Here is a 72,089-nt window from a genome sequence, read left to right as displayed (position 1 = left end):
ATGGTCCAGAGGAACGTTCGTGGATCTCGCGTTCGCTCGTCCTGGACCGTACCCTCATCGACGACTTCTATGCTGCCCATCCTGATCGTCGCCCTGGACCGCCTGGTGGCGGTCGATGAGGGGGGGGTACTGTCATGGCCTGGCAGCTACTCCCTCCTCCCCCCTCCTTCCTGTGTTGGACGCGACCAGCTGGATTCACTCACCTCATCTACACCTTCCTTCATAAGCTCCTCCTGGATCATCAGCCGGTGCCAGTTCGTTGTTCCTCCTATGGTGCATAGTTGGGTCAGCTCATGTTTATGTCTCACGTCTCATTGCCTCACGCTCATAGTGTTTTTTCTCGCTCTGCCTCAGGACTTAAACCTATTGGATCCTCACCTGGTCGCTGTCCTACGCTGCTGTCTATCCGCCTCAAGAAACCTCCAGCCAGCCGCCTCTCCTCGCCATGGTTCAAGCCTCGCCCACGCCGCAGAACTCCCTCAAGGAAATTCCTCCTCAAGATTTCTCCAGCTAGCCTTAGCTCTTTGACTAGAGATAAACCTGTCAAGACCTATTTCAGATTAAACCACTTGAAACTTACCATTGAGTCCTAGCCTCCTTCCGGGTTCCAGCATCTGGGTCATTCTGAACTCACGTCCGCATCATGACAGACATTGTGTTCCCTTGAGACTCGTGCAGCTACTTCAAGGGACGTCATGCAAAGGGAACTCATTTTTATCCATGTAGTAAGTGCATTGTGATGTCTTTGTAAGGATAATTTAGGCTTACGCACTTCTCACATGGGTAACGGCTCCTTACGCAGTGCACAGACTTTGGGGAAGTTGAAAAAATTGAAAAATCCTGCAACTTGCCTGCGTTTCACCTACTTCCCCCTTTTTTATCCTTCAGTGATGTATAAGTGTTTGCTACAACCTGTGGCCCACAGCATGCATGAACAGTTTCACTAACCGAGTTGTCTACTTGGTTGATATTTCCTGTGAACCATTTGCATGGTTGTACAGGTTGGCCAAGACCCGCCGTCGCTGACAGAAAAAAAACATAGAAGGTAACTGTGCAAACAAAAAAAGAAACTGCAAATAAGAAGCCTGTATCCACCCTTAAGGATAAGGATAACGTGCATCTGGTCAAATATCCAGCTGTTGCTGCGTCTTTAGGTTGTCTGGTGCAGCTGATCATTCACTGATCATTGTGCCTGGCTTTGGTACATTGTCTAATACAACTGTTTTGAGAATAAAATCCATTTCGAAATATTACAAGTCCACCTATTCAGATGGGTCTTGGTCTGCTTGGTTTATTCAAATCTATCCACTTGGTCTAAAGAAATTTAAATAATTACAAAAAATTTAGATTTGTCACCTGTAGACATGCCTGAACAATGCCATCTACACATGCTCCTTGAACAGTTTGACCTTTGAGATGACCTGTCTCAGCACTTTCTGGGAGCTCCTGGTGCGGAGCAGCAGACCTGCTTAGGAGATGCTGCTGTGAGGCTGGCCTTCCCTAATGACTCTGTTGCCTGCACCTGACCCTGCAAGCCAGAAATGGCCAAATTTAGTTTGGAAACGTGCCACCATGGGAGAGCCGACAGGCTCATTAATCAGCAGGCGTACCGCCCCACAGACTCTTCCTACAGGTCAGAAAAGGAGCAGCACACACACATGAATGGATGATCACACACATGAATTTGTCATCAGCGCTTCTCCTCACCCCCATGCATTACCTACAGTAAATCCTCCATTTCCTCCTTAACACGCAAACACACAGCCACGGACCTCCATCACTCCCAGTCTGATCCATTCTCTCATCCCACATGTCCTCTCCACATCCTGAGAAGGTTTTCTGGCAGCTGTTGGTCATAGGAGACATCAACTTTCTGTTACCCTTCTCTCACACTCGCAGAGATGAAGGGAGGATGCACACAGAGCTAGTATACAAATGAGGTAACAACCGCTCATAGTGACCGTCAAACAAACACACAACAGTTGATCGCCATTTCGTCCACATACTCTACAAAGTATGACAAATTCATGTGTTGGATCAGAGTAGGAGAATTTGGGGTTTCTAAAGGCAAATGTGTTTGCCAAAATAAGAATGAGGTGACATTTATTGTAATGTCTGAGATGAACTGAGAATGCTTTCAACTTTGAAAGGAACTCAAAGAGAAAGAAAAAGTTTTGTGTGCAATTCAACAGAACACCTGTGTTTGAGGCCAACAGCATCCCATTTTTAAGGAACAGCTAATTGACTCGTAATCAGTGTTTACCATTACACAATTAACACTCAGACACGGAGAGATGTGAGGATGTGGGCGCAGCTGAAGGTAGTTATTTGGGTGATCTCTCTGAGGTGTGGGAAGATGCCAGGAAGACATAGCAGAGAAGGTGTCTGATAACTTGTGGGCATTTGCAGTGTCACTGGTGCATTTGTGCCTTAATTTGGAGCTCTGCCGTGAGATGTGTGGCAGGATTGGTCCAGATTATTGAGGGTTTGCTGAGTCCCCAGATGTTTCTGTCGTAATTAGAGGGCTTTGTTTATCAGGAAAACAAGTCACATCAAGAGCCAGGAATTCATTATAATTTTTCATAATCTTAATAATTCAAGTGTAGCAGCTTCATTTTGTACCTAATTAATCATGTTAATGTTGTGAATAAATCTACATAATTTCAACATTGTTTGTTGGATTTGCAGCAGCAGAGTTTGTTAAAGCAAAGTGCTGTACATATGCATCAAGAATTGATGCACAAAGCATAAAGAGGTCAAGATGTGCTGGCTGGTAGCAGCACAGATTCCTTTTTAGCTGTGTGGACATGCACGGGTATTAAATTTTAACCTTTCTCTGCAGTCATTCTGAAAAAGTTCAAGGACCAGTTCTTATATCTCGCTGCACACTTGAGGAAGACTTCTCGAGTCCATCTGATGGCTGAGTGGTCGGGCTGCATGAAAGTTCAAACCCTGTTAGCTTGTCTGTGCATTCTCTCACATGCAGTGAGAATGTCACGCGATAATGGTATAATGCTACAGTTTAAGTACTGTTAACAGCATTTGCATTAACGATTTGCCTTAGTTCCCCTAAAAAAAACCAACCTGCGAGACGTAAGAACTTGCAAACTGGCTTGGGCAGCACTGGCTCCATTTTATCTCGCCCCAATTGTCCTGTCAAAAATCAATCAGAGATCACGGCGTGGTTTTGCAGCAAGAGGTCAGCCCTCGCTGCCGTGTAAATATTTTATCCAGGACTCACGTCAAAGAGCTTTTAAAGATGTGTGCTGGACCATGCTCCCCTCTTGCTGCCCTCTGAAAGTGACAGGGCTTGTGTTTTAGCCCACTTCAGGACCAGGTTAAATCAATTAAAATCTATTATTCATATGGCAGAGCTGTGACCTCACTGAAAGCCCATGCAATTTCAGAATAGAAAAGGGAAAAGGAACTGGCAATGAACTTTGGCTCCTCAGGTTTTCTGGAGAATAAGTGACCTTGTTTTAAAAAAAACGGCCTTGGAAGTCAAATAGCAGCTTGGAAATGACGTGCCAGGATAGGACCTGAGTCTCAAGCCTAAGAGAGCCTATTTATGAGCTGCTATTAGCCTTAATAAGGACCATAAATGAATGCTGAATTGTACTGCAAGGTCTTTTGTGATGTGGACCTTATGTGCATGCATGGCAGTCACCTCCTGCTTATCTGAAAGAAAATTGACTCCACATTTTGGATTGCAGATAAGTACACCTTCACCTGGGCTGGAAAATATCTTCTGTACTGCCAGATTTTTTTTAAATCATCTCCTCAAGGTCACCACTAAAAGCTGCACTTGTGGTCTCACAGCATGGTGAGTATTAAGTTGTTTGGAACAAATGCAACTTTTTCCAATTTGTCAGTAGGACTTCTAGCCCTGCAGCTTTCATACATGTCATCAGAACATTGGAATTACCAAAAAATCTAAAAAGTTTAACAAATCTGTGCATCCTGACAAATAATTATCCAAACGTCGTCCTATAGTATAGGAAAGTGAAAATATACTATACCTTTAAGCTATTTAATCTAGCCCAGCAAACTGGAATAGATTATGTTGATAATCTTGATTAAGGTCTTATTTTCTCTGTAATTCTGGTGTCTCCCCGTAGATGGTGCACTACAAATATATTGACCTTTGTTTAGGTGCAGAGACTTAGTCTGCATTAGTGTAGTGTCTGTAAATTTGTTGTTTTTCTGATGTTGTGCGTTTCCGAGTCAGTCATTTTTCCGGTCCTGCATGTTTTTGTCCAGGTTTCATGTTATTTATTTTGTTTATAAGTGGATCTGCTTCTGGTCCAGCCCTTCTGACAAATTTTAGAACCTTTTGTGGCCCACAAGTAAAAAGTAAACACTGATGATAGTCATTTGGACATACATTCTGGCATGTCCCTGAAGAAACTCAGTAGGGAAGAAAAAAGCATTACTGACGGGAAACAAAGTGCTAACTGTGGGAAAGTATTCAGCATTGTCATTCCAAACTTTCAGTGTTGTAATGAAGTCCCCCCCCCCCCCCCCCATCTGCACTGTACAGGTGTACTCAGAGTTGCATTAAATCGTTACACAAACAGAGGAGTATTGAAGGCTCGCTGTGTTTGAATGAGGGAAAGTAGAAGACAAAAGGCCAGACGGGAAGACAGCTAAAGGATTTACTTTTCAGTAAAACTTCTGAAGAGGACACCCAGGGAGGCAATGCTTTAGTGTGTTGGGCTATGAAAATAGATTGTATTTATCATTAATGTTGGTGTAAGATATCCCCCACACATCCTCAGCCATGGAAGAGGCAAAGATGACACACATATAGTTAATCTGACACCCCCCCCTCCTTCATCTTACTGCTTCAGGCCCATTCCTGGGGTGTCATCAAAGGTTTCACCCTTTGTATGGCTCCTTCTTCACAGCAGCCTAACGATGGCAGTGTGCACGCTTTGAGATTTTCATGGCCCAGAAACACATTCTGAGTGACAAAGATGTAATAAGGCCATTCAGTCTCTGAGGGCAGAATATCATGCAGGAACAAAATCCACAGCTGGTTGGATGGTTGTCAGCATCACTCTGTGACTCTTCCATTGGTACATAGAGATTTATGTGTTACAGCAAACCAGGCAGACATTGTGCTGATTTAGAAAGTTCATCTTGTAGTTGCAGTCGTGTGTCGCCAGGGTTTCTCTGCCTTTAATGCACTATGCACTTTCTGCTGCAGAGTAAGCATATTGTTTCTATCTAATTGACACTAAGCTCATGGCAATTACCATGTCAACACTGGATTACTGCTGCCTTTGAGCCTGTGGAGAGGCTAACTTGGCCCACATTCAGGCCTTGTTTTCCTTCCGTCTCACACACATGACCTGGACAGGCTGGCCGTTCCACATGTGCACATGCACAAACACACGCACACACACACACACACATGTGCAGTCCTCCATCACACTCACCTACTCGTCTTTCTTTGCATTCTCATCTCTGCCGCTTTGCCTGCATGTAATGTTCCACTCCATTTTCCTCCACCTCTCCCAGAAGTCCTCTCAGTTCAGAGGCTAGCGATTGGCCGAAATGAAGCCAGTCTACTTGGTGATTGGCCAGCAAAGGCCTCTGGTGCACAGTGAAAGTAATTAGCACACGCCAACCATTAACAAACACAGATTAGGCATGAACCTGCATGGCATTGTGCCATCTTCACGGATGTATGTGTGGAAGACTGGTATTCCCAAAGCGTCTGTGAGTAGGTTTCGATTTTGTGGTTTGTCTGTAAGACTTGGCACGTGTGCACATGCACATTTCTCATAGGTGCACATTTGTGCATAAACCAGCCTCAGTGACATGACTGTATGTGTTTTTTCAGCCTCATTTAATGTGCGCCTGCTGGTCAATTTTGGCATTTGGAGAAAAGGACGCTGTGCAGCTCCTTCCCCTCCAGCTCTGAATTAGATAAAGCCACGATATGTGAAAATGATTTTTTAAACTGTATCAATCTTGATTTCCCCCCTCTGCATCCTTTCAGAACGCTTCTCCAAGCCACCCCACGCCTCCCCTCCTACAGTGGTGGCGGATCTGCCCTGCTGTGTGTGCTTAATGAAAGATAAGAAGGGTCCTCCACCACTGACACTGAGCCACGGACTCTCAGAGGACTACTCTAATCTGCCTGGCTCCTAATGGGGGCCACTTTGTGTCTGCCGAGGATCATTTCATATCAAACAAATTGTGTCCTGTGAAACCCATTACATATTAGTCCCCTTGGAGATGCTTCGTCCTTAGCTGACATGCAGAGGACATCTTTGGCCCGACTTTTGATGCTGTAAATATTTATCATGTTAACCAACTATCACGCTGCTAGTAAAAAATGGCCTTTGTGCCTCTTTAGAACTGTCCTGTCTTGCATTAAACAGAGATAAGCAGGGTGGGGGTTCAAACAAATTAGCCAGAAGCTGTAAAGGGTTTTAAGACAGAATGTGGATGTGGAACTCTCATCTTTTGTGAAAGCAGAATTGTCTATCTGCATACAGACTGTGCATCCGGAAATTCTAAATCCAATTTATGAGTTCATGCTTTTGTGACTATAAACGATTTATTAAAGATGCTTATCTTACAAGTCAGAATATTTCTGCTTAAACACAGACTTTAAGAAGTCCACTGTTACAAACTGTTACAGACATGTTCCTGGTGCACACCCATTACAAAACACAACATCTGCAGCAGCAGCAGCACATGTAAAGCAGACTTCTATTTGTATTGACAATGGTGCAATCTGCTGGGACAGAGTCACCTCTTGTGCAGGTCATCACTTTTAATGTTTATGTTATGTGTCTATCTGTATTGCATGCATGTGTGTGCTTTTGTGCACATTACACACCGTGTTTGCGTCCGAGCTTGTCCGTCTAAGCGTATGCCATCAGTTCTGCAAGTGAAAAACAGGATGAGGGGGGCAGAAAATGATCTGGGGCCGATACATATGAAACAGGAGGGCTCATACATAAACATAGCTCCAAGGCCCCGGGGCCAGGCAATCTAAGAGGCAAATTGCTCACCAGTCAGCCATGGAGGCCGTGCTGTTTACTATGCATGAGGTCCTGTGACATGCTTTAAAGCCACCCCTAAAACACGACGACTGGACCAGTCCTGCAGAGGAGTTGGCTTTTTCCATTCTCTTCTGTGTACGAAAATGTGTTGTGTCTAGAAAAAGGATTATGCTTTTATTCAATAAAGATGTTGAATGCATGGCAGTTGATGCTATATGAAATTTGGAAATTTGGGTGCTGTGAGGTGGTCATCCATTTGTGGCTCTGCATGCAGTAGTGGGTCTCATATGATGCACATACAAGGACTGTGGTGCTATTCGATAGCTGTATAAGGCATTGATAAGGTATTTCATCGGAATTTTTTTTAATATCTCTAATCTGCAATCTGGTGTTTGACAGTGATGCAAAGAACATCACAAAGTTGTACATTTCAAGACTTAAAAATTCTATCAGTGAGAAAAACATTAACTACAATGTATTTGGCTTTTTTAACTATATGATTGGGCGTCTCAGGTGTCCTGAATCTAACAAAAAAGAAACAGGTGATTCAGATTAATCCGCCAAAATATAATCTACACACACAAAAAAAGAAACCAAATACACTCAAGAACTCAGAAAAATAGTCCAAACAAAAGATATTACAGGAGAGAACTATTATACGCTCAAGCAGGAAGCAGTGTTAACATGTAAACAAGCTGTCATGGGCTGCATCTGCAGGGTTTGCTTTTACGGGCCCAATTTACAAGGGGGAGCTCTCCTCAATTCACTCACAATCTGCCCGACCCCAAGGGCCCAAGTTCAAGTTCAAAGTCAGGCAACCATGGCACCGGCAGGAGAATTGCCCACCCACGAGCTCCTGCCCAGAGTGAACTGCCCCAAATATAGATTAGACTGGGACAAATCCAATGCAAGGTCCATTCAACTGTCCTTTACGAGAACGCCTTTCTGTCAGCGAGTGTGTGTGCAGGGTTGTGGGGGTAACTACTCACATTACAAACACCTTTTCCACCTCCCTCTCCCTTTTCCTCTATCTATTTTTCTCCCTCTGTTTCTCTCTCACAGGCTATAATTATGCTAATAGTATGTATATAGCTGTGGCCCCGGAGGCTTGGGGCGTATTGAAGGCTCCCAGGTCTTTCACTCCTGTAACAGTATTAGGGTGCTATTGAAAAGGGTGGGGGAGTGGGGGGCCAGGATAGAGAGATAGCACGGGGTGGCAAATGGGACATGACCACCGTGCTCTCTGTCAAGACGCCGCTCATTGTCTGGGAAAAGAAAAGGGCCTCTGCTGCCAGTAGGACAATAACAAAGAAGCAAGACTGGGCTCTGCATATTAAACAACACAGAGAAGACCAACATACATGGGCACCATGAAGCGGGGGGGGGGGGGGGGGGGTAAAACAGATCGAGAGGTAGGGGGCAAAGACAAAGGGCAGTAGTGACAAAGAGACAAAATTCAGTTTTGTTTTTTTTTTTACAAAAGTACCCTTCTGTGTAAGTGATGCCACATCCACATGTCTGCTTCAGTTATAGACATCCATCCATCCATCCATCCATCCATCCATCCATCCATCCATCCATCCATCCATCCATCCATCCATCCATCCATCCATCCATCCATCCATCCATCCATCCATTTTCTTAACCAGCTATGGGGTTAACAGAGTCTGTCCCAGCTACTGTTTGGTAAAAGTGGGGTACACCCTGAACAGATTGCCAGTTTGTTGCAAGTCACACAATCACATCTTGGGATAGTTTAACCAGTTGACCTATGAAGCATTTTTTTGGACTGAGGGAGGAAGACAGAGTGCCCGTAGAAAACTCAAAACAGTCATGAGGAGAACATACAAACTCCACACAGAAAGGTCACGGCTGGGATGTAAACCAGGGCCTTTTCGCTGTGAGGGGAAAGTACTGACCACTGCACCACAGTGCAGCCACTTTATGGACATCATTTTGCTATAGTATAGTGTGTGTGTGTTTCAGCATCTGTTTCACCCATCGGTTAATGTTACTGGATTGGCTGTCACATGACATAGGACTTGACACACACGAGACAGTACTATGCATTGAGTCTTGCCCGTCTTGCCGAGGGAAGTAATGATGAGGTCCAAACAGGCACACAAAGAATCACAAAAGGGGACGCAATGTTTGGTCATCAACTGCAAAAATTATGACAACAAAATAATAGTATTTGACATGTATGAAATGTAAAATAAAAAAAAATTGGTACAGTTGTGGTTATCCTTTTTTAATCTTTAGTATGGTAAAGTTTTACAAGGTGCTGCTGACGTAATATATCTGTGTGAGTGTTTGTGTGTGTGTGTGGTAGAAAGAGCTGTTGTTATTTCTTTGTTCAGCACTTTGAGCTGTTTTTAAAAGAAAAAGGCTTGTTACTTAACTTTGTCAAGTTTATCAGCCATTCAAGCTGTTGAACTTCAACAATCGCCCTCCTTTCTGGGTTTAAGTGACACGCATTTACAACTTCAGTTGCATTGATTCTGGCATATACGCAAAAGAAATCATGGACATCTTATATTAATTTGTTAATTTGTTAAATTTGCAACATGTTACCTGTAACTTTAGAAGGCGCAGTTCTTCCGCTATTTAGAGATTGATTTTTACAGATGGTGAATATTTAAATATACTACGAGATTAGTATTCCCCAAATAATGGCATTAATGACCAATTTAAACCTTTTTAGAAAGTTGCAAGAATATGTGGGGCCCCTGAGCGATGCTATCTGCGGGCCTCCATTTTGTAAAACTGTAATAGCAAGATTTCTAACCCCTTTAGTCAACTAATAATTGACAGTGGTCCCTGTGGTGATTGGCGCGCTGCGGGGAGTAACTTCCAAACTGGAGGAGGGGCTACAGCAGATCCTTGGAAAAACTTGAGACATCTCTGTCCAAAATAACGCGGGAACATACTGCGCAGCAGCCTTACGTTCCCAGGCCTCTGGTAGGAGACCCGAGCTTGAGTGAGAAAAAGTCCCTTTCCATAAAATTAGAATATCTCTGTGAAGCGTCTTCATTTCCATGATTAATTTCTGATAAAATACCATTTATGTGCCCTAATAACTGTCATGATGCGCTGTGGCATTGATGCAACCAACCTTTGGCATTGCGTGACAGTTACAGAAATCCAGATTTGCTTGATACTAGCCGTCAACTCTTTGTTTTGTGATCTTGTGCCCCTTATTTTCTTCTTAATAAAATCCCATACATTTTCTATGAGGTTTAGTTCTGGCGAGTTGATATGCTAGTCAATAACTCAGTCAGTATGACTAATAATGAATTACAAACAACAGATTTTCATTAGTTTGATATTTATTGGCCCCAAAATTAAGGAAAATAATTACAGTCCCAAATAACAAAAATTGACTGCCTCAATGGCGGGTTTTTCCACCGTTTGCCACAATGACAGCTCAACATCGAAGTTTTATGCTCCTCACCAGCTGATGATGTGGTTCTGAGTGTTGTTCCACTCTTCCACAAGTGCCATATACCGTTCTGACAGGTAACCTGGGGGTTGGGACTATGGGGGATGGCTCTATGTAGTTTAGGTCAGGGGACATTGCATTTGAAACACTCTTACTTCCTGAAATGCAGCTGTGACAATTCTGGCACAATATCATGGAGCATTATCATCCATGGCTAGAACCCAAATTGAACCCAAAACCCAAATTGGTGATGCCTGCCCAGACTGTTGCTTTTAGGTCGTGAGTAAATTGATCCTAGAAAGGCGCACTGCTCAGAACAAAAATGCAAAAACTTTTATTTCAGATAACAAAAGTTACTTGAGAGTCTGTAGCTTTAACTCCTTGTTCCTCCAGGAGGTGTCAGTCACACTAAGAATGGAGAAAAAAAGTTAATTCGAAATAGTGAGAAGATGGCAGATAACTGGATACTCACTTATGTGATTAGAAAATGACATATTGTAATGGAGCGGAGCAGGGAGCTCGTGGTCTGCTGATTGTAGCTTGTAAGTAACGACTCCAAGCTTTTTCAAACAGGATATTTTTCATCTGCTCCTGATTCACCACAATTTGAATTTAAAAATACTCAGAGACACAGTTTTAACCCTAATTTTCTATATGTAGGTCCTCCATTCTGAGAAAAATGCTATAAGGACATGTTAAAAACACACTAAAAAAGAGTTTTTACTAGAGTGGGTTTTTAATTTTAGACCTTATTATTCTAAATCCTTTCCTGAATAGCATCTTTTTGATAAAAGTGAATTCCATTTCAGGATTTCACTAAAAACACCAAGCTGCCAGCTAAAAAATAAATTAAAAGGACAATCAAATTCACTGAGATATTTCAGTCTGACAGTTTCACAAACTCTTTGCTGCAGCTCTGAGATTGCAGAGAACCACAGTACAAGCTGTGATCCAAACTGATGAACCTTCCCAAGAGTGACCTAGCTAAAGAAGTCCAAGGAACTCATCCAGGAGATCATCAAAACAGCAAAAAAAACATTGCAAGAAGTGCATACCTCACTTTATTCTTTTAAAGTCAGAGTTCGCGATTCAACTCTCAGAAAGAGACAAAAAAGCATCACTGGGAAAAAAAGTAAAAAGGTTGATGTTCCTCTTCTGCTGTACATCACTTAACAGGAATCAGCCAAAGCACATGGCGATTTCAGTGTAGACCTGTGATGGTGACCTCTTTGATTAGCACCTCGTGAAGAAAAAAATATCAAAGTTATAAGTAGACAGACACTTATCAGCAAATGTGTAGCCCTCTTTGCTCCCCTGACATGACATCTGATCAAGTCTTGAATTCCAAAGGTCACCGAATCCATCAAAATAATGTGTTTTAAAAGGCTATGTATATTGCAGGTATATAGTTTGTGTTTTACAGAAATTAATTTAATCTCCAAATAAAATTTCTATTGCTCCCCTGTGTTCTTTCTGTGTGCAGAAATCAAAGATGCAAACCCAGATACTCCTTTTCTGACGATCCATTTAGTAAAGTGTCCTGTTCACGTGTCTCCACCAACCACTACACACTCTCCCTTTCTGAGGAGGCTAAGAGATTTTAACTGTAAAGGGGTGGAAGTGCAGGACCTCACCATGGATAACAGCTGTCGAGTGTGACTGCAGTGTGACTTCCTCAGTCGTCTAACGTTAGTAGTGATGTAGCGATAGAAGGAACTCAAACTTTCTTTCTTTCTCTTTATCACTTCCCAAAACAAAGTGGGAAAACGATCTCTCTATTTCTGGTAACACTGACTTCTGGGTTCAAATATGTAAAAACATCTATACTATGGCAAAAAACACTAACTTACAACTAATACAATACAAAACCCTCCATAGAATTCACTACACAAGCGAGAAAATGTCAAGAATGGGATATGATCCAGTGATCTGCTCATTTTGCACTCAAAATACCCCCGACACATATATTCATGCAACTTGGGACTGCACACCCGTTAAAGAATTTTGGGAAGAAATTACCCAAACCTTATCTACCTTCTTGGCTTGCTTCATCCCTTTATCACCCTCATTGTGTCCTTTAGGAGACCTATCAGAATCAACACATTGGAATATTGACCCGTCTAAGATTAAATTCACTCTTATAGAAATAACAATAGCTAAAAAAACAATTTTCATGAGCTGGAAATCAAAGAACACCATAAACCTATCTTTATGGAAACATTTATTTCTTGAATATATTTCTTCAGCCAGTTTATTACCTTCTCTCCCCGACATGACCAAACCACTATCAGTATGGTCAGCCTTCATGGAGTTCCTAGACGAACATTAAGTTTCATCTGAAAATCAAATATGTGACTGTCGTGTGTCCTCACCTTTTTCTCTCTATAATGTCCTATTCACTTCATTTGCAGTTGTCTGTCTGATGGTTATGTGTTATTACTCTCAACTTTGTTTGTTTGTTTTATCTATTTATTTATTTTTGAAATAATGACAAGATGATTATTTACGGAGTGGGCTTCAGGAGGGATACCGCTACTGTTTTTCCAGTATCAAGAATACAATGAAATCATAATTATATATTTCTCTAGCCTTTCCTGTCTATCTATATGATTCTCTAATAATGTACCCATAAATATCTTTAGTTAACACAATGTGTGACGGTTAGTTCAAGCTTGGAGATGGAATTCTCTCTTGCTGTCCTTACATCACACACACACTCACACTAACACACACACACACACTTTATGTGTTAGTATCGGTAGTTGTCTGTGTTTGTCAGATCTGTTTTTTCAAGTGTTTGTTGTTTTGTCTTGTTTTGTTGTTCTGTTGTCTCATTTAAATAAATAAATGGAAAAAAAAGAAGGAACTCAAACACAGCTCAGAAATAGCATCCAACACCGGTCCCTATGTTTTTTTTTCTTTTTTAAATTTCTCTGAATTAAATTATTATATTTGTTTTACAGAAAGATTTTTGTATGTTTAGTCTGTTTTACTGTTATAAAGTTCTTTTTACAAGCTTTTTGCTTCGTGGTTGTTTGTGGTAAAAGCATTCCACACTTTAGATGAGATGCTGCAAAACATGTAATAAACTGTTAACAATGTTAATTAATACATTTCTTAAGCTTATAAGCAGTTAAGTAATTTGGACTTTGAAGACAATGGTCTGACTTTAGATGTAAATGAATGTTATTAACACTTTTAGGTATTTGCAAGACATCTATAATGCTAATAAATACCTTACTAGCATCTTACACATTAATAAAGCCCATTAATTTGTTAAGTTAGTTAATAAAACTTATTAAGCTTATTACTTATTAATTAGGCTTGTGTGAGGCATAAATAATGCTAATAAATGTCTTACTAGAACCCCAAACAATAATAATCCTTCTTAATTTGTTAAAAAAGGTTGTTAATAAATTTTATAAAGATTATTAACACTGAATTTATTAGGCATCTTTAATGCCAATAAATGTATCATTAGCATCTTAAAAACATCCTAATAATAATGCTTGTAAATGTGTTAACTAAGTAATTTTATTAACCTTATTAGACTTATTGTACTAATAAATGTCACAACCTAATAAATGTCTAAAAATTCTATTATAATGTTTGTCAATGCATTAACAAAGCTTGTTAAGGAGTCTTAATATAAAGTGTTACCGAAGTCTTTAAAATTAAGGAGAGGTCATTGAAAGTAAGCATAATTGGACCAAACCACAAGAATCAGTTCTTACTTGTTAATTCTGAATATAAAACATAGACAGCACAATGACAAACTGAGCAATACAATGGAGTTACTCTGGAAGGTAAGTATAGTATACTGATTGATAAACAATCTGCCTCACAGAAGCAGGTAAAGCCTTAGTAACAACTGCCATTACAGTTACAGCTGTCTGTGGGCAAAAAACAAGCAAACCTGTACGGGACATGCAGATGGCCGGCAGGAAATATAAAGTTGTAAACTGCTTGGTGAACCCATAGAGCAAAAATGTTCTTGCCAATTTTTTAGTCATGGTCCGGGCAAATGTTTTTGGCCAACACTAACACCATACACAAGGGTATGTAAGTGAATCTAGGTAAGACGCAGGGATGTTGTGCCAATCTTTCATTCTTCCAACCTCCCCAAACCATGTGCACTCCTCAAAAGGGCCAGCTCTCCTTAACTGCTCCTTGCTTGAATTTAGGAAACCAGGCAATCAGAGTATAATTTATGCGGTCATTATTGCCTTCCTGCGGGCACTCACGTATCACCTGCACACCTTGTCTGTGCACCACTTGATAGCTGTAAGTAAGGACTCAGTGTGTACACACCTAATGAACAGCATCACCCATAAGTCATACATGCTTGTAATTTACATTATCCTTTCAAATACTTCACAATACACTTAGCACATGGACGGCAATGGTACGTTCCATTTTCATGATTCCCCTTGGCTGTGAAGTCTCAAGGGAACTGCAAGACACACCTGTGCTGAACTTAAACACCCACTCCAATGAAAACAGTGTTTTGGGAGTTTTTAACATATTCTTGTAGCATTTTCTCTTGATAGAGGACATTTATAAACACATTTCAGCTTATAGCAGCATTTCTAGGTATTTCTTTATTCAAATTGTGGTGAATCAGGAACAGACGTAATGCTGTTCTTAAAACTGTTCAAATGCTGTTGCAGTTGTGACATAGAAACCACAATGTGCAGGTCCAAGTCTCAATGCTCTGCACCATTCTGATACATCCCTTTACAGACAAATAGATCCATGTACGTTTTTGTTTTCCTCATCTGAGCTGGCATCTAGCTCAAGACTGTACAGATGGATAGCTCTAATATTGCTCTCCATTGTTCTAGAGCAATATTGGTCCATCACCAATGATAGTTTGGGGTTGAGTATGGAGAACAAAGCATGACACCATCTGTCGTCATGTCACACAATCTGTGCTCTCTCACCTTCCCGCATTTTCCATCCATCCTGGTCTTTTGGCCTTCACTCATTCTCTAATCTGACTTTGCCTCCTATCTTCTACGGTTGTGGTCATGAATCATGAGTTTATTCTTTCCCCAAAGTCAAGCAGTGTACAGTTGTCTTTAAGGAAGATCTTCACAGGTGTGCCATGAAGGACGCGCAGAGATCTGAGGATTTTTGGTTTGCAGAAAAGACGAGGTTGTAAATGCAACAGACGCTTGGGAGGCGGCAGCAGCACCTCTCACAGGCCAGTGAGTGGCAGTGTGCCACAGTGTGCTGCTCTGCCATGTGCTGCCTGCTTAAGCGAGCATGTCTCTGTCTCTGAAAAGCAGCTGCTCTGATTATTCTGAGTGCCGATGTGGGCATTAAACAGGGATTGCACAGCATATTGACCAGGCTTTTATGTATTTTAATCTGCATTCAGAGACTCTGTGAGTGCAGCCAGACCTCATTCAGACAGGCAGACGGAGGGAAAGCGGTAGCCAACTCGCCATAATATTGCCATTAAGAATTCATCAGATTAATAGCCTTAAATATGTGGAAATGTCCAATGATCTAGTGTCTTTAGCCTCTAATTTCCTCTCCGAGTCCTAAGCTCTAAACCCGCTGTGTTGTTCTTGGCATTCCTCAGCCGGACCAGAGAACATCGCACGGACACCGATACCTTCCTCTGGGATCCATTCTCCCCTCCATTTGATGGAAACCAAAAAAAGGCCTTTGGCCAGGCAGGTCCCATTATGTCTCAGCCATGGAGCCCGGGGGTGAAATATGCTCCCTTCTTTCCTCAGCACACCTTTGGGTCTCTACACGACATGACACATGCCCTGATGAACTGGAAACAGCGTGTTTTCCTGCCAAAGCTAGGTCAAGTGTTGAGTTACTGGTCTGAACTTTTTCACAGCACAAAGGTATTTTTCTTAGGTGTGAAAGATCTAAGTCTTTTTTGGTGCCTCCAGCAAGCACCTTTGTTTGCTAAAGTTAGCTGCAAGATAAAAACGAAGTTCTGGAGACTTTTATTTTTTTCTTAAACAGGTCAAGAGTAATTTTTAGCAACAGCGGTAATCACCACAGGTGCTAATGATCCAAAGTCCAGTGCTCCTGGTCACATTCCCACCTTGTGGCCTCATGACAAGATGTATGTATTAAACAGATGTGGACGGCTACGAGGGGCCTGAAACAGGATAGTGCAGCTCACACACTCCAGCCTGGCCTTCAGTGGCCTTGAAGCTGGGGGCCACTGGGTCCACAGGACAGAATAAACAGTACTGTGTGTGTGGCTGAATGGGGGAGGGGGAATTGTGTGTAGAAAAAAGAGACAGAGACACCCCCTCCTTCCCACATACAAACCATACATGCTCAGACAAAGTCATTTGAGAACACTGAGTGCATTTTTTCTGTGAATTCTGTCACTCTGTGGCTTTAACATGTTTTCACCTGAAAGTCACCATCGATGTCACACTGTGTCAGCATCGTCTGTGGACTGCATGACCTGTCACGCTTACACTAAAGGATGCAGTGTCTACTTTGAGATGGATGATAAGACGCCAACATGACTCTCTTTTCCATTGATGAGATGAACATTCATCAACTTACAAACACATGGTGCACAAATCAAAGGTTTTCTTTGATTTCTATTGAGTTCTATGAAAGAACATTTATTTGAGTAGAAGTAAACAGTGACGTTATAGGGGATTTATGTACCTCTGCGTACTTTGGGGAATGTGTTTGAAAAAGGTTGTGGTTATTTATGATTGAGAAAGTGGGCATTTTTTTAAAGAAAAGGTAAAAATCTAACCTTCTTTCTGTTGAGATTTTTTTAGTTGACACAGACATTTAACAACTCCTTGATTACAAAACTCAAAAATACGTAATGGGCCAGTGGGCCAAAAACACTGAAGACTAAAGTCCAGCGACTTCAAACATGGTTGCATGTTTCCTGATTGAATGACATGGTTTATTTCATTGTGTCTCACATTTATGTTCGCTGTTTGCTCCCAGACGATTATATAAAGTTGTTATATAAAAAATGTGTTGCTTGAACCATATTCTAGCTGGCATAAAAGCATTTTAAATATCATACTGTCCTTATGTACATCAAGGTTCTTTCATCTTCTGCTCCATCTGCAGATGTCATCTTGGACTTGACATTGGAGTTAATTCTGCTTTTGTGGATTGGAGCTGCATTGTTTTCCCTTTTTTTTTTTGGGACATTTACAGACTTTACAGCACCATATCAAATAAAACTAAAACATTTTGTGCAACCTGAGCAGTCACACTGTTTGCTGTTCTGCCATCAGGAAGAGCTGCAATCATTAAGACTGTTGCCAAAGCTGGTGCAACAGACTCACTGACCTGCAGCGTCATATCCATCTGCTTTCAATATGCCACATTTTTATTAATTCTTCCCCTAAAACCCGACAGGGCCATCTGATGATGGACCAGGCCCTCTAATTTTAGTGTTCCAGAAGGAACGGATAGATCCCTGAACATGGTACTCTCATGAAAACAATATTATCCTTCTATGTCAACGGTGGGTAACATGCAGGCGGTCCTGGAGTCCAGAGGTGCATACAGAATGATGCCATTAATCCTCCAGGGCAATCTCTTCCCTCTACCTCAATCTCTCTCTGTCTACAACTTTGTAATACACAGACCTATTTGCATGCTGCTAATGTTGCCAGGTGGCTCACAGGGCTGCAGGTACAAATTATGTTTTCTGACAACATTGTGCAGGAGAGTGGGGAACTGTGGGAATCAGCAGTTTTGCTTTTTATGCTCTCCTGTACTTTTAGTGGATTTCTGTCCGGCAATTTTTATTCCTGAATGAAACTGAAAACATTGCTCTTTCTCTTCAGCTGCTGTTGCATTGTCGTTATTTATCATTTTGAAGTTTTGAAAAACATTATAAACTCAGTAAATCTTAAACATGGAGAAGAAACCCGCTACAATTTTCCCCCATACCTTAAAATGCAAAAAAAATTCTGAAACACAGTTCATCTGTGACTTTGTCGATTTGTGTGTCCACATTTGAGTTCCTTCTTTTGGTGGTTTCTGTGGTTCATGAGGGGTTTGTGGTCAGTAGGTTGTTTGCAACGGACACACCTCTCCGGTATCCTTCTAGACTCTCCATCACCTGTTGAGGATAGTCAGCTGCAGTCAATTTGACTTTATGACTGTTAAAAATCTGGATATTTTGCTAATATTTGTGTGGAGTTTTTGATACAAAACGGATTTTTTTTAAAAGTGCCAAACGAGAAAAAAATGCAATTTGCAAAAACAAAACAAAAGAACAAAAAACGTCTCCCTCATCTGGTGAAAATGAGTCCTTCTCCTAAATAAAATTTTTACTGCTGTTGATCACCCCCTCCTCCCCAGAAGTCAGGAAGCAGTGGGAAGGTTGAGGCTGAAATTAGCATTCCTCATACACTTCACGTTGCCTGGGCCTTAATCTCAGGAGACAATGAAGAAAGGCATCAAAGCGAAGCTGCTGTTCATTTGAGTGTGTCAGCACAGCCATGCATGAGCCTCCTGCCCTGCTGTCCCAAATTCAACATTCCAGCATCATTGATCCGTCCCTTCAATTAACAGACAGGTTTGTCCCCAATCAATTCCCATCTCACCCCCCTCCCAAGTCCACCGTCTACCTCCGCATTACTCTTTCTTCATTTTTCACTCTGGTCCTTTGTGTTTCCCATTAGGCTCCCCACCTCACAACCTAAGGTCTTGGGGGGTCACTCCCACCAAGGTGATTCGTAAACAGTGGCTTGCAGAGAAATCAATACTTTATCAACAAGCTACAAAGGGCTTTAGACTCTATGATCTCGGTGGTAAAGGCCTCTGAGCATCTATGGCTGCCCCTGCTCAGCACCCTAAGCTCCGCTGCAAAGACAATCAGGAAAAGAAAAGAGGGATGAAGGGAAGAGGAGGAGGTGCCGGGAGGGGAAAGGCAAAGGTACAGGAGGTCCAGTGAGTTGCTGTCTAAGGAGGGATTTGCTGCTCTGCTGCTTTTAGCTTGATCTGCATCTGATTAAGGAGAGAGGCCAGACTGTTGTCCTTCACCCTGATGCTCTTCTGTCCCACCATTATAGTGCCTGGCACTGAGATCCATCATCCACCTACCACAAGCCTGCCTGCCACAGCCTGGGGACTTATTAGTCCGGCCCGGCTCTGTTCGGTGTGGCCCCACGCATACCGGAGGGGGGCTTGTGCTCTGTGGTGTACTTTATATTTACAATGCATCCGAATGAATCTCAAGCAAGGAGGAGGTTCAAATAAAGATGGGAGGGAGAAGTGCAGGGACTGAGATGAATTTAATTGTTTTAACTGGTTTGAATTGATTCCTGAGTTCATGAGGCTTTTTGCTTTTTTCCTGTTTTTGAACACGCATCAGAGAAAATGTAACACTTCTGGATGAGCTGACTGCATGTGCCTCTCTGGGAATCAAAACATGATAACCTTTACCAGGGTGATGTTTTTATTTATTCTTTATTTTTTTGTTGAGCTCATTTTTAAATAGCTTTGTAATATTGTAATGTGGGGGTGGGGGGAACAGCCGGTCTGTGTGGGACAGCCTGAGGAAGGTAAAATATCAGATTCTCCTCTCACTGAAGAATCCAATACATTCACTTTATGTTTGGGCTGATTTTGTGTCTTCGGTATATGTGGAAATGACTATTGTTTCGGCACACTGGAATGCACATTGTTTGGCTGTTACTTTTTCTCATGGTGTGTACTGTTTGTTCTGGTTTTATGTTTTGTGGCTTCTCCTGGATGCCCTCTCCTCCTCTGAGGTCTCCTGTGAGAGCCACAGCTGCCATCTATTTCTCATTGAGTTCCTAAATAAGGTGTGGCTTTCTTGTGTCTGAGTGTCTTCGAACCTTTCCTGGTTTTGGTTCTGTTCACTCTGGTCATTAAAACCTTGCTAATTTGAGGACCTGTGTCATGTCCTTTCTGCTCCTGGGTTTCTTTGTTGGCCAAACCATCACAGTGAGGTTTAGTCTGTCTGTACTTATCGATACGTTTTTTAGTTTTCCAGCAGCTGCAACAAACTTAAGAACTAAAAAAACATGTATTTTTGCATTTTTTATCATTTGTAATAAGAGGAAGGAAGATGATGGAGGCTATGGGAAATGATGTAATGTGAAGAAAGCTGCCTGATGCCCACTTTAACGAATTAGACTGATGCTGGTTTACAGGGAAACACTAGCTCACGACCAGATCTGCTGCTGTTTTTTCTTTTTCTTTTCTTTTTACACATTTCCCACTTTTGATAGAAATTTGATCAAAGTTGAAAACAAAACAGTGATGCATAATTAAACAAGACTATGAAAAAAGGGTGAAATATGTATGATGTTGCCCTATAGTCAGTCTATGTGTCCAATTAGCTTCCATGTGAGGCTGCTTGTGACATCATCTGCATGTGTTGCACATGACAACTGTCTCTCAGTAAGATTTGCAGAAGTTGTCTGTTTTACTAGAATGTGTATTAGGAGGCCAGAGAGGTTGCCTAAACAAGGTCAGCAAAAGACTGCCTGAAATGGTTGTTTTCCTGTCTCCCATCCTCTGAGGGATCAGTGTTTACATTTGCACCATTGCCCCGAATTCTTTTAGTGAAATTATGTTACATTGCATTTTTTCCATTAAACATTTTTCTATAAATATTTTCCTCCAACTGTTGACTTGTTGACCAACTGAATGAATCTTTATTTCCAATTTCAGCTTTAATAGATAAAAACTTTTACCAAAATATTTCTACCACAACTAATCCTTCACCTGTGTTCTCATCATTGTACAATTAGTGTTTTTTTCAGAGTTGCTTTCAGTCTTTTTCTTTTAATTCTTTATCAATGTATGATCTAAAACTCAGGACTGGATACATACAGGTCAAATGAATAGTTTGTTTGTGATGCCTACATTAAAGCTAAAGTCAGACTTTGTAAGCATCGTATCATAAAACCTTTCCTTTTTTTAACTGACACGCTTTTTTGTGGAAGGGGCAATACATAACAAGAAAAGCTATGTTCTTAAAAGGCAGGAAACCTTCATCAGATGTGAATAATGCTGCTGATTAAACAAAGCGGTGAGCTGTATGAAAGTGGAACACACTGAATGAATGGATTATGTTCAACTGCATTTCAAAGTAAATACAAGCCTCAATGAAAATTTTAAAGCGCAGAGACCTTCATATTTTTCTAAAGATGAAATTAGATGTAGGAAGTTTCAGAAAGATTTCCGCAACTTTGTGAACACAAAAGAAGTGTCTTCTTTTTCAAATCTTTGTTTTTAAAGAATGTTGGAAGTGAATGAGCTGAAGTGAAATGGATGCAAGTGGGGTTTGATCTTTAAAATCCTTTTGAGGATGAGGTATAGTACAACTTATATTTTAACCACAAGTCTGAAGCAGACGGGCTTGTTCTGTGAGCCCCCTGCCCCAGACTCAGTGTCGTCCAAATAGCCTCAAAGACGAGAGCCTGAGAGTGAAAAGTGGAGGAGCCCGCCATGCACAAACATCAATCCTAAATTTCCAGCCTCAATACCATCCCGACCTTGGTTTAGAATGACATCTATTTGCTGGCTGGGTGCACACATCTCTTTGCAAATTGTATAGGCCAGGCTAATTTGTTTTTATGCACGTTTAGTCAAGAATGTGATGCCACGTTAGCTTTTGGGAGCACCGCCAGTGTGGTGAGCGGTTCCCGGTGACAGACAGAAAAAGGGTGATTGAGGATGGTTGTTCTGCCTGGTTTTAGAGATGTCTGAGAAGAAAGACACACTGCCCATCCTGCAATGGGTTCCCTGCAGACTGAAGTCCTTCGGGAGCCATGTAAAGCTGAATATCATTATCTGTCCATGGAAATAAAGCAATGACCCTTAAGTTCAGACATCACAGAGGGTAGGTCAGGGTAATCTCCAAGCAAAGCTGAATTTAATATCTAGGATTTCACAAAAAGCTTTGTAGACTATCCTAAACAGAAAGTTGCATCGTTTAGATTCTAAACCATTGTTGTCACGAGTTGAAATTTTCCTTCCTTTTCTGTTGATTTGATCTTTCACCTTTCGACTGTCACTCATAAAACAGCTTATTATTTTTGGCCGTCAAATGCCGTATACTTATTTGGCACTTTACTACCTTCCTTGAAGGTCTCAAGCGCTTTACATTCTCAGTGCCATTCACCCATGAACACACACACTCACACACTGATGGGTGCTCCGCTGCCAAACACTGGCACCAACCTATAACCATTGGGAGCAATGCTGGGTTCAGTGTCCTGCCCAAGGACACTTCAACACATGGGCGCACAGAGCGAGAACCAAACTTAATATTAACATTCACATCTGATGAATGTTTGCCGTTAAGAATATAGCTTTCCTTATTACGTATTGCCCTTCAACAAAAAAGTGTGTTAATTTAAAAAAGGAAAAGTTTAATTGTATGATGCCCACAAAGTCTGTCTTAAGCTTTGATGGAGACTTTAGTTACCTCATTTCTTTTTTTTCCACAAAGAACAATTTCACTTGGCACGTAACTCTTCAGTTTTTTATTAATGATGTTAGATTACATAAACTGTAAACATATATTTGTTTTTTTTATATTTTGTGTTTAAAAAGTATCATTGATTCACAATCGTTTCCTGGATGAAATTTTTTGCTGTTAGGATTGATGTTTGCAGGTCAGATCAGGCTGAGTCGATGCAGAAATATGTGAAGCATGAGGTCGGTATAATCTGCTTTCTGCTTCTTTGCAAGTATTCAAACACTTGGCGCTCGTCTTTAACCATTGCCCGAGGTCAAAGTTACTTTAAAGTCCCACTCCAGTCCTCTTTTGATCTATTGTATAATAGTTCCCAGTGTTTTTTTTAAATATGATTTTGCAGTTTTTAGCAACAACAACAAACTAAGACATAGTTTCTGCAGAGCGGCAGGAGTTCATTAGAAATGTCCTCAGAGTTTGCCATATTTCCCATTATCCCTTTGTTTACACTCTCTCCCACTAACCTACATACAGCCCTTCACAACCCACAACTGGTGCAACAAAAAAACGGCAAGCAATGTTGGCTCCATCCAACCATTAAGTTTTGACCCAGATCTTAGCTTAAACAAGAAAAACGAAGACGTACGGATCGACACGATGGAAAATTCTCCCAACCCTGGTATGATTGAGGTTATACAATACAGTGTTTTGTTTTCCTGGGCTGACTTAACTTTTTGCAAAACAGTGGTTGTTTTAAGACTTGGTCTAGGCATGGGGGGCCCAAATGATGTGTCTCAGTCTTCCTTTCAAATGGGGAAGCACATGTGCCGGCCCGGGCCTCAATAAATTGCCCCTGAGGGCCAGAGTGATCCTCCGCTGGTGACCAGGCAGAGTCTCTCTGCGCTGGCATGCTCAGTGTAGTTAAACACACATTTCCGTTCTGCGTATCAATAAAGTGACGCATTTCATGGTGACGAGGATTATTCGCAGACAGATTTTTTTAAATATGTATTTTCTTGTGAATTAATTTATGATGGTCCCCGATCTACCCACGTGTCCCTCTGAGTACCTCTGCCCTGCACCACGCTACATGAAAGAAATCATGTAGTTATTTTGGCTCCTGAGAGAGCCATAACAAAAAGCCTGGATATGAATTCATTTGTTTGCACACAAAAAAACAGACGACTACTGCTGTAACAACATGCTGTGTGTTCAGAACCAAAAACAAACAAAAGTGACAAAAATACACGTAAAAAAATAAGACAAAATAATCACTCAGATAGATAGACAAGCTTTAAAATAAGTAAATAAAAAAGTCACAAAACTACAAAAAAAGGAAATTAGAAAAACAAAAGACAAAAGTTACGTAAATATTAACTGATCCGTTTTGTATCAAAAACTCAATATAAATATTAGCAAAAGATCCAGATTTTCAACAGTCATAAAGTCAAATTGACTGCAGCTGACTATCCTCAACAGGTGATGGAGAGTCTAGAGCAGGGGTGGTCAATTCCAGGGCCGGTATGTTTGCATGATTTCCAGATAGTCTTGCCCTACTCATGGCTGATTACCTGGTTCAGGTGTGTCCAGCCAATAAAAATATGCCAGAACAAGGAACGTTGGAAAACATGCAAGAATGCGACCCTCAGTGCCCACCTTTAGGATACTAGAGAGGTGTGTCCGTTGCCTACAACCTACTGACCACAAACCTTCATGAACCACAGAAACCACCAAAAGAAGGAACTCAAATTTTGTCACGGCATCGACAGGCAAACCTGCTGCAGTCTAAGGGAAATCACAAAGGGGCCATTACATATGAAAAAATGGACACCAGTAAGTTAAGGAACACAGTTTATTAATTGGAAGAAATAACCTGTGTCCAGTAAAACAAAAATAAATAATTACTGTGCTGGTCCCAACAAAAGAAAAAACAGAAGGATTGGAGCCTTGGCCAAACATAAAATAAGTCAGGAAGGCAACTGACCAAACCACATTGGTCGTCGGAGTCAGCAGCTACATGCTAAGGCTGCCTGACAAAATCCAACAAATGAAGAGTCCGCAAAGAAAGACTACAGAGCTACAACCCCAAACTAAAACAACAAAACCCAACAGTATAAGACTGCTGAGTACCAAGAGGGAATAAAAAAAAAGAGAAACAAACCAACCAGCACAGCTCCAACTCAAAATACAACTGCTCCTCATCCTGCCCCGCTCTGCTCTGCATGCCTGTCTTTTTGGTTGAGGTCTCCTCTGATTTAACCCTTGTGCTATCCTATGGGGTCAAGATGACCATTGACATGTTCTCCCTACCATGACAAAGGTGGATAAAGGTGGAAAGATTTCATGTAATCCATGGACACCAGTGAAGATCACAAATCATTGAAGAAAAAAGTTCAGCGCACTGTCTTGTGGGTCTAGATGACCCAACTCCCAATGTTAAAGTGCCTAGGATAGCACAAGGGTTAAATACCTGGCAGGTGCTTATTAAGATCATTGGTCATCTGCCAGGTGAGCAGAATGACAGGGGATGCAGAAAAGCAGAATCAGTAAGACGTAACAAATGTGGACTGATGTGGAGCTGATGAAAGAACATTGTTGTCAGTTTCACTCAGGAATAAATACTGCCGTATCCACTAATAGTACAGGAGAGGAATCTTTCCACTGTATCCATTAAACTTTTCTTCCACTTCCTTACAATAATAAATATTTGAAATGGCATTTGCAAAATGATTTGCTAGGTCTGCAAATATCTCACCATTTATAATCCCTCATGTTGCTTTTGTATTACTACCGTAATTTCTCAACTTTAAGGCGCACTTATGAAAATTGCAAAAGTGATTCCTATCTATAAGGGCAGAGACAAACACCAATTTATAAACTATAGACCTGTTTCTCTTCTTCCACAATTCTCAAAATTGTTAGGAACAATATTCAATAATAAATTATTTACATTTATTGATAAATATAACATTATAAATGAAAACCAATATGGTTTTAGAGAAAACAGATCAACCTCATTGGCTGTCGTTGATGCTGTGGAAGAAATCAAAAATAAGAAATATGCAGCTGGAATTTTCCTTGACTTAAAAAAAGGATTTGACACTCTCGATCATGACATCCTACTTGACAAACTGGAAATGTATGGGATAAGAGGACTAGCGCTAATTAGGGTCAAAAGCTATTTAACGGGAAGAAAACAATTTGTCAAGAAATATGAAATATGTCATCTCTCTGACTGGTACACCGCAGAGCGGGTATCGAGGAATATGAGTCGATTTCCATGGATGAGACAATGAACGCTGTTTTAAAATAATGAACAGGTTTTTAAAGCAAAATGAAGTATATTGAATAATATAATGGCTAATTTAAAATCACTGTGCAGGTTTTTCACAATTTCTTGATCTTTTTACATATTTATGAGAGATTTATTGGTTGATTGTGTATTTGCATGAGGTCATATTTATTTATTTAATTAAATATTTATTTATTTAATTATGAACAGTATAGGACTCCATACGAGTGAGTCTGTGAGTGGCATTCAGTTTGTGTTACCCAGTTAGGGAGAACAGTAAAAAAAAAGGTTTCCTCTAAACACATGTGTTAAACTCAAGGCCCGCGGGCCAAATATGGTCAACCATGTCATTTTATGTGGCCCGCGAGAGCATAAAAGTTTTTAATTTCTTAAATTTCTTTTTTTTAGTTGATTACATATTATTTATGTGTAGCTGCTGTTGTAATTATTCTATGTGTGTTGGTCTTATTTGTGTATCCAGACAAATTGTTGTCATCAAACCATCAGTTGTTGTTCAAAAATGTTACACGTGTAATACATGTTCTTTCTAGCTCAGTTTTATGTTATTTTTCTTTATTCCCTTGGACAGTTTGATCCTTCATTAATAGAGTTATGTGGGTTTTAATAAGCTGACAACATTTAAAAGGATTTATGCTAGAGTAACAAGCAAACAAATGTTTTCTATGCAACTGTAATTGTCACTTTGAAAAATTATGATAAATAAATAATGAGTTATTTAACATCAAGGAGTAGTTACATTTGTTTTTCATCACATTTAGCTACATGTATAAGTTATATCTGGCCCTTAGCCACTATGCTGATGTGGCCCTCAGTGAAAATGAGTTTGACACCCCTGCTCTAAAAGAACAGAGACTGGTTCTTTTATTAACCCACTCTGGAGGTTCTGAGGGTCCGAACGGGGCGCTAATGTGCCAGCACCTTAACACCCGGTGCGCCTTTTGTGTGTCAAAGACTGAAAAACCCCCCGTAACTGAGACTGCGCCCAATAACCCAGTGCGCCCTATGGTCGTGAAAATACAGGTACTATTTTCTTCTAGTAACTTGCTTTAGTATACATGTTCTGTGTTCTCATTATTAGATTAGATTAGATTAGATTAGATTAGATTAGATTAGATTAGATTAGATTAGATTAGATTAGATTAGATTAGATTAGATTAGATTAGATTTGTTTATTAATCCCACGAATGGGAAATTCCCTTGTCACAGTAGCATGGAGTTTGGCACAAGTATGTACAGACAGTAATTAACAATTACACATTTTGAAAGAATCTATACAAAAATAAGAGTGTTCTGAAATAATAAACAGGGAAAGAGATGTGCAGGAATATGGAGTCATCTGTATATACAGTTTTTGTACAGTGGAATAAAAAACTAAAACTAAAACTATAAAAACTATTTACTTAGGCTGAGGTTGAATAGCCTGATGGCAGCTGGGATGAAGGACCTGCGGTAGCGTTCCTTTTTGCATCGTGGGTGCAGCAGTCTCCCACTGAAGGAGCTGCTGAGGTCTGAAACAGTCTGATACAGTGGGTGAGAGGGGTTGTCCATGACGATGTCAGCTTGGCTAACACCCTCTTCTCACCCACCTCCTCGATGGAGTCCAGGGAGCAGTCCAGGACAGAGCCGGCCCGTCTGACCAGCTTGTTCAGTCTCTTCCTTTCTCTCTGTGAGCTTCCGCTGCTCCAGCAGACTACTGCATAAAGGATGGCTGAACCCACCACAGAGTCATAGAAAGTTCTTAGCAGTGTCCTGCACACCCCAAAGGACCTCAGTTGTCTGAGCAGGTGGAGACGACTTTGGCCCTTCTTGTACAGGGCGTTTGTGTTGTGAGTCCAGTCCAGTTTATTATTTACGTGAACACCCAGGTACTTGTAGTCCTCCACGACCTCGATGTCCAAGCCCTGGATGTTCACCGGTGCAGTCAGATGTGGTTTCCTGCTGAAGTCGATCCCCACCTCCTTCGTCTTGCTGGCGTTGATGTGCAGGTGGTTCAGAGCACACCAGTCCACAAAGTTGGAGACCAGTTTATTTTTGTATGTTTCAGATTTGTCTTTGGCCTCTTTTGTTCTCAATTTTAGGAAAGTTCAAAATATTTGCATCGTAAATAAAGATAAGCTTTGGCTGCTTTCTGTGCGCATACATGTATGGTGGAGGAGGCGTAGTTCACTGACCTCAGGCTGTCTTCATGTTTCAAGACAGAAATAGTCCTGGTGAACCTTGTGAACATGTGCTGTGAGATACATTCAGGTGAAAACAGTCCACATGCTCCAGAAAAATAAAGCACTTTACCATTTAAAAATGCTGTCAGGGTAAACACATAATCACTGAACTGAAAATAAAGCTAATATTTGTATTTCTTGTAGATATGGTCATTTATACATTCAAAATATAATCTTTCATTTGCCCAACACTTGTTTATCATTGCACATTTTTGCTATAGTTGGTTATCGGCCTGTTTTGTTAGATCTCGTCCACTTTCTGTAGGAAGTCATGACCTGGTTCACTTCCTGTCGTGTTTTGTGTGCTCACGAATCTTGTGGTTAGTATTTCCTGTCCTTGCTCTCACCTGGTCTCTGTTAATTACAGCATCATTCTTTTACTGGAGTAAAATTTCTGCAAACAGGAAGGCTCCAAAGTGAGAACATTCACACGTCTTTTATCTCTTTCACTAAGTAAAGTAAAGCATTATTATTACGTATAACACACTGTATGTTAAGTTGTAATACTGTATGTAGTTGTAGATTCTTCTTCTTGTAAAATGTTATTACTTTTGTATTTTTGCACATTTTAAACACCCTTTCATTCTTTTTGCACATTGCTGTTCTTCTTCTTTTTTGCACTGATCTGCTGTAGCAATTGAATTTCCCCATCGTGGGATCAATAAAGAATACCTTATCTTATCTTAATTGATGTATTTTAGTTTGTCTGTTTTGGAGGTACATGCAAACATCTGTTTCATTTGTAAGCAGAAAAACGTACAGAAGGTTGGAAAACACCATGAGAACTGATCGTGTGTTGATTCTTTGATTTGAAATCAGAAGTCAAAAAGATTTTTACTGGACACATTTTTACTTATAACAAATTATTCATATTCTGTTTATGCTTATGGATTTTCCACTGTTGATGTCCAACTATCCATCATTCATCTTTAAGTGTTGACAGGTTGGCCAAGATGTCATCTTTCCTGCTCTGCCTCTGGGCCTCTCTGTTTTAAATACCTGTGAGCCTCACAAAGCAGGGATGTTAAGTTACAAACTTAATTGGGCCTGATTTTGAAACGCATTGTCCCTGGCTGGCAAAACAGGGTAGTGTGATTTATCCAGTGACAGTGTACAAAAAAACCTTAAAGTCCCACTCTTTTCCTTTAATGATCTACTGTATGTTGAAATCGTTCCCAGTGGTCAACATCATAAACTTGCCATTTTTTCTAGTTTCTGCAGAGTGAGAGGGTTTCATTAGAAATTTGCCTCTGAGTTGTACTTCTGACTGTTAGAGCGGAAGTAAGCCTCCACTTATTTCCCATCATGTTTTTGCTTACACACTTACCCGCTACTTCACAGCTTCTCACACCCCTAAGCTAACAGTAGTGGTGCAACAAAACTTGCTAGCAATATTGGAGCCATCCAGCCGGGCTGTTCTGAGCCAGATGCCAGCTCTGACGAGGAAAATGATGTGGAGCAGGGAGCTTGCGGCTTGGCGATTATTGTTTTTATGTAACAACTACAAGCTTTTTCAAACTGCATCCTAATTCATCATAATTTGAATAAAGACATATAAAAAATAATGTTTTGATATATTTTTTTGTTTTTTATATAAATGTCCTCCATCATGTAAAAAATGCTACAAGAACATGTTAAAAACACCACTTATTCTTTCATTGGAGTGGCTGTATAAGACACACAAAATTCAATGAAAGAGATTATCATCAATATTATATGTTCATGTGCACAGTGTGGAGAATCTCATAAGGCCTTGAGGCACTCAGATGTAGAACACAATATGTATGAGTGTTTCAAGCTGTACATTTTGGAGTTTTATGTATTTTTAACTGTGCCGTATTTTATGTCATTTTTCTTTTGTGAAGCACTTTGTGACTGCTGTCTGTAAAAGGTGCTATACAAACAAATATTACTTATTTAATAAATTGGTCAGATTTGACCCAAACACAACCTGAGGAATAATAACTGATAATTTAATACATAAAAATAAAATTAGAAAATTAATTGTTATGCCATTGTCTTTTATACAAACAGTTCAAGTTTTTGCTGAGCTGTGCAAGCAGCCACTGTTACTGCAGCTCATCTCAGTACAGCATCAGTATTTGTCAAAGACCCATTCCAATGAAAATTGCCCACAACTCAGGGGTGAATTTCTGATGAACTCCTGCTGCTCTGCAGAAACAATGTTCTGAAAAAAGACCACTGTTTTTTTTTCTTGGCTAAAAACGCAGGAATCATAATTAAAAGACCACTGGGAATGCTTTTACAATAGATCAAAAGATGATTGAGTGGGACTTTAAACACCGGAAAAACCCTAATGCCGCACTGAATTCTTGGACAGGGCTGTTAGAGAAAGCATGTTTCGTTTCAATAATAATAACTCAATCTGACAGTTGTGCTTTTGTGCCACTTTTATTTTGAAGGTTCAAAAAGGGAAGCACTTTGTCTCTTCTTCTTTATATTCCCATCTAGCTGGATGTGCAAACACAATTTCTGTCAGAGGTCACATTACCCCTGCTGATACACAATTTTGTCAATGCATAAAATTGTTCAGAACCTGTTGGAAATTCTGAACAACTGCATAAAACACAGATCAAACTGCCTCGATCCGTTGGACTTTTCATGCTGCAATAATGTTCTAGGTATGCTCCTGTCGGCCAGCTTTGGCCTTCACTTGCAGCCCTCTGTCATATGCAAGAGGCCACACACTGTCTGGTCTGTAATAGATGTCCTTTCATGCGGGGGAGTGGGGGGGGGGGCTGATGGCCACAGAATGGCCTCATACCCCTTGGCCGCCCAAGGCAACATTTACCCACATCAAGTGAGATGCTGGACCAGCATGTGATTGAAACTGGAATGAAGAGATACAAGGGCTTGTGACACGGCTTCAGGGAAGGAATGCAGCTTGGATGCAATCTCACAGACGAGCTGGATCTGACATATCAGGTATGCTGCAGCCAGAGGTGATTTTATAGGATTAGAAACCGGCTTTATCTGCCTTCAACTCGAATGTGAGAAAAGCCAACCCTGGTTCTAAATGTGTCTCGGTCAGATCACACTCAGCCTCGTCATCCAGGAAAAGCTATTAAAATCATCTTTCAGTCTTCTGCAGATTTCATGTTTCATTCACTGCTTTGTTTGAATCGCACAGCTTATGCTTCTTAGATCAAAAACTGATATTTTGCCCAAGTCTGGTCAATTGATACCTAAATTATCGCAGAGAAAAAATAACAAACAAAAACACCACATTTGAGTGATCGTCAACCTGAAGAGCATGAAGAGCTCGGGTCACCTGCATCGTTTCTTTGTTTTCACATGGAGAGAACGAAATGCATTCAGGCTGCTTCATCCTCACGTCACATCCCAGATCGGCAGATGTTCCTCGCACATTTCTGCCATGCTCCGTCTTCCCCTCTGCTTTCTATCTGCCTGTTTTTCCTGCTCCCTGCCTCAGTGTACCCCGGTGTTACCGTCAGTCTTGACATCTCTCAGCTTGTCTCTGATTCATGCTCACCTCATCTGACCCAAAGCTCCTCCATCCATCACTGCTGCCCCCAGGCGCAGCGTCGGGAGCAGGCCTGGATCTACAAGAGGTCTTGGAGTGGTGACCCCTCCTCGCTGTCCGCTCAGCTCCCGTCTTTGATGACCTCTACTTTAGGGAAAGAGCGGTTTCCTGTGCAGATTAAGCTTGGTTAAAAAAAAGATGGAACCAACATTTATGTGATTGAGGTTTTGTTTCCCCGTTGGAAAAAGTTCGACACATCAGAACTTACTATTCATTTTTTTTTCTTTTTTTTCCCTTCTTCTACTGATCAAATCTTGGTATTTGTTTTGCAACAAAAAGCTCACACTTGTCTGTTTTTTCAAAGAATTTACGTAATATTTGAACATCATGTTTGATTTTTTTCTGTAGGGAAAGATTCAAATGTGGAAGACATGATAGAAACATCCAAAAATATTTCTTAACAAGAACATAAAACAAAAAAACCCACCAAAGAAAATAAATAAAAAATAAGAGAGAAACAAAAAGACAAGTAACCAAACAAACAAAGGGACACAAAAGGAAGAAACTGGGGTGTTGAGACATGTAGACCTGTGGTGATCATCAGGAGCAGAGACAACCTGAACTGAAACACACTGAACACGAATCCTAATACACAACAAAACAAATATAAGTAAAACCATTAAAGTTGTTATCCATCTGTTATCAACAGCACCTGTTTCCTGTGTAGAGTTCCAGGAGCCAATCCCAGCTCCCTCAGAGAACACCCTGGACACTCTTAAAGGACCACTTCTCAAGTCAACCAATGCAGCATGTTTTAGACTGTGGGAGGATGCTGGAGAAAACACACATTTATGGAGAAAACACACAGCTCTGTGCAGGAAGAACCTAAAAATCTGAGAAAAAAAGACAATACTTGAGAATCATACCCTTGCACTATAACAACGTGACCTTCTGGTCCTTGATGATCAACTGAAGCCTCATCACACATTCTTGTTCTAATTGCTTGACTCACCTACAGACCCAGATGCTAATGATTTCAAAACTATGGAAGGTCTGTGAGGTCCAAGTTTCCATCAGTGCTTGTGAAGGAACTTGGTTGAATACTTTGCAGAATAATTTGAATCCACTAACAAAATATGGTTTTCCAGCATAAATAACTGCCCAATTGTTTCAGTCTCAGCAGAAGTGGACCTTCAGCTGGATTTGGTTATTCTTCTGTAGAACCAAACCTCCTGAGCTGATTGAGGTTATTCTGTAGGATTTTTATTAGACCAAAGCAGGTTTCCATTTACGATGGAGCTTAGCAGCCCCACACCATCACACTCCCACCACACCACTGTCTGAACGGGAAAGACTGAAGGCACACAAAAACAGAGCTGCTCCTTTTTCTGTGCGTTACCTGCACGGTGCACATATAGATGTGTTGACTCATCTGCATGTCTGCATGCATTTTAGCCACTGCTAGGCACAGCCATGCATGGGCTGAAAGTCATTACTCCATTCTCCATCAAACACACACACACACACACACATTTATATCTAGGTCAAGGCAGCCAGGCAGTCACGGGTAATGGGAAAAGCCTGAGGCGTATCTACCAGGCAAATGATCTTATGAAATGATTAAAGAGTGGTTCCTCTCTCTGAAGTCTTGGAAGAAACAGGACTGGTGATGCATATGCAGGTTTATGTACATGTGAGTCTGTGTTTGCACTTACAAGTTTACAGGATCATCCGGGTTCATTTGATTGGCCAAAGACTCCCAGAAAAGGAGCATTTTCTAGCAACAGGACTGTAAAATGAGAAGGTTAAACTTAAATTTAAAAGCACAAACTGATATTCACGTTTTCTTTTAACTGAAAACTCAGCTTGTACTTGATACTTTAAAAGGCCAGACAACAGTACACTGAACAAAAATACAAAAGCAACACTTAAAGTTTTTGCTCCAATTAAAATGAAATAAACTCTAAGGTGGAAAATATTTTCGGCAAACAAAAAATAACAATTTCTCTCAATTATTGTTCACAAACCTGCAATAGTTTGTGGGCACTTCTGCTTTGTGTGCATTTGCCTCCTGCTGTGGAACACATCCCCTTGACACAAAGTTGATCAGGTTGTAGAGTGGCCCATGGTGGCGGTGGGGTTATGGTATGGACAGGAGTATGTTATGAACAAAAAACACAGGTGCACTTTTTGATGGCACTTTGAATGCACAGAGATTCTGTGACGACATCCTGATGCCCATCGCTATGCCATGTAGCACTTCCACTTTTATCTACCTTTGTCGTGGGACGGAGAACACGTCAATGTAAGGGTGGGGTCATCTAAGATAGCACAAGGGTTTAATGGCGTGAAGTTTCGCAATTATTTCTTTTTTTTTTTTTGCAAACATCTCTGGGATCATACGAGCATGATAAAAAAGAAAAAAATTGAATGATGGTTTCCTGAGCAAAAATACATTTTTCCAATGTCAGAGCGGTTTGAAGAAGATGGAGCACAGCAGCAGAAGACCACAGCAGACTTCAGAGTTTCAAGCCAAAGTGACAAATTCAGGTAGGTGATGAATGAACTGCGTTTATGTGGTGAAAGTTCAGACCACAACCACCAGGATTCTAATCTGCTTCATCAACAGAGGCAGAACCTTCATTTGCATCGTTTATAAAGATGTACAAAAAAATGAAAGGTTGGCAAAATAAAAAATTCTTTGCTAAGAGCATTTATAGAGTAAACACTTAAAATTTGACCAGACAAATGTCATATGTAAGCAAGTTTCTCTGTTTCTACAGGGACAGAATACAATTAAAGACTGACTGTCACAAAGGATGGATGTGCTGTACCAGGTGACAACAAAAGCTGGTGGTTTTCACCTGCAGTTCCCTGGATAGGTTCAAAAACAACTTGTTGTACAAAAGGCATCCGGCGTAAAAATCTCTGCCAATAGTGTTTCGATGCAAATCAGTGAAAGCTGATTAGCTGTGGTGACCCCTGAAATATTCTGAACATCAAAACCCACACAGTCATTAAAAGGCATCTTCATTTCTACAAACATCCTTTAAAAATAATAACACATTTGTTTGAAAGTGACCTTTTTTTTCACATGTGCAAAAAGCACGTCACTTCTTTCATGGTAGAATTTCCATTACTGATTGGTTCTATTGACACATGGCAACAGGAAAAAAACACGATGTTGCAAAAATGGTCGTATATTTGGGAATTTTCCATTCCCTCAACAATTGAGAAAGCGGACTGAGTGGTTTTGACAGAGTTCAAGAGTCACATACTTAAAAATCTAAGTCAAAATTCAAAATCTTTTATTTTGAAAGAATTTGACTTTGCATTGTGACTCTGACCATTTTTATCTTTGTTGTTTTTGGTAGCTTTCATTTGAAAGATGCTAAAAGGTTGTGAGTTTCTAAAATCCTGCTTTCTGGCAGAAACTTGCATGTATAATGATACCAGTTTCTTATCAAAGCTGGTATTTTGAGATCTGTAATTTTGAAAACTACTGTATCAAACCCAAAAGAATCCTTTGCTCTGCTGTTCTTTTAATTTTCCTGAAAACTGTTGACTTTGGTACATAATAGTATAAGAAGTTATAGGGGGTTGGAAAAAATTGAATACATCTATGAAGCAGTAATTAAAGTTATTTCCAACAACCTTTTGCATAGTTCCATTTAGTTGATGTGTTTCTCTTTCCTCATCAATACTCTTTTATAACAATTTAATGTCTTTTTCCCTAATAACCACATTTAAAAAACGTTTGCCGGATGTGAGGCCAAGTCAGTCGAAACATTCTTCCACATTTTTAGATGAAGGTAGCAAAGGTTTTCAGACTGAAGACTGAGTCGTACCCCTGCTGTTGCTTAAAAAACTCAGAGTAAGGCGTGTTTGGGAGATTATCTTTGCAGTCATTGCACTCAGAAAGGGCAAACTTTTGTTTTTTTCCTTAACTTTTTTTTGTTAAGGCAGAACACTTTCAGCCTACCGTGTTGTATTTGTTAAAGGGTCTCTTCTAACAAGCAGTACATGTGTTAATGACTGTTGGCTCACTGTGTGAACAGCAAGGTGTTGATTAGTGCTGCTGCAAGTGGCTGTAGCCTCTACAAGCCTGGCCTGCTGCTCTGAGTCCAAGTGTCCACCATAAACCAGCACTGACTGAGTCCTGCCTCCCTCAACAGCTCTGGCAATTCCTCCTGCTCCCGCCCTGACAGAGGCCATGCCGTCTTGCTGCAGAGCAGCAGTTTGCCCTGCGGCTGCGCAGCCAAGGAAAAGAGGGAGGATAAATGAGACCGCTTTGGACAGCGGTGAAGTGACCCACATGTTTTCTCTGGTCATCTCTCTGTCTCTTCTCTTGTCTGCTCTCATTTTGTTCTGTTTTCCTACCGGCAATATCTCTCTCTGTCTCCCCCCTACACGGACGCCCCCTCCTCAGTTTGTACAGTGACAGCAGCCAGATGTCCAGTCTTTTCTGCAGGATAAACACAGGACAGCAAGTGAAGTCACCACTTTACGTCTACGTGCAAAGGATCACACCCCCTCTAACGCTGTAGCCTGTAACACCTGTACCAGGCCAAACTATAGGATGTTACTCATCTTGTAAAATGAAATAAAAATATCAGTTTTCATTCTTGCAAACCTTAACTGTGCAGCACACCTGACACCACAGGGGGCGCCAAAATGGCATTAAACAACAGGGGTGCTGCCAGAATCTGTACCCCAGGTTATAGTAAAGAATAAATCAGCTGCCCCTCATTATCATTCATATGAATAAGCTGCTCCAGTGTCAAGGTGAAGGTATTTGAGAAGTGGAAGTTCCAGGAGCAGAACTAAATATTGGTTTGATTGAAAATTAGGACATAAAAAGATAAACAAGGGATGAATGATGTGCTTCATGCGTGGGAGTGGCTCCTGTCTGCACTGTAAATGCAGATGCTTGACTGTTTTAGCTTTGAAGATGCAGACGGGTCCGATCATGACAGAGAAAATGAGGTACTGCCCCTTAATCAGATGAAAAAAAGCCTTTAACCAAGCATTTTTAACCTTTAAAGCTCAATATCTTTTTTTTCTTTGTATTTTGATAAGAAAAAAAAACAGGAGAAAAAATTTCATGCTGAGTGAGATAAAAGTTGTGGAAGCTCATCCCAGTAGCCAAAGGTGCAGACAGGTTATGAAACAAAGGTGACAAATTGGATTTGTTCTCTATAAAGTAAGAGTTTATCTTATTTGCCAAAGTACAAGTAGGTCGTAAAAATGCACAATAAAGGAGAAAGGGCCACATATAAGTCGCACTTTTGGAAGAAAAATGCAACAAAGCTCTGAACAAATCCACAATACCTGGCATAATACTGTGGTCACACAGAATGCAGTTCATGTTGTCTCTTTTTTGACACGCGTCAAATTCAATATTTAATGCTTGCCTAAAAATGTTTTCATAAACTTGACTTTCCCATCACAAGTGGGAGGAGCTACCATCAACTTTTTAGCCTCATCGCTACATGGAAGCATTGTCTGTATCTTTCATTTACAATGAAAGGAAAATGTTGAAAGATCAGGTTTTTTTATTTTGAAGATCTCATGAACCCATGTCTGGGTTCATGAGATCTTCCATCTTTTCTTTTTGCGTCTGAATGATGGCGCTTTTAGAAATACTTCCATGTCTCTGTGACCCAGTTTGATGACTTGCTGTATCACATTAGTCCAAGGAAGGAAAAAAATAAAAACAAGAATAATATTATTTCAATGCAAATGAGAAAAATATAATGAAATTCAGGAGGAAAACAATCAAAATCTCCTCCATGTTTGTTTTAGACAGCACTTCTTCTTCTGCGTTGCTGTCAGCAACAAATACTGATACACACACCTACAGTGTCCTCTAGTGGTTGTTAGTGGAAAACAACAGCTAAAGGGCATGTTTGTCAGTGGGAAAATGACGAAAACATGAACCTTGTTGGGTAAAAAAAAAAATTATTAATAAGTCGATCCTGAGGATAAGTAGCACCCCTGGCCAAAAGATAAAAAAAATGGGACTTATACTCCAAAAAAAATATGATAGTCAATAAATGAGCTGCAGAAAAGGGGTTGTCTTATGTTTGGAAAAACACTGAAAGCAGCAACAATAGTATAAAAAGAATTTTTAAAAATGTATTTTTATCAAGTTAAACTGAACTGGAAAAAAAAGTTTATTATCACTAGGAGGAATCATGGCGATTTGAAAATCCTTTCATTTCACAGCAAATATTTTACTTGACTCTTGAATGGCTGAAAGACTTCGGAAAGTCCAGGTCCCGGACCTCTAAAACAGTGTTTTTCAACCAGTGTGCCGCGGCACACTAGTGTGCCGTGGGAGATGGTCAAGTGCGCCGTGGAGAAATTTCCCTCATTAACTGATCTAAAAACATTTCCCATCTCCAGGAAATCAGCTCTTTGTTCATCCAAACAGGCCCGGATAAAACACTGAGTAGTTAGTAATATAAAAGATCTTAAAATTACTTTTTCTTTGTTTTTATTTAATTCTATTAAAGAAACTTTGATAAGAATCACGGTACCACGATTTACCTGCAGCTATGACAGTTTGCGGAAAAGTCCCGTCCCTTTAACTGTCTCCACCAATCATTCTTGAAGGCTTAATCACATGTCATCAGTCTGACCAATCAGAAGTGGTTAAAGTCTTCACTTCCTTGTTCTTACTTCTGCTGATAAAGTCGCTCAGTTCTAACAAAAATACCAGCTAAAGCTCTTCTTTAGCGGTGTAGCTTTCCACAGAGTCCGGTGTCAGACCGTGAAACAAGTGGACAATACAATGAAGCTCAGAGACGCCAGTCTTTCTGCAAGTTTTCGGCAGTTTTCACACTACATCTCCCATGATGCATTGACTTAAAGAGCCAGTGTCCCAGCGCACAATGAGTTGTCCTTGAGAAACGCCTTGAAACCACAACAAACAAACAGTTTCTAAATTTTCTAATTTAACTTTCATTTCATCTCTTAGAAAAAACAGCCTCAACTTCCTGCTTTTCCGGCCACAATTATCACAAAAATGCACGTGAGATTGCGGGGGGGGGGGGGCTGTCGATCAATACAGACCATGAATTTCTGTTTTTTTTTTTTTTTTTGGATGCTGGTGTGCCGCGGGATTTTTGTCAAGGTTAAAGTGTGCCGTTGCTCAAAAAAGGTTGAAAAACACTGCTCTAAAACATCATCCCTCCACCCCTGTGTTTCACAGAGGATCGTCTCTGTTCCTTTGTTTTCAGAAGACTACCTTGGAAAACCTCATTCTCCTTATTTACCCGGTCACATGACTTCATCATTCTGTGCTTCCCAGATCTATGAGCTTCAACATCTTCAGCTGTGAGATGTTTGCTTCTGTTGGAACTGCGTTGTTAACACCCTCAAATATTCAGGAGCAGCAAAGGTACACATTCTCAAAGCAGTACAGATTATCCTGAAACGATTCATTTGACTGGTTTGTCAGCTTGAACCTGCTTTGTCTGCCTGGTGTTATTGAACCTTGACTCTGATGGGGATCAAACAAAAAAACTTGAGCTGTTTTGCCAATGAACTCTGGTGCGGCTCACTTCACTGTCAATTCCGACAGACCCTTCAAGAACCAAAATGAGAAGAACCACATTGTGGGAACAATGTAAGCGGGAAAACCAGCTCTCTTCTGCTGGTAAACAGGGTGTTGTGAGAAGCTTTAGGGGCATAATGGATGCTGTCCTCTCATATATCAGCAACAATTTTTGAAAGTGTTACAAACACAGTTACACAGTGCCTTCTTTTATTTTGTGTTTTGTTTTACATGCTGTAAGAATTTATCATGTAACTGGAGCAATAATCTCAGATTTAGTCCTGATCAGAGTTGCCCTACTCATCATTACTGTTGTGAAAAAAGCAAACAATGACAATCCTATGAAAGTAAAGTTTGTTTATATGCAGCAAAAAATACATTTTTTTAAATGCCGTACTTGAAGAGAAGTGTTTTATTAAAGTATTGGTGATGATTCTACATTAAGCCAAATCTAACCCTGGGCTCACACAGCATCACTCCAGCTGCCGGAGTCTTAGGAAGTAAAAAGATGAACAAGACACTTGAAAAGTGTGAGAGGCGCTCACACAACATCCAGTCCTGTCTGGCCTCCAAATCCGGCCGGACAGGACTCCAAATCAGTTTCATTGGCTTCAAATTTTGGCCTGACCAGTAAGCGAGCCCGACTTTTTTGTGAAGTTGGGGCAAATGAAACGACCTAAACCGGAAATCATGCCAGCGGATGCAAAGAGCATCAGGTCCGTTTTTTTAAAATGAAACCTAATTTGTACTTACCATGTTTTCATCGTGGTGTAAATGTGACGTCCCCTTCCGGTGACAAGGAGTAACAAAGTGAGTGGCAGGGCATCATATCACTCATTTGATGATGAGAGACTAATCACAGAGGTCCAGAACCACCCCATCCTTTATGATACTGCACATCCTTTTTCTAAAAAAGGACAAAGCCTGGGCAGCCGCAGGACCACAGCCATCTGGCGTAGCTAGACTGCTCACACTGCTTGAGCTGGACTCGATGCAGTGTGAGCCCAGGGTAAGGTGTACCCTTTGTATTTGACGGTTCACCTTTGTGATTTCACTGTTTCACAGATTTCTTTCAGTGCAGTTTTCCATGTTTTTAGTTCTTTTTTTTACATTGCACTTTCTTGTGGGACCTGATTGACAATAAAGCATTTCACTTAACCTTGTCTGTGACATGGCTTCTGATTAGAGTGCATTCAGCTTGCCAGATATTCTTCTGTGTAGGTTTAGAAATTAAGGGGCTGCATGGTGGGGTAGTGGCTAGCGCTCTCGTGTCACACCGAAAAGGCCCAGGTTTGAATTCCAGCTGGGACCTTTCTGTTTGGAGTTTGCATGTTGTTCCTATGCAGGTTTGGGTTTTATCCAGGTAGTTTGGCTTCCTCTCACAGTCCAAAAACAAGCTTCATAGGTTAATTGGTTACTCGAAGTTGTCCCTAGGTGTGCATGTGTGTGTGTGTGGGAGTGATTGTGTGGTTCATGCGAAAGGCTGGAGACCTGTCCAGGGTTTAGCCCCGCTTCACCCAACTGTAGCCAGGACAGGCTCCAGCAACCCCATGACCCCTTAATGGATACTGCAGAAAATGGATGGAAGGATGTAAATTGCTCAGAACTTTAAGTCATACAAAATACATGTGAGAAATGTTCATATGTGTCTGAGAAAAGTGTATCCAGTGTGCACAAGCTCAGGTGCAGGAGAAGAGACTGTGGCACATTGCTGCTGTCCCTGCATGCAATTTATGTCTTTACATGAATTTGGTTTTGAGCTGTTCAATACTTGTGGTCGGTTGAAAATTAAACAGTTTACGTGAATTTTAACTTGTGTATGCGCAATTATTCAATAATCTTACGCAACTGTGCATGATTTTTGCAAGATGCATGCGCATATTTGTGGCTTCCCATGACCGTTCCACATATGTCTAACAGACTTTTCACGCATGTACCACTGATGTATAGTTTTCATTTCATGTATACGGCACACATATCACGGTAAAGGTACGTAATTGAGGCTCGAACCGCTAATGAATAGCACATAAACAGAGCAGTAATCCCGCACGGTACATGTTCTATATTACCGGTGGATTCATTTGTAGTTCATTTGTGATACATCTGTGAAAATTTCCAGTAAGGGTTAGACTTTTTCCAAGTATGTTCACTTATGACAATTTTTTTTTCTGTGCAATATGTGCAAAATCTACATAGTGGCTGTGTGACACAGCCTTAAGCGTCTGGGGCCTAGCAGGCTCTGCTGGTATTAAAAAACTCATTTAACTCAACGGTTCGACTGTCTGTATGTTCAACCAGTTCCTTCTATATCTTCTACCATCAGTCCATAGTCCACCTGGCCAGAGCGGCTCCATCTGAGCAGCAGTTGAATCTGCATTATTGTTGTTTTTTTTTTGCAGTTTGGATTCACTTCAGAATTTGGTTCTCTCCTTAGAGCGCCGTGTCTGGAGAAAACAAAACTGATGAAGGGGGCATATTTTTACACTGCCACCCATTGAGTCTTCAAGGCAGCAGAGAGAAGGTAATCAAATTCAAACATAGTATAAATGACAAAAAAAATCATCATTAAAATTGTTTAAATAAAAAACTTCTTATTAAAGAAGTGTGCACATTAAGCAGCCTAAAGCAAAGACTTTTGGACACTGTCAGTCGTTACATGTCAAAGACATGCAGTTAACTGAATGTGCAGAACCCTCATTCAAAGAAAGCTGCTGTGTTGTCGTTCTGTTGTTGAGATGACTCCCAGCACAGATGACAAACAGACATCATCAGCTCCCAGGAGACTTCCTTCTGCTGCAGCGTTCGTTACAGCTGGACTAACACACACGTCCAACACTCTGGGGCCGCTGACCACCGCACTGTACTAACACACTCCCATATGCCTCGCTCGCCGTTGCATATTTTACACACGTTTCCACAGAGCCCTGCACACATAATTGCACGCACTGTCAACACTCATTGTCGTCACATCAACACGTATCTCATTTCAAAGGAATTGTCTCTTTGACCCCCCATGGCATCCAGAACAGAATATTTGCATAATCTCCAAAGTAAGAAGCGATATTCATGTGGTAGCAGAGGTGTAAAAAGTACTCAAAAATTTTACTCAAGTGAAAGTACAAGTACTTAGGGAAAATTTTACTCAATTAAAAGTAAAAGTATCTGGCTAGAATCTTACTTGAGTAAAAGTAAAAAAGTACTCCATTAAAATTGTACTTGAGTATTAAGGAAGTAAAAGTAAAAGCAAGAAAGAAAACTAGAGATTCTTGTTTAAGCTTTTAATCTCAAAAAACATTAAATGAAATGCATACAAGGTTTTATCCTGCTTTAGAACTGTTTGTATTTAATTATCAAACTATAAGACAGACAATCTAATGCCAGTACACGCTACTCAAAGTTGTAAAACCTCAGATTTAACTTCAGTAGAAGCTGATTCTCAAAATTGTTAGTGTCAAGCCTAGCTCTTTTGGGGCTGAAAAGCAATCCTGCAGTGCTGAAAAGCCTCTCACAGGCAGCCGATGCGGGAAGAGGTGTATTAGTCTTGATAGAGAGGCTGCAAATAGCAGGAAACGTGAGCAGAGACTCCCTGGTGTCTGAAACACAGGCCAGATATCCATCCAACTCTTTGCTGGCTTCATGTGTTGTCGGTTTCAAAGAAGCGAAAAAATCTTCATCATCAGATGAACTGTTGGCCAATTCCTTCTTGTGGTCCAAAGGCTCCAGATGCACTCTGATGTAGTCCATGCCTACAAGCACAGTGAGCAGACACAAAGAAAAGTTTGGTTGAGGGGCTTCTGACTGGGAACAAATTTTATGGATTTTGTCATTAACTACATTTACGTGCAGTCATCTACATCTAAAATCATGCAAATCCCTTATTTTAGCATAAAATCTAACTGCATTTCCAAACCACATATGATACATATGAGTTTGGTTTCAAGAAACACTGAGGGATAACTACAACCTGCTGCAAGAATACTTTACATCAATATTCATATTGAGATCACAGCCAAAGATGGGATATAACATTCCTAAAAAGTGCAAAAATAAATAAATAAAAGAATAATTTTGGTATGGCTCAAAGGTTGCCCAGATTAGAATTCGTCAAGTGTATGTTGCTTGCATTCATTTACCTCGTTTTATGATGGTTTCATCATTTGTCCAAGAGGTCCGAAATTTAGGGAGAAGGATGGCAGCTGCTATGATCTCAGGATCTTCAAACATATGCTTGAATCGTGTTTGGATTCCTTGTTGTAGGGCATCCACAAGTGGGTCACAGTACCTGAGAGAATGGTGGAGTCGCTGAAGTTTCAAGCTTAACTGATGGACACTAGGCAGCAGCCACCCCAGCTGTGTATTCGTTTCCGCTTGCAAGATGTCGAGTACTTTTGCAACTGGACGCATTGTGTTGGCCCACTCTGTCAAGAACAGCATTTCTGCTGGATTAAACCTACAGGAGAAATCAGCATAATCAAAGAGTATTAAACAAAAACAACCCACATTTGTTTACATCGATAGAGGGGAAAAACACTTACATTGGAACCTCAAGAGAGGTGCATATATTCCGAAGTGCGCCTTCTCCTGCTTCTTTGCAAATTTGAAGAATTCTGTCAACAGCCATAAAAGTTGAATTCCACCGCGTTTGGTTTGGCCTTAAAAGCTGAAGCCGGCTTTCTGATTCAACAGCTTCAGCTGCTAGAGCCGATCGGCTGCTTTTATTCCATAAAGCTTGGCATTTGCCAAAGACAGATCTGTAGAGTTTCTTGTAGTGTTCATTTGAGAGAGCTTTTTGGGCATCAACGCTTGAGACTAGGTTAAGTAAGTGACAGGCACACTTTTGATGTTTTGGTAGCTGGAATTCGAAGCCATCGTCTTGGTCCAGGACTCGTGAGGCATCTTGGAATTCCACACCATCACTTCCCTCACCACAGCCTTCAGAATCAGTGTCATCACTTTCACACCTTCTTGCCTCAGTCTCGATATCATTGTTTTCCACACCAAAAACTCTGAAAGCCTTCATAAAGTTGGAACCACTGTCTGTGGTTGTGCAAACAACCTTGTCACGTATTTCATACTCTGAGTGGATATCATTCATGGCACTGGCCAGTACCTCAAAAGTATGAGAGCCCATTAATCTTTTGCAGGCAAGTGCAGCGGAATGTCTTTCAAGACTTCCAGGGTTGATCCAGTGAGCAGTTACACCAATGAATGACTTTCTACGTGCAGTCCAACAATCCGTTGTGGTTGCAATCCATTCAACTTCACTCATGGCAGCAGTCACTTTCTGTTTCATGATCAGAGCAGCTTCAGCTATCTTGGAGCGTAAAGTAGGCCTTGTAATGACAGAAATGCCAGGCTGCAGTGTACTAATCAGCTCTTTAAATGATGGCAGATCAACAGTGCTGAAAGGATGAAGTCCTTGAATGATGTACCTTAATATAGCTTTGTTCACAGTGACTGGAGACACATGTTTGACTGGGAAAACTGAGTCAACTTTCAGTTGCTTACTGCTGGAAGCATGGGTGGAGGTCCCGATCTTTCTCTTCTGTGCTGTCAATTTAGAGTAGTTTTTGAGGTAATTTGGGTGCATTCTCTGTAAAAACAACAAATAAATATTTATATTGTATGCAATAAATGTAACAATTACACATACACTCTCTGATTACAGCATTAAAGGGTTAGTTCACCCAAAAATGAAAAGATGTCATTAATGACTCACCCTCATGTCGTTCCAAGCCCGTAACACCTCCGTTCATCTTCGGAACACAGTTTAAGATATTTTAGATTTAGTCCGAGAGCTTTCTGTCCCTCCACTGAAAATGTATGTACGGTATACTGTCCATGTCCAGAAAGGTAATAAAAACATCAAAGTAGTCCATGTGACATCAGTGGGTTAGGTAGAATTATTTGAAGCATCGAAAATACATTTTGGTCCAAAAATAACAAAACCTACGACTTTATTCAGCATTGTAGCGTCACTGCGAAGTCGTGAACGCGGATTGACAACAGACCCGGAAGAGAATACAATGCCGAATAAAGTCGTAGGTTTTGTTATTTTTGGACCAAAATGTATTCGATGCTTCAAAAAATTCTAACTAACCCACTGATGTCACATGGACTACTTTGATGTTTTTATTACCTTTCTGGACATGGACAGTATACCGTACATACATTCTCAATGGAGGCACAGAAAGCTCTCGGACTAAATCTAAAATATCTTAAACTGTGTTCTGAAGATGAACGGAGGTCTTACGGGCTTGGAACGACATGAGGGCGAGTCATTAATGACATTATTTTCATTTTTGGGTGAACTAACCCTTTAATAAAACTGACATTTGCAGCCAATTGCACACTTTATAATGTTAAATACTTGTTGATTTTAGAAATACAGTAGCATTTAGTGACAATCAAACATTAATTTTATTTCTGATTATATTGACAAAAACACAGGACTGTAAGGCTGACATGACAGGGTGAATTGATTTCATTACATTAGTTTTGATGGTAACACTTTTACAATAAGGTTCGTTAGTTAACTACATTAGTTAACATGAACTAATAATGAACTGCACGTATACATGTTAATTTCAACATTTACTAATACTTTATATCTTGTTAACATTAGTTAATGCACTGTGAACTAACATGAACAAACAATGAACATCTGTATTTCTATTAACTAACGTTAACAAAGATTAACAGATACAGTAACAAATGTATTGCTCATGGTTATTTAATGTTAGTTAATACATGAACTAATCAACCTCATTGTAAAGTGTTACCGTTTTGACAATACAACATGTTTGGAAAAAAATTTCTCGCTTGGTTTTCTTGTGTTTTGCATGAATTCAAACACAATGAGAGCACGGAATGATAATGATTATTCAAAGCTGCAATAGGCGCCAAATTTCCCGTGGACCTAACGTTACCAATTACAAATGCATTTTAGCATTTTATTACGTGAGCCTTATATTGTCAATCGCATGCATTAGTGAAAATAGGCCTACTACACATATAAAAGGCGCGCCATCAACGTCAAAACATGCACACCCAAAAAAAAAAAAAAAAAAAAAAAAAAAAAAAAAACTATCAGTAAAACAAAATACTTAATGTACTTACCTCAATATGCTTCCTTAGGTTTGATGGCGAACTTTTGAAGGCCGATATTTCTTTATTAAGCGGGAGACAGAGGACACATTTCATCTTGAATGAATCTTTATTTACACCACTTAAAGAAAAGAATTCGCGAAGATACGGCCACGGGTGCTCTTGATCCTGTGGCTGATTTTGGACTGTGCTGCTCGCAGCTGCTGATGAATCACATACTTCCTCCATTTTCTTCCACTGATTGACTGTTATAATTTCCCTAATTTCCAGGTCAAGGTGCTGTGCATTGTGGTAATAGATGTGACATGACGTCACTTCCAAAGGACCAATGAACATGTCTGACCAATTTCATATAATGTGAAAACGATTTTCATAGGCAGAATAAATAACATTTAAATTAAACTGGGCATCAGCGCAATTCAATTGGTTTGGTAATAGCAAGGGAAAATAGAATGAAGTGATCTCCAAAAAATAAGTACTTTTTGACTGTAAATAAAATTGTAAGGAGTAAAAAGTACTTTTTTTTCTAAAAAAATGTAATTAAGTAAAAGTAAAAGTATTGATTTTTAATTGTACTCAAGTAAAGTAAAAATCCCCAAAAATAATACTTAAGTACAGTAATCAAGTAAAATTACTCAAGTACTTTACACCTCTGTGTGGTAGTGACTGGCTGCTGCTGTCCTGTCATTCCAGCAGTGAAGATTTGCATGTGTGTGATGTATTTAATGCTTTCTCAAGCCAGATCCACCTCTTCATAATAACCCAGCATGAGAATTGGGCTGAGGCGGACCTGAAGCTGATTTATGGCTGGCTCTGGCTGGAGGCTCCGTCTGGGGCGTCTCTTTGACAAGAGACTGTCTTTGTGTGTGAGGATGGACACAGAGCAGATATAGGTGCTAATGCATGTGTGTATGTGTGTGTGTCTGCAGGCTCCCTCAACTAATGCATGTCGTCTAGACAACATTTGTGGCCTGCGTCCGAAAGGGGCGATTGTCTTATGCAAATGAGGGCGCGCTGGCTGTGACATGCTGTCCAGCATGTGGGTCATGTGACGTGAGGCTGCAGCGCGGCATTGACGCTTGATAGCTTGCCTTTTTATGTATTAATGTGGCCTTTGTTCATCATCACCTTATCGGCCATCGAATACACGGGTGTCACTCAGGCTGAGAGAAAGAGGACAATGGGAGATTTGTCAAGACCTTTATTTTCACGCTTAAAAAAAGGTTATAGTTACATGATTGAGGGGTGGAGGATGGACATGAATCTGAAACGTCAGGTCTCTTGTGATTCATTTTTTTCAACTGTTTTTTTTGGGTTCTACTGCTTTGATTTAGTGGAAAATTCATCTTGTAAAGTGATCTGACACATGATTAGGAGTGGTTATTTGAAAGGCGCAGCTAACAACTTCCCAGTGTATGAATCCTTACTTATTTCACATAATATCTAGCAGTTATCTTGAAGCAGATTACATTTTGATTACATACTTTTTATCTTTGGCAACAGATTAAGGACGTTTAGATTCTGAGCTTACGTATAAAAGAAAAGCAGAAGAGACAAAACAAAGAGGCTGGCAATGATGGAGCCAGAGAAAAGAATATCTAGAAACCTTCAAACTTTTGTGTTTTTCTGTCTAGTAAGCAAAATAGGAGCTTTTTTCATTTTGAATTTTAATATTTTTGTAAATATCTTACCTGTAATTCTCAGTGGTCTACAATATTAGGTTCCAGGATGCAAAAAAGCGTTTGGACAGAGGATCCAGCGTTCAGCAGAAAACCGTTTTGTCTTAATTTTGTCCGGTTTCAGGGACTGTGATCGGCGACTTTCATTAGAGTTGCTGAGAATCTGACAGACGGACGTTGCATGACAAAGGCTTTCTTCATCTGAACTAACGCCATGTGATTGTTCCCTTTAATCACCTTTGTCTACTATTTATTTAAAATAACGGTAAATGCAAAGATTCCTCAATTCCTGAGGTTGTTTATAAAATAAATGTTAATATTTGAAAACAAACATTTACCATGCACTACTTTACTACTACTTTTTCAAATGCTAATTGGACCCTAATCCGCAGTCTGTGAAACTTCTCAAACTTGTACCAATATAAAGCCACTCTAATAAAAAAAATTTTTTAAAAAGTGTGTTTAGAAAGCCACTGCACCTTTACGGAAAATTTGCACTCTTTGCGACTCAATGATAAAAATTACGAAGCATTATCAGATTCCGCCAATTACCAACAGAGGATTTGTTTACTTATTTCTCTTTAAGTCTTGCATCAAGACAAAATTGTGTGTAACTTCTGGGCTGTTGTTGGTCTTTTTCACTTTCATAGTGGTATCATTTTAAGCAGCAATCATAAAACATGTATTCAGAAATCAGAAGCCTTTATTGTCATTGTACATATTAATACGACCAAATTGTAGCAGCCTAAGAGTTGTAAATACTTTTTTGTTGTCACTTTGTTAAAAAGCGTGTGTCCTTGTTTTGAAGTCTAGCTTTTTCTTCAGTCATTCTTCTACTTTTTAAATGACCATTATGTAACAGTCATTAATGAACTTTTAAAAGAGTATTTAGGCCCTTGTGCTATCTTAGATGACCCCACCCTTGCAATGACGTGTTCTCCCTACCATGACAAAGGTGGATGAAGGTGGAAAGATTTCATGTAATCCATGGACACCAGTGAAGTTCACAAATCATTGAAGAAAAAAGGTTCAGAGCACTGTCTAGTGGGTCTAGATGACCCAACTCCCAATGTTAAAGTACCTAGGATAGCACAAGGGTTAAACTTAATTATTTGCTTTGATGATGATACTTTTTTTTTATTTCAATCAACTTAAAAATAACACGTAGTTATCAGACATAAGTGTTTTACTTTTATTCAAATGAATTCAGTTAAGTTGATGAAGCTTCGGCGTGAAGCCGTTAATGCATCATGACGTCGTAACGTAAGGATGTACTTGGAAGGGACACCCTGTGCATTAGCAAGACTCCCGCTGGAGGATCGATCAAGGACATTCGCATCAACTGTGTGTATTAATCATAATAGTTTTGATGCAAAAGCAAATGTTTTGTAAAACATGAATTCCTTTAAGGTTGTTAATTTTGCATAATTTTTGCTCTGAAAAATATGATTGGTGCTGCTGTCAGATCTGGCCGTGCAAAGAATTGTGGGATACCATTCCCTTTCCCTGTCTGGACGGATTGGGGTTCAAGTGTGGGTTTTTGTCTGTGTTTTGTTGTCTAGCTGTCTTACTGTGTTTCGCCTGTTCTTGAATGTTTATTTCTTTCTGAGTTAGAAGGAGAGTCAGGATGATGACCAAACCCCTTGTGCTGAAAGACGATGCGTGGTCTAAACATTAAAGTCAGAGTTCATAATTTCTAAAGTTCAGCCCTGTTGTGCAAAATATTGCTGGGTCATTCATTTTAATCGTATAGAACTGACAAAGTTTGGGCCTAAACCTTGACATAAGGGAGTTAAAAAAAACATCAGGTTAAGATGGAAAAACATAAAGATCAAAATTAGTAAAACATTAAATTAAGTTTGATAAATACATGATATTTAGCTAGATAAATGTGTTAATTTAAGTAGTTTAAATAAAAGAAGAACATATTAAATTGAGTTGGATAGACATAAAAAATTAGGTTGGATACATTTAATTTAATTTCGTGTTACCAATTGAAGTGATTAATTTAAGTTGGATCCACTTTTTTTCTTTTTTTCAGTGTAGGTAAATACAGTGACCGTGTCCAGTGACAGTGCAAATTACTCCACACAAAAACATTTTAAAGCTCACAATGACAATAATAAAAGCAAAACCAATATATATAAAAAAGCTGCATTACATTTTAGGAAACAAAACAAAATTCCACAAACCAAAACATAGAAACCAGAAAGGCAAAAACATTTCAGATAACAAAAATAATTTCCAGAAAACAAAATGAAATGTAAAAAAAAATGTAACACAATGGTAAACTGGAAAATCTAGGTATTTTGGGACGTCGCCGATTGGATGATGACATGCAGAATCGCTTCATGTCAAGTAACTAAAATGATGGACAAACGTCATCATCCAATCAGTGATGTCCCTTAGTGCTTGCCTTTTCCAGTTTCCTGTAAAACATTTACGAAGACAAAAGTACTTTACAGAAATCAAAACGAAAAGTGTTTTTAAAACACAATTATTGCAACGGGACTTCCCATAACGTCATGCAGAAGTCAGACCCTCTGAAATTCACTGCAGCGGAGAGAAGCTGGAACATTTGGGGTTTCTGCGGGGAGGAGAAACCACATGGACTTGACAACCCAGGGCAGGAATCCTTTTCAAACAGATGACCTGCATGCTGATCCCATGATCCGTGCCTTCCAGTCCTTACGAACAGCCAGCTCTTTACTTCTCATCTCTCTCAGTCTGTTTTTTCTCCAACACTCCACCCCCCGAGCAGTCACAGAGCCCCCGGTATTATCGCAGGATATGTCCAGAGGTCCGTGCTGACCTCTTAGCCTGGTCTCTGCTGTGGAAAGGGGCCCCGTCTCTCTGCCTGAGCATGAAGACTGGGGGGGCGGCAGCAGTATTGTTGGAAGGGTCAGCTGACTGACAGGTCATTTTTCACCCATTGTTTTTTTTCTCCCCTTTAAACCGAAATTTTATCTTGCAAAGTAACACCTTGGCAACCATGACTAGTGCAGCTTCAGTGTGGTTGTTATTGTTATGTGATGATTTGATGCCGTCCCGAGCACAAAGGTAGCCAGAGGTTCTTCTCCAGTTACACACGTCTGGTTAACATCAGCAGTTTCTTCTATTTTTTTATTTTTTTTTACCGTCTGCTGCCTTAATGCTCCTGACTAATAGTTTAAAAACTCCCTGCTAAAAATAACAACTGCTGTTGCAGTTTGCAGACCTGTGTGCTATTGTGCATCCACAGAGGAAAATCAAGCACGTAGAGACAAAGAAGCACATTTTAATGTGTTTGTTTACTCTGGATTCCTGTGTTGATTTGCCTGCTGACACACAGCAGCAGACACTGGTCTCTGAGGCCGGGACCCCTCTTTCCTCCTGCTATCTGGCGCTGAATCAAAGCAGGGGAACGAGACGCGCTCCAAGTTTCAAATTGAATTTCATGCTGGATTAGTGACACTCCTCTGAAATACATGTGAGCCTCCCCTAATGATGCACCCGTCCCTGTGTGCCACAGACATGCAGCTTCTCTGCACTGCTGCTGCATCAACCGGAGCAAAAGGAAACACAACATAGCAGTTCACCTGGAAGTGAACACTCTTTTCACACAAACATACAGGTTTATCCATCAAACTAAAATCCATTTATTTTCAGGCACAATGGCTGAAGAGTTAACATTTGATACAATCTTGTCTTTTTATATATAGAAACATTTGGATTGGATTGTTCAGGATGTCATTGAATCCCAGTGAAATGTTCAGTCAGTGTGTTTTATTAGATCCTCCACCTTCCTCACCACAATTTGAAGCTAATGACAAAACACTGTAGTTCCTCAAACCACCACTGGAGGCTGGACAAACAGTGGTTGAGAGGGTCCAGGTAAACCCCAGTCAACAGGGCTGTCCCACGTTAGTTACAGCGTTGGTTATTATTTACAGGGACCACAAAATGAAGAAATGTAAACCAGATCATTTCTAGGCATTCAATGTATTACATGTATTTATTTATTCTTTTTTTTCAGATCAAACAAGTTTAAAAATTTAAAACCTGGTTATTTTTCTTCATACCCCCCCTTCCCCCAGCGTGGTTGAGTCTGGGGGGGTCCAGGTAGAGTTGGATCCATCTTTTACCATGCGTCCTCCGCTGCACTGACCCATACTGGAGGAGCAGGGACGGGGCCCTGGAGGCTGAGGTTGTGGTGGAGGTGAGAGGGGTTGAGTGCAACAATGTGGGGGTTGAGTGTGAGCCTCCCCTTTCCCTCCATCCTCCGCTCCACCCCTCCCTCGTGATCCTGGCCTGAATGACATGGATGAATAACAGAGATGTGCAGCGGTACAGGCTGCCCTGCTGCTGACCCCGGCCGCTCTGGCCAGACAAGGGACAGAGTGTGTCTGCATTTTTCTGCATGTGAGTGAGAGCTCCGTTACTCCCCCCAGATAAGTTGTACCTTTAAACAGTTTATACAGTACTGGGGGACTGTGTCTCATTTGTCTTCACATGTGTGTTCATGCGTCAGTACATGTGAGTAAAGGCACATTTGGCCAACAGGGAAAAGCTAACAATGTGCTCTCCCTGTCAAAGGCACGGCTTCAGGCTGTGGAGCATCGCGGACACACGGCTCAGCCGGGGGAACGAAACCAGGCAAAGCGCAAAACGCACTAACTCTCCATATGGCACGCGGCAGGAACATGTCAGCGCTGTGTGCGTGCACGTGCATGCTCTATTAACACACATTGATAAAACAAGCAGTACTGATAGATTTGTAGATGCAGCAGCTTCTGTAAATTATGTTGTTAAACCTCAAAAGTGATATCAGTTTTATTTAAAAAAAGCAAAGGGTAACATTTTAATGAAAGATTTCTGTCTTTTACAAAAGTGAAAGCAAAAACGATTAACAGTAAGTTGGTAAACATTTTCTAATCTGAACAGACAACATCCTTGTGGAAGAAACCTAAAACTTAAGGAAATGGTCAATAAATTTAAATGAACTTTCTAATAAATGAGCTTTGGGATCATTCCAAAGTTCAACCTCAGCTTTATTTATCTCAATAAATTAAAAGTCTGTTAAACTTTTATCTTTCTTACTGTTCCTAATAAACAACTTTTAAAGCCTTCTACTGAAGCGCACCAGAGAATACAAACTCCCACAATGCAAGTTTTTAAGCATTTATTCAGAAATTAATTTCCAATAGCTGAAATTGTTTAACCTACAAGTTATCTTTTCTCATTAATGTTCAGAGTCCACTTCGGCCTGTCAGAGGTTCGTGAAATTCTGCTGGAGCCTTTCCGGGTCATCATTCCGGGAAATGGCGCAAGAAACTCCAGAACAGTAGAACCGGTGCTTCTGTACTGTGGGGAAAAAAAACACAGATCCCCCCTCCTGCTGCAAACACCAGCATGAACATCAAAAACCACCAAGGAAAGAAAGTCATGAATATCATAGCTGCATCTTTTTATGAAGAGTACTGATTTTTTTCCTGCTACTTCTGATGAAGTTGTTTCAAAAAAACTAACATATCATCCTTGTTTTGATGACTTTACAATCTATCAAAACTATTCAGTTTCACAACTAAAAAGTACAAACCAATATAGGTAATTCTTCGGGAAGTATGAAAACTTTGGAAATACTTGATACATTTCATATTTTTTGTGTCTTTGAATAATTTTGTTAGTAATAGATTTAAGTTACTTTTATGGGGCACTAAAGTATCCTGAATAAAGGATCCTGAAAGCTTTAGTTTAAGGTGCAAATATTCATTTACAAAAATTGTATTGATTTTTCTGTCAGTAGGTTTTAATGAAACCTATTTCACGATGTAGGACATAAATATGAAACGCAATAAGATTCTTCTCAGCAGTTTTTAATGTCAATGCTACAAATGTGTTTTAGTGGGTAAACATGTATCTAAATTATAGAAAACATTGCAAATGTTACAACTAAACTTATAAAAATGCTGAGATTTATTTAATTTTTTTTAGGATTTTAATGTACACTTGAATGTGTTTGTGTGTTTGAAAAGGGTGTAAATCTCACAAAAGAACTGCACTTAAATTTGGTCAGTTTATGAACAGATCTGTGTGTTTTATATTGGAGTTCAAAGAAAGATTTACTTCAAAAGCCTTTCTGACTGTGATCCATGCTGGTTTTAAAAGCAGTGATTTGTTATATGATAGACAGGCTTTATTACAGGGTGACATGCAGTGATTTATGTGCTTCATTGTGTGGCAGTGTTCGAACCTTTCTCTGCTCGTATTGAACTCCTTGTTAATCTAAGGCAGGTACCATCCGTGTAAAGCTCTCTGTGTGGTCTGGTGATTAACGGTGTAATAAAGACAGACATTTCCGACAGCCAAGGTAACACACACGCCAGCGGTGACGCTATGCAAATTCGCATCAATCAGTCTTTAGCAGAAGTGGTTAAGTTTCAGAGGGAGGTGCAACAAAAACCCAGCCATGTTGGCAGTGGTGCGTGCCAAGTGTTAGTCATGGCCCCTGCCCAGCCCTCTTATTATGATGCTGGCAATAGGTTCGTCTTCCTGCGGGGGAAAACACAAAGCTGACACCAACATATGGAGCGACGCCTCCGCTGTGGGCTTTAAGTTTCCACACACAAAACGGCACTGGAGGACGCCGGCAGATGTTGGAATGGATGCACTCATCGAGGATGCTGGTTCCAACACAAAAAGTGAACCCTGCAGTTTGCCCCTCGCTCATTGTGACTGAGGGCATCTGCTAATGTGGCAAACATGAGGTCTCCAAATATTTCCCATTACTTAACAGCACTCTTGTTGCACAAAAACTGTGTCTGATGAGACCATGCAAACATGCACTGACTTACAGTGCAAAGCCACTGGGGATTAATTTCCTCATTGAGAGCGAACGCCAAGCTTGGCCGCCGTGCCAGCCGCCCGCAGTGCACCACACGCTGCCATGCTGTGCCAGCAAACGCCGCCGTTGCCCTCCATTTGCCGTGTCACATATGTCAAATCCATGCTGCTATCATTTAGGCCTAAGTAGCACACACACCCTGCCCCCATCACGTCTGGCTGTGCAAACACGTACGTGTTTGCATCGCTTTCACCCTGATGAGTTTTATTGACGACAACTCTACAAAACACCATGACGGACCGGCTGAAAATCAGAGTGAATGGAAGGGTTTTGGGATTATCTCTGACCACACATCCACCCCAGCCTCAGCCTCTACATAAACTGACATTTTGGGTATTTTATTTCCTGCCATTTCCAGAAACTTCATAGCAATTTGTGCATCCTGGAGCTGCATGACCCGACCAAAGCTCACTCATGCTCACACAGAAAAAGCTTGCTTAGCTTTGCCTGTCTTTGGTCATTGAAGGATGGTCAGTGCATCATTAAAGAGTATGTGGGAGATGGAGGAAAGCTTGAGAGAGCGGAAGGAGTGTGTGTGTGTGTGTGTGGGGGGGGGGGGGGGGGGGGGGGGGGTGATGTCTGGAGACCAGGGCTGTATTGTCTGCTGCCTCTCAAAAGGTTTTGCTTGTTGCTCGCAGTCATGTTTTGAACTGGATGCGGCCCTACAGGTGTCCCTGCTCTCTAAATGTGTTCTCCAGACCCTTCAGCAGCCCCCTTCAAGCCCCCCCATCTGTGACCCCTGACCCGACAGACCCCGGGAAGTATGGCTAATGGCAGGCTTGTCAATAAAGTCCACGGTCACTAATAGAACAGCTTTGTTCTGCGATGTCAGCTAGCAGAAAGAAAAAGAGTAGAGGGGGGAAAAAAACTCCCTCGTACCCACCATCCTTCTAACGTATCTGGGTCTATTCAAATAACAAATGGGTGCTTTTGATTGTGAGCCTACAACCCACCACCTTTCTCTTCCCCTCTCCTGCCTGCCTCTCCTGATCCTCCTCCATCTCCTCGCATGGCTCTCATTCGTCTTTAACTCCAAAGAGGTGCTTTTGCGCTGGGCTAAAAGGTCTTAATGTGTCTGCATTCATGGAGCCAGACCATAGAAGGCTGTTTTTAACCCTGTTTACGGCCTTGCATCCATTTGGCCAGGAGTCCTTCACTCCTTGTTCCTCCCCCCTCTCCATATTTCTCTCCATTTTTCAACCTCCTTCACTCTCTCTTGCTGTCTTTCTCTCCTCCACCCACAACCCAATCCTTTTGTGATAGGATATGAATGCACTTTGCTAGCTGATAATTACACTTTCCCTCTCTGCCCTCTTCTCCTTTTTCTGACAGTGGGATCCACAGGCAGTCCTTATTCAGCCAGTAATTTGCCTGTCCTCCTCATTCATTGAGAAGGTACAAATTATACTTCACACGGGCACTGGCTATTCTCCCCCTCAGCCAGTGTGATGAGGACCGCACTAAAGAGAAAATAGCAAAGAACATGCACTTTGCATCTGCTCAAAGTGTAGTCCAAAAGAAGCGATTTGTCTTTCATTCAGAAAGTTTCTACCAACGGCAGAGTGTGAAAAAAAGGGAAATGCAGTATTTTACAGTAAAAATTATCATGCAAGCATCCCATTGCAGAATACTTTTAGGTACCTGAATTGTCTAGTGCAGGGTTCACCAACCTTTTTGAGACCGAGGGCTATTTCATGGGCACCAAGTGGTATGAAGGGCGCCACTAAAAACCTCCTACCCCCCCCCCCCCCCCCCCCCAAAAAAAAAAAAAAACAACACAATTTGAGGACTTCCTTTTGTGTGCCCTATTTTTATTTCCTCATTTTACACACAAAAACATGCATGAATTTTCTAGACTCGTATTACAGGGGGGGGTCAAACTCAGTTGCAGAGGGAGCCTAATTTCAAAACAGACTTTAGGTTGCAGCCGAACAAGATAAATATTTATTGAACACACTAAAGCAAAACTTTTAAACCTTTGTAACTTTAACTTAATTTTAACTTTTTAAACATAAATGTAAATAAAAACAGACAGGAATATTAATCCTCACATTAATGGATTACTCAACCACCTCAACCTATTCTCAAAATCTTTACATTACATGAATCATAAGAATGTCCAGAAATTGTGTAATTTATTTGATCTATTTAAACTTTTGTAATAGACCCTTACTTTTAGTGATTCTTTTTTAAGTTATATTTGTTTACATATTTGGGTTTTCTTTGTCTACCTTTATCTCAGAATTGATATTGTTGTCATTGACAGACATGCCGTGGTTGTTTGTTGAATATTTGCTTCAATAAAAAAAAAAAAAAGATTTTTTTTGGGTGCATTCCCTGCGGGCGCCACAAGGGGTGCTCGCGGGCGCACTGGCGCCCGCGGGCACAGGGTTGGTGACCCCTGGTCTAGTGTTTGTTTCAAAAATCATCATTGAAGAGCACAGCTGGACATCTCTAGACAATGCAGTGACTGGCCGGTAGTGAGCAAACGTGGCTTCCCATCATCCCTCCTGGTTGAGGTCTCACCACCAGCCCGATTGTTTGGATCCAAAAGAGGCAAAGCAACGAATGACAGAAAATGAGAGGATTCCGCGACAAATTACTTACAGGACTCTGTCTCCTCGCACACACATGCATCTGAACCGTTTATGTGGGTTTATGTTTAGCTTTGTCGAGATTTATGGCCAGATTTGAACTGCATAGAGCAAAACACACTTCCAGACTGGAGTGTTTTGAATCCTTAGACGGGGTGGGTTTCTGCCTGCATATCTGTGTGAGTTTAATTATAAGTGTTTTGCTGGCTTAAAAAGTGTGACACCACCAAGGGGCCATTTTTGTCATTTATTTATGGGCTGCGTTGGCAGAGTACAGAAGCCTGATTGGCTGAGCGGAGGGTTCGAGCAGCCGGTGGCGATTACAGGGCAAACGTGACCACTGGATAGACACCGACCGGCCTACGAAGTCAACAGGAAATGGTTTCCTAAAGACCATAATCATATTTTGTCAAGTAATTACAGAAGAGCCAAGAAAAGAGGGAAATATATGGCGATAATGGGACAGGGCATTGATCGTAACCATACGGAGAAGCTCTTGATGGCTATGGAGGGACACTGGAGTACAGAGGCACCCTTTGTTTCCCGACTCAATGAACTATGTAGCTCATTAGGTGGAGTTTTCCCAGATTAAAGAGATGGATATGAGCAGAGGAGTCAAGGCCTGAGGTCGAGATGGAGGCGAAAATCGACACAGCAGAGATGATCCAGCTGCCCAGCCCCTGACCCCCCAACAGGCTGCGCCTTTGATTCCTCGCCTCCTTTTCTCATTCCCTCCTCAAGAACACCAATTGTTTCATCTCCAGGGATAATATTAAACTCCACCCACACTCCATCACTTCAACATATCTTCTCCTCCTCTCTCTCCCCCCTTTCCTCGCACTATTACAACTATTTTCGTCTCCCTCGCTGTAAGGAGGGGGCCATAATTGATTGTGTTTTAATAAAAGATGTAGGAGTTTTATGTACACCTGCCAAAAGTGCGACGACATTGAAATTCTCCCTCAGGCAAAGAGAGAAGGAAGAAGACGGAGAGGAAGAGAGAGGTCACCCTGCGAGCTGAGTGGCAGTGGCCGTCATGCATAGCATCGCTAAAATGGGGGTGGGGAGGGGGTGAATGTCACTTTCAAGTGTCTCCTCAGCACTCTCTCCTAATGAGAGATGGGTTCTGCTCCACAGACAGCCAAGGGGAACAAGGAAGGACCCAGGCCCCTCCTCACCCCCTCCACCTCTCAGATCTCCAATCCTCTGAGGAGTTGACAGCTTGAAGATCCTGCAGCCCGCTTCCCCTCCACCTGCACAACCTTGTTTTCCAGTTGTAAAAAACATCCAAAACAAAGGTAGGGGGGGTGTCTGTGTGCCTGGCTCTCACCGGGCCATCCTGACAGGCTCATCCTCCCCACATCACTCTTCATCAGGATGACCCATGCATGCATTTTGGCCGCATGTTGGATCGAAACTTTCATTTTCTTCCTACAGTGAGGGACGCACACTAATGCCGTTAAGCTAGCCCGGCTGGAGATTCATCCATTGCGAGTGAAGGGAAAGGTGAGAGGAGAGATCTCCCAGGACTCCTCGCAGCCCCCATCTGTCAGACGCACCCGGCCCACTGATTTACATTTACCGCAAGGATTTATGGGACGCCCGCCACAAAACGAGTCGAAGCAGCAAGAATCACTGGGCGAGAGACAGAGAGGGAAATTATTCAAAGCAGTGATTATTTTGGGACGACCATTACGCATGCACACCTGATCAGGAGGTGTCACCCGTGACTCCCCCTATCCACCATGATGGAGAGGGGGCTCATCCTCGCCACGCTCTTATTTTACCCGACTTGCATAAAGCAGAATTCTCCCAGGCACCAGGAGAGCCTAGTAAGGCTAAATTAAGCCCCCGGACAAGCAGAGGAGAAGGGAGAGAGGAGCAGCTGAGGTGGTTGTGTATTCACAGGGGATAAACATGAGGGATCCTGGTCAAATTCATGATCAATCTTAAACCTCAGTAATATGAACATGTATGATTCAAACCTGTGTGTCGGCTGTCAACTTTGACAAACCAAGTTCGAATTACAGCTCACTTTATGTAACTCGGCCAGTTTGACTGTTTACATTTGTCAGCATTCGTCTCACTGGTTTGTGTTCAGAGTAGAGTTTTGTTAGGCGTTTTCAGGTAAAGGAAAGGAGCTGTTTAAAGGAATAATAATGAATTTTCCTAAGAAAGACAGTCAAATCAGGTCAGAGTTTTAGAGGACAGAACACTTCAATAATGGCGTTGATGAGCAGGAAGTTAAAGAAAATATCACACAGAGGTATTTTTTATAGTTTTGTGAAGCTGGAACAAAACCGTCAAATACTCTGAAAGTGGATTTTCCTTTGACCTATTCAGCCTCTGATGACAAAAATAGGCTGAAGTCATGACTTATCTTTTAACTTTAAAATCTAACTTAATTACAGTAACAAATGATCGAAAAATATCAAACACCCTGTACACAAGGACCCAAATGAGGATAATCTCAGTACAAACCCCGACCCTAACAAGCATCTTTATGGCTAGCAAAGCTTCCTGCTACTTCCCTGGATCTTCAACTGTCTTTTAATCTTTTCAAAATGAGAGTAAGGAATTATAAAGTTTAATATCTTCATCCAGAGTGTTCATCAGTGTTTGAAGGGGCTGCAGGTTGTTTAGATCCACAGATAAAGCTATCAATAATCAAAGGATCTTGTAATTCCAGGATAATCTTTATTACTAATCGATCTACCATCTACGCTTCTGATAAATTCACGTCCCAAAAAGGCTGCAGGCTTTCTGTTCCAAAGGGAAACCACTATTGAGTGTTTTTTTTTTATCCACTAAAAGAAACTCCAGAGAATTTTTTTTAAATGGATTTAAAGTCAGTCTAAACTTTACAGCAAAAATGTTTGAATTCTTGTTTAAAAAGCGACATTTGCCAGTCCCCTGCTCTCACTGTAATTCACAAGTCCAGAAAATGTCACAGTGACAGCCCTCCTTTCAACACGGCTCTTAAAGCGCTGCTCGCCCTCACCTTCGCTGAAGATCATCACTTATATTCATTACTTGCAGCACTTTGCAGACTGACGCTGCAAAGGGTTAGCTTAGCCAAGTCAAGTCTTGTTTCTCCACTGTAGCTTAACAGCTAAGGTCAGCTGCAGCTCTGTGCCCTCCTCCCCTCTGTTCCCCTCTCGTTGCCAAGTTCATTACCAGTGCGCCCCAGGACCGACCTGGTTTCAATTCAAATGCACTTTGTGCAATTGGCCTTCTTAGAAGAACCTGCCAGAATAAAGCAGGTCGATTATGCTCCACCACCACCTCTCTTACTTCTGCAAGATAGTGCATCATATCTAGGAAAATCTTATTCTCGGCCATTTTTCTCTCACGTGGCTCCTTGTCTGAGTTTTTCAGATTATTTCACTCTGGGGCAACAAGCAGAACATGTTTTACAGCAAACATCAAATTGGTGTCGGAGAGTATCTGAAGATTAGCCTTTGGCAATGAACTGGTTTGAAGATTAGAGTGGTCAGAGAATAATTTCATCTGCATTGCATCCCTGACCTGTCTCGACCCAGCATCACAGGGGAAAGGTCTCAGAATCACAGTGAATGAAAAGCTCAAGCTACAATGAAAGCACAAGAACAGGAGTTATTTCAGACTTTGTTGTAGCTATATATTTGTTCAGACTGAAGTTTGTTGGTCTGGATCAAGTCCTGAACTTACTCTATATTCAGACTGCCTACAAGCAGGCTGATCTGTTACGAACCACACTCTGTAAACAAAACCATGTGACTAAAGATATCTTCACATGGAAGACATGAAAGTCCTGCGCTTCGCAATCCTTTTCGCAATAGTTCCCTTATCCAAACTTTACATTTCGCTGACCAATTCTGAACGTCTGTATCAACTTCAGGTGCAACACTTTTTTATTTGGTACAGGAATGGAAAACTGAAGAGACAACCACCAAGAAGGTGCACTGATAAGTGTTTATGACATATAGATTTTCAGGAAAACAGTGTGAGAAGCAATGTGTGTAATGTTAAAAGTTGTTTTAATGAGCCTCTATTCATCTGACCACATTTCAATGAGTTGCTGTGTCTCATCTCGTAATTCTCAGCTGCAGTGGCCGTTTTGGTCCAGTTGTTTCACTCCGATCACAGAATCTATTCAGATTGAGGAATCTCAGAGCAAACTGAAGCTCAGTCCGATTGGAAACAAACTGAGACCACCTTGAAAGATGGGTCCAAGAGCGGTTCATTGGCCCGAACCAGGGTCTGCTAGGGTCTATTCAGACTGTAAATTTATTCCAGATTATTGGGGGAAACAAACTTTGGTTCACTAGAAGCGAACCAAATGTTTCCAGTCTGAGTACACCCTTAGTTTACACATCATTTTTAACCTGAATTGTTATTGCATTTATTTTTAAAAAATTATATATTTTTATTCGGGTGGTAAACACATATTTGCACGATTGTATGTTAAAATTAATATAATGGAAATTAGAACCAATGCAGGTCAATTCAAAAGGAAACATTTTAAAATGTGTTTATGGTGGAGGGGGGGGTTCTGAAAACCATAAGTTATCAAAACGGCTTTAAGCATAAGTTATCCAGAGGTCAGAAGGTGCATTAATAATCTATACAGGAACAAGATCTGTCTACGGGTGAAGTTATTAACATCACGAAAGGATCTGAGCTGGCATTTTAGTGAAGGGTGTGATGGCACCAGGTTTAATGCGCAGCAGGTCTTTCATGAAGGAGAGACTTAAACTAGACTAGTTTTGTGAACAGTTGCAAAATACAAATTTCCACACTCCAAATTTACTGCTGCTGCCATTGAGCATTGATTGATACACAGCTGAGTTTTATCGACTGTTCTGCTTATCTTAATTTTTTTACTTCCTGCATTTTAAAAGTGTTAAAAAGTTGTCTCAATCTTTCCAAAACCTTATGGTTAAAACTTTAGTCACATGCATATAGGTGCTGCAGGTTTTTGAGCTGTACAGGCCCATGGAGGGATGTAGAGAAGAGCAACTGCATCTTAAAGGGAGGCCATGTGTGTCTTTCAGTTCTCTTGAAGCTCATACGGCCAATTCAACGGATGACATAAAAATGGAACATACGGTTGTTGTGAATGTGTTTACTGTATTGTATATTGTAGGGAAAATGTAAGTTTCTTGCACTTAAATTGATGCTGTCCTTAGGGGCAATTACCCAACGCTCTACTCATTTGCAAGGTGCGTGTAATGGCCCTACTGGACTGAATAGTACTTACTGGCTCTGTGCGCACATGGTTTTGGGGGAATCAAAAAAAAAACATTTATGTGTTCGCTATGACCTGTCAATCATAGATAAAGATATGCATCATTTTCTCCCCAAGGGCTCACTAAGTGATCTACCACCTTGGTATTTTGTGAGGGAAACCTGTGTGCCTTCTACAGGTTTGCCCATTTTTTTCGCCTGCAGACTGCCCATAAATGTCCACCCTTAAAGCCCATGCCACACTGCTGCTATGTACATTTTATGAAAGTAGCATGGCTGAAAACTGGTCATAAATGAATAAAAGGTAAGAAAAGTTATGTTTTTTTACAGATGTATCATGAATCAACCACCTTAAACCACAAAGGAACTACAAAGAAACCACACAAAGAACCCCCACTTCATTTAATTTCTTCACTGTGACATTCAGAGCACTGAGCAGATATCACATTGCATCGGCACCATGGTCAGCACCCACCGCAGGCCCTCACGATGCTTTGTTTTAATTAAACAGTCAGATTCCCCTGGTCCGCACCTGTGGGGAGTAGCTGGGGAAATCCACAAGAATGGTCCGACGCACATCGAGAGCAGTATCTGCGCCTGCCGTACCCAGCCCCTTCCCACGTCCCGTCTTCGACACATCGCAGGCCCCACAAGAGAGGGAGACAAACACTCCGTATAGACTGCTGAAGGGGTGGGAGATTGGCCGATTTATATACCTGTCTCACAATATGCCAATCATGCATGAACCCTGCATGATTATTCGGCTGTTTTTGTTCATTAGTGATTTGTTCGGCAGTTACATAATTTTAACGTTTTAAAGTGCATGTAATATGCGATATGAAAGTTATGCATCAGTGGTGCTCGTGTGAAAAGTCCACATGGAAAGCCACAAATTTGCGAATGCATCTTGCAAGAATCACGCACATGTAAGGTGTGCGTAATAAGTAAAGGTTAATGGCCAAAGAAGTATGCATTATCAGTTTTTAACGCACGCCATGGAAGCCTGAACCGTCCCCCGCTTCGTGTTGGACGGTTGCTTCTGCAAATTACAAAAATTTTGAACAGCTCAAAACCTTATTCAGACAAAGACCTGTTGGCTGAAACCCTTGACGGACATCTGCCCATATCAAAGAATGACCAACACAATAAACACCTATGTGTTATGTGTATCATGCATGAATCACGAAAGACCGGAATTTCATTCGTGGACAATGCGCAAACTGTATATAGCACCTGTGTAAGAAGGCCTAATTGTTTCCCGCAGGGGTGTACCGCAGTTGCAGTGGTTGGATGCAAATCTTAATGAATTCTGGTACAAGTGTGTCCAGCATCAGAGGATGTCTGTACCATTGACTGTGTTGGAACTGGACTGAGTGAGTGTGACACCACCCATAGAAAAGGCCTTTCTTTGTTCTTTGACAAAATGAAGTCATTGGGTCTGGATTTTTTCGCAATACAAACACTGCCATGTTGGTTTCAGTTGACGTCAGTCAGGTGTTTGGTCCAGATCAGTCTGAGTCACCTTTTCTATGGCAACCACTCTCGCTAATCAGAGGTGAACCGTTTCGAACGTGAGACGTGAGACCACGCGCTTTTATTAAGGCACCTGATTGGCCAGTCTATACTTTAAATAACTTTTAATAAAGTAAAAAATATCATGAAAAACAATTAAGATTAGATAGGATATGTTCAAAACCGATATCAGAGCAAGAGTGATTATTCTGAAAGTTAGAATGACTAAGTAATAGCTGTTTGCTTCTCAATGGAGGTCTATTGGATTTTGGCTTCTTGGAGTCAGCGGGTACCTCCTATTCTGAACGTGAGGGGGGAGGGGGTCACTTAGTCTAATTCTCAAATAGAGTCAATGGTCTGTGCACATTTGATATCATACAGTATCTGCTGACTGCCCTGTAGACTAGTATTCTATTGAAATGATTGTGTAGCATAAATAAAAAGAAAAGTCAAAACCAGAAATGCTTTTTAATTTTCAAAATGAAGCTGCATCAAATGACTCAAAATTAACATGAAAAAGCAATATTTCAAAATGCTTTTTCATTTTATACTTAAAACCGCTTATTGTGTGTCATAATTAAAACGATAATGCAAAGAGGGGATTGCATTTGCATTTTCACATCCACCCTGCAAAATCTGTAGCAAAATTCATTAACAGTGAGCGTTAGCAGAGGGGAGGCGGGGCGATGACCTCACTGCTTTTTCCGTGTGTCCGGCCGCTGACAGACACAAACACACCAGGAGCAGTGGAGCTTTCTGTTAGCGGCAGAGAAGACAGTTTTGTGATGGTTGTGAACTTCTGATTACTTTACACAGCTTCTCAGGACTACATAGCACCATGTCCGCCTTCTGCGGTCCTCCTCCTGACGCACCGCGGACAAGCTTTTTTTTTCAGACCGCCAGCTGCCTTGGCATAGCTGAGCGCGAAGCTCTCGATCATGATCACTGAAGGCGGAAATGCTGCTACGATCTGAGAAACCATCATATGAATTTGTGTTTCCAGTGGTGTCCAGAAAAAAAATAAAGAATGATGTAATTCCCACATATTTACACATTTATTTGCAGCTTCGCGCTGAATTTGCTGTTTGATGACAGCTGGAGCCCCATCAACAGATAGCAGATTTCACCATGCTAAAAATTTGGTGGTTTGATCAACACTCACTCAGCGCGAAGCTGCAGGAGACTATCTTCATAATGTGCTTTTATTACAGTTATGAATATATTTAAGGGCCTGCTTGATCATATGTTTTTAAATCCATGCTGTCAGACCACGCTGAAGTTGGCTTGCGATTCACAGCCTCTGATTCGGGAGGGCAGTAAAGGAACATTCTGCTGCATTTTTCGCATTAAGATCACCTAAAACCGGGTCCTGTTCACAAACCGCTGGACCTGGACTGCTCAAACCTGGATTCCTGGATCTTAATGCGAAAAATGCAGTGGAATGATCCTTTAGTGGCCTCGCGAATCAGAAGCTGTGAATCGTAAGCCAACTTCAGTGGCCGGACACACGAAGAAAGCAGTTACTTCATTGCCCTGCCTCCTTGCTGTAAATGCTTTTTCTAAATGAATATTGAGACAATGTTCGCAGGGTGGATGTGAAAATGCAAATGCCATCCCCTCTTTGCATTTTCGTTTTAATCATGACACACAATAAGCGGTTTTTAAGCATAAAATGAAAAAGCATTTTGAAATATTGCTTTTTCATTTTAATTTTGAGTCATTTGATGCAGTTACATTTTGAAAATTAAAAAGCATTTCTATTAATCCATTTTAATTGTCAAATTAGACATTTCTAAATGAATTTTGCTACGCATTTACCAGAGAACATCTTGAAAATGAAATGTCAAATATCATTTTCTTTATCATTTTAATTAAGTGACAGAAAAAGCTGTGTTGAGGGAGGAAATGAAAAAATATTTTGGTGGATTGCTTTTTCATTTTAATTTTGAGTCAAGAAATGCAGCTTCATTTTGAAAATGAAAAAGCATTTCTGGTTTTGACTTTTCTTTTTATTTATGCTGCACAATCGCTTCCATACTATTCAAATGTTTGGCTAGGATGCATTATCAGTGACGTGTTGTTTGGAGAAAACACTGTCCTACATTTTTCCTGACCTACCCTGCTCAAACACAGCTGGCTTTAGCGACTGTCATTGTGAGGTCTCTGCAAAGGTTGATAAAGGCGGAATCAGATCTGTTTGATCATAGAAGCATAGAAAGCAGAACAGTGTGCCCTGAGGACCTGGGCTCCAACCCAACCCATTGTATTTGCATCCCTATCTTTTAGAATAACTGAAAATCCCCTTTGGTGAGCTTTTTTAGTTTGTTTTGAACTGCGCTCTAACTAAAGACAAACTTCTAGTGTGACCTTTATGTAAAAAAGCAGAATTTTCTATAATGCTTTGCTGCAGAGACATTTGCAGTAAAGTTTGCACTAAAGACTTCTCTGTGTGATGCATTAAAGAACTGGACAAAGTTCAGCACAGAGCAGTGCCGTATTTCCTGCTTTACAACACTATTTCCCCTCTCTGATGCTGACCTACTGCTTCAAAAAATTCTTTATTGAGATGAAAAGCACTCTGGGAGCAGCTCTGAGTCTGACTCAAAGACTCTCACTTGTTCAGAGATTGTCTTTTTCCTGGCAGTGAATGACCAGCTTAAAAAATGGCTTGTTCTTTATGTCTGCTGATCCTTGAATGATAAAGCGTTTAAAGGAAAGTTGATTTGCCCCCAAAAATCTTTTTTTATTTTTAAATGAAACACGGAGGGAGAGTCACTGTCTGTTGCACCACAGAATAGTCTGACGGAACAAGAGCAGCAAAGCCGAGAAAGGGAGGCAGCAAGGGAATGGATGTGCACATGAAGGATAAAAGTACGTTATGCTCTCGAATGATTCTTACTGAAGAATCAAAAGATTACAGCAACAAAAGGAACGCTGAATAAAGTAAAATCCTTAAGGAGATTGGCCTAGCACGATCTGAAGAATGAACTATAATAAATTTAATGGCCTTTAGTCATAATTTGCATACTCTCCAGCAGCCAGAACTCTCGAATCATTTTCCTTGTGATGCATCCCTACGAACTGGTGGACATGGCAAACGTGTGGCATTACATATGTGGGAAATATTCTGGGCCTTTTGTGGTCTGACAGAGATGCCCACCTAATCTGTGGGATAGATTTGCCTCATATAGCAGGTCTGAAAGGCTGCTAAGCAAAAGAGGACAAAGAGACTCTTAATTTCCAATACGCCTTCATCGGTTGTCAACCCAATTAACATATTAGAAGGGATCATTCCATGACAACTGTCAGAGCACAACCTCAAGACAAAACCTCCATTGTGTCTGAAGGAAACCTACATGCCCCGGTCAGACAGACGGGTGGGGAATAGGTACGAACCAGAGAGTGCCTACCCGAGCATACAGGTACATTTCTGCAAAATGCTAACATCTAGTTAACATAGAGGTGTTAACTGTGAGTGTGAGTCAGTATTCCACTATTCAGTCATTCCAGCAGCGGCTAAGATCAGAAAAGGCCAGTTTACTGGCTGTGTTTTTTAGGCAGTATTGAGACTAAGTGCTGGTGACAAAGAGCCATGCCTCGGGGACTCCTCAAATATCCATCCTCACATGAAATGAAGGGGACAGGACCCGCAGAGGGTATGGAACGGGATGCCAGACGAAGCATATGCTGCACAAAAACAAAGCTCAGTGAGGGATGAGCAGATGAGTTGTGCAAAGACAGACAAGAGGGCTGATGCAAGACATGATAAGAAAGGCGAGCAGACCGATAGAGGCGCGCGGGGTGCAGGAAGAAACTGGGGGCGGGGGAAAGTGGGGTGGGTGCTGAAAGGGGCGCAGAGGCTGAAAGCATGGAGGGCAGAAGGGGGCGGAGGCAGGGAGAGGTTTGAAGCAAAGCGGTTGGGACACATGTGACACTGTGGCCCCGGCAGGAGTTGTGCCTTTGGTCTGTGTGACTTGTGTGGAGCATGAGTAAGATAATGCAAAGGAACAGTGGTGGAATGGTCAGTGCATGTCAATGACCCTTCCATCAGCCCTGTAATGACATGTCAAAACATTTCTAGCATTGCATTTATCTGATGACTAAACACCTCTGGCCAGACAGGAACGGCTGTTTTGGTCTGAAACGTCATCATGTAGAACAATGAATGTTTATCTCTAAGGTGGTGAATGCAGCAGCAGCTTTCATCTGCAGGGGAAAAACAATGAAGAGTCCTGTGTCTCTGGGCAGTGAAGCTCCATGTCTTCAGTGCCTGTAGGCTGATGAGATGGAGCAGAGTCCTTCAGCCATGTAAACAAAACCCCTCAGAAGAGAAAATGCCATGGCACCTCGGACCCCCCTACCAAGAAATGAGACTTGACAAGAAGCAGACACAGGTTCGAGCCTTGGCCTTCAGGCGGCTCTGCATTCTTCACCCCTCCACACAACCTAAAGTGGTGCAGAAATGTTGACATTTTTCCCACATGACAACACGAATGACTCAGACAAATTAAACATGGCGGTCATTATCATATGCAGATACTTTTGTTAGCGCCTTTTGTTCATGAACTGCCTCCTGCTTATAAAAATCATTTCCAATTCTGCATGAATGTTTTATGGTGAGACCTCCACATTACTGTTCCACAACAGAAGGAAGGACATGTCAGCAGATTCACACGCAACAGTGTGAGAAGCAGCACGCAGTTCTGAGCCAGTGGAAAATCGTTTCATTTCTACTGCACTCCCTACAAGATCTTTTTAAAGGGCCTATATGTCATGCAAAATCAACTTTTTGGAGTTTTAAATGTATTATAATCTTAATTTCTCAGGAAAAACAACCCCAAAGCGATATTTTGCTCCATTCAAGTATCTCTGAGCATTCCTCTCTGAGCACCAGCCCCTCCCAACCCACAAAAACGACAGGGTCCTCACATTTATACATATGAACATGGGGGAACAGCCCCTTCCAGGAAGAGTCTGCCCTGCCAGCACTGCCCCCAGGCAAACAAACACACTCACTCTTTCTCCATGGAGCTAGTTGAATTTGGCAAAACGCTTTTCTTGAAAATATAAGCACATCCCTCTTTGAAATGTCTGCATGTTGTTTGTCTTTGTGGCTGAAATGCAGACATGCTGCCGAGGTCAAACTATGTTGACATCATGAAATAGGCGGCACTCACAAGGAGCGAAAGGCGGAGCCTCAGAGATCGAGTTGTCTTACATCCGGGTAAGAAAATAAACTGTGAAAATTATTTACTCATATTTGATTTAAAAATCCGTCCTTTAGTGTGCCACAGGTAATATATGATCATATATATGGATATAGTTTACGCTGAAAGGCTAGAAAATAGCATGATAGAGGCCCTTTAAGATAGGTAAATTAGTCAGGAGTAACACAGCTCATAAGACAAAATGTTCAACAGAAAGATGGTCAAGGCTGAAGCATTCTCCAAACCATGGCTCCTGTTGAAGACAAATGTGAGTTTAGTCAGTAAACATTTATTTCAGCCTATTCATTTCTGAGGATTTATTTTCTATTATGAATTTAGTTCATTGTCAAATAAAGGTTCTTCTCTTTCCCTGAGGATTTACAGCTGCATTTAGGTACCCTCCTTTGTTGGTTCCACAGCTACTTTTTTCTCATGAAACTTTCGCCCTCATTTTTGGCCTTTTCTCTCATCAAGTATGTGTTGGTGATATTTAAAAAAATAAACATATGAAATTCTCCGTAAACCTAAAGTGGTGCCTCATAGCTTGATCATTAAGCCCTCTCATTGCTAAGGAAAGCTGTGAAAAGTATTTGCTCTCCTCTTCATTTTTAGTTTTGACACTCTTTCACACTTAAGGTATGAAAATGTTGTACTGTATAACCCAGACGGTTTTGTCACATCTCTGGGCACTCCAGTTTCCCTCCTCAGTCTAAAAATATGCTTCATAGGTTTACTGGTAGCTCTGGATTGTCCCTCAGGCGTGGATGTAAGTGTGTGCGGTTGTCTGAGTGGCCTTTTGATGATGAATTGATGAAGTGTCCAGTTGCTGGGAAGGCCCCAATGACCCCATAACAGTGAACAGGAGTAAGCGGGATAGAAAATGAATGGGGGAATGGTTTATGTCACATGCGAGTCGAGTCTTTCTCTCTGTTGAACCTTGAACTCTGATTTTAACTGAGTCTAGTGAGGTCTGCACTTCTTTCCATCGTTTTGTGCTTCCTCCATGGCCTCCTGGATGAGTTTGTTCTCTTCCCAAGAGTTGGACCTCTTGGGAAGGTTTTCCTCTTCTCAGACTTTCTCCACGTGTTGATAATGGATCTCACAGGGGTTCTCTGAAGTCCTGAAGCTGCAGACATGTCAATTTGAAATGAGTCAATGAAAAAAACTATTCAATGGAATTAATAACAATTTAAAAAAAAATACAAGTATGCAGATAATTCACAGTCCTCACAGAATCAGTGAAGTTTAAAGGCCAAAACACTTCCCCCCTTTGTGTCTTAAAAGTCAAAACCAAGCTTTACTTTTACTCTGGTTTGTGCTAATTCAACATCAGAAATAAGATACATTTGAGTAATTTTTAGAAATTTGACCTTTTAAACTTTACAAAACAGGCTCAGACTTTCCCCAGACCCCTGTATACCAGTCATGGAGAGGTAAAATAAATGCTCTGTGACAAAAATTATTGCCTAATATTCACACAAATGTCCAGTAGCAAGGCATTCCTACAACACTGAATGTGAAGTAAATGTAATCAGATTTCATGAGAAGCTGATTTTGGCTGCAAAAGCAAATGAAGTTTTATTCAATGGAGTTTGGCTGCATCACCCATTCAGTTCTCAGAATTGAATGTCTCCCAAACACTTTTGAAATGTTTCAGCCAAGTAAAATACAAGGTCAAACACAGGCCATACCACAATAAAAAGATGGTGCTGGTCTCTCCATTATCCATTGGCAAAAATTCTGTAGCGACATAATTGTGACCTGCTGGTTCAACGGAAGTGTAAAAGTAAAGGAAACACAAAATTTGAGATTTACAAAAGAGTTTTTTGACAAATAAATGCAGTACCGAACAATCAAATGGAGGGAAGCCGGCCCTGCTCGGCTGATGCTGAGGAGCACAAAGCATCAACACAAACCAGAAGTAAAAAAAAAAAAACACAAACCAGAAGTGCACAGAGGAGAACCAAACTGAAAAAGCGTCTACAGATGACAGTTTTCAGTGTGGAAGCAGCTTCTCTTTCCTAAACTGGAAGAGGTGTAAAGTTTAGAACCTGGACAACCATCCTGCCAACAAGAACATTAAGTGGAGTGTTTCCTGAGAGCCGCAGAGAGCATAGTTGCTTTTAAGAAAAAGTACAAGACCCATCTTTTTAACCTGGCTTTTAGGTCATTTTTGCTACTTTCATTGTTTTATTTTATTTTGTATTTATTTTTCTATATTATCTTGTTTTATGAATTTTGAACTAGATTATCAACGATTTATTTTAATATTCTATATTTCAATGTTTTATTGTGTTTGTTTATTACTTTTATCAGTATGTTCACTTTTAAATTATCATTTTTCATTTTTTATTTCCGCATGCTTCCTCAGTTGGGCCCCTCCCTC

General features: G+C 40.9%; 1 protein-coding gene across 3 annotated transcripts; it reads right to left on the bottom strand.

Annotated features, from left to right (window-relative positions):
• Positions 1-42,755: 42,755 nt before the first annotated feature.
• On the bottom strand, positions 42,756-47,258 carry LOC111948216. 3 transcript variants are annotated; one of them, XM_023960189.1, is made up of 4 exons: positions 46,612-47,258; positions 44,028-45,085; positions 43,626-43,942; positions 42,756-43,238 (listed from the first exon to the last, which is right to left on the bottom strand). In XM_023960189.1, exons 1-4 carry the CDS (start codon positions 46,933-46,935, stop codon positions 42,880-42,882), a joined length of 2,058 nt encoding a protein of 685 aa, XP_023815957.1. In that variant the 5' UTR covers positions 46,936-47,258; the 3' UTR covers positions 42,756-42,879. The 3 variants fall into 3 exon arrangements, with proteins under 3 accessions (XP_023815957.1, XP_023815967.1, XP_023815963.1); XM_023960199.1 differs by having other exon boundaries at positions 43,775-43,942; XM_023960195.1 differs by lacking the exon at positions 46,612-47,258 and having other exon boundaries at positions 44,028-45,271.
• Between the last annotated feature and the right edge of the window lie 24,831 nt (positions 47,259-72,089).

Source organism: Oryzias latipes, chromosome 1 (genome assembly GCF_002234675.1).
Source record: "Oryzias latipes chromosome 1, ASM223467v1".
In the NCBI taxonomy this organism is placed as follows: domain Eukaryota; kingdom Metazoa; phylum Chordata; class Actinopteri; order Beloniformes; family Adrianichthyidae; genus Oryzias; species Oryzias latipes.
Note: the sequence above shows the minus strand (reverse complement) of the source record. Positions and strands in the feature narration are given on the sequence as shown.

Bases quoted from the DNA above. Each gene is read 5' to 3' on its own strand.
- LOC111948216 (XM_023960189.1), bottom strand. From the start codon at position 46,935: ATGTTCATTGGTCCTTTGGAAGTGACGTCATGTCACATCTATTACCAC. The intron at 45,086-46,611 runs GTAAGTACATTA...TTGTTTTTACAG, and splicing joins ACCTAAGGAAGCATATTGAG to AGAATGCACCCAAATTACCT. The intron at 43,239-43,625 runs GTAAATGAATGC...CTGTGCTTGTAG, and splicing joins TGAAACCATCATAAAACGAG to GCATGGACTACATCAGAGTG.